The sequence below is a fragment of the Lactuca sativa genome, chromosome 1 (assembly GCF_002870075.4).
Source record: "Lactuca sativa cultivar Salinas chromosome 1, Lsat_Salinas_v11, whole genome shotgun sequence".
Taxonomy (NCBI): Eukaryota; Viridiplantae; Streptophyta; class Magnoliopsida; order Asterales; family Asteraceae; genus Lactuca; species Lactuca sativa.
The window spans coordinates 191,190,873-191,262,961 of NC_056623.2; positions in this window are offsets into that span (position 1 = coordinate 191,190,873).

Sequence of the window (72,089 nt, forward strand, 5' to 3'; positions counted from 1 at the left end):
TCTGATGTTCCGGTGGTATGTGATTTTCCTGATGTTTTTCCCGAGGAGTTACCAAGTGTGCCTCCTGAGAGGCGGGTGGAGTTAAGGATCGATCTGATTTTGGGTGTAGCATTAATCGCCAAGGAACCGTATCATCTTACACCTCATGAGATGCAGGAATTATCCTCTAATTTGCAAGAGCTGTTGGGGAAAGGGTTCATTAGACCGAGAAGTTCTTCGTGGAGAGGATATTCAAAATACGGCCTTTCGAACTCGTTATGGGCATTATGAGTTTGTGGTTATGCCTTTTAGACACACCAACACACCGACAGTGTTCATGGACCTCATGAACCGAGTGTATAGGCACATGTTGGATCGATTTGTGATGTTTTTATCAATGACATTCTGGTATATTCGAAGACTAGGGAGCAACATGAAGAGCATCTGTGTGAGATTTTTGGGGTATTGAGGATGGAGAGGCTTTATGCCAAATTCTCCTAATGTGTTTTCTAGTTGATAGTGGTTCAGTTTTTAGGATACCTTGTCAATCAAAACGGTATTTAGGTCGACCCAACCAAAATTGAGGCGGTGACGCAGTGGGAGGTGTCGAGATCTCCATCTGAGATTTGGAGATTCCCTGGTTTGGTAAATTATTATCGGAGGTTCATCAGAGATACGATTGTTTTTCCTCTCACAATGTTGACCAGGGAACACGTTGCCTTTAGTTGGGGGCCTGAGCAGCAGACATCATTTGAGACTCTACTTCAGAGGTTGTACGAGGCCCCAATGCCTGCCCTCCTTGAGGGAGTTAAGGATTTCGTAGTTTATTGTGATGCATCCATTATGGGATTGGGTGTTGTATTGATGCGGGGAGGACATGTGATAGCATACCTTTCGAGGTAGCTGAAGCCACATGAGCTGAGGTACCCCACTCATGATTTGGATTTAAGGGCGGTGGTTTTCGCCCTCAAGATTTGACGCCACTATCTCTATGGTTTTCGGTGTACCATCTACACGGACCATAAAATCTTGAGATACCTTATGGATCAACCTAACCTCAATATGAGGAAGAGGAGGTGGTTAGATGTCACACCCCCAAACCAAGGATGGCGGAAACGTCCGGGGGTGGAGGATTTCATGCAAAGTATCACAACAACGAGTATAATAGTGCTCAAAGTAAATACAACCATCATGAATATAATTGAAAAAGTTACACCAAAGTATATGTTTACATGATTCAAATCAATTACATTATGATACAAAATGAACTGTTTGACGATTTATCGTCCCATCCTCAAAATGTGGTTGATTTCCTGTTTCACCGAATTCCTGAGAATACAAGTAGTTTTGAAAAAGTGTCAACACAAAGGTAGGTGAGTTCATAAGCTTTTGACAGTAGGAGTTTGAAAATCGATCTTTGTAAGAAGATGTATGTCACCAAGAAAAATCCAATATTTTCCTTATAAAAGTCATGTAGTCCTAAATACCAGGACCGAAATGAACAAGTATTTTGTCATACTTAAAGCTATAATTGTGATTTTAAATTGGCGTAAAACCCCTTTCTGATTTGAGAAAATACCGAAATGAATGATGTGTGGTCTTAAATACCAAGACGGAAAATATACCATAATATCTGTAATTATTGATATAAAAAGTGATTTTAAATTGACATAAAACCCCTTTTGATTTATGCGAAACCTTGTAAACTTATGTTGTTAGATCCCTATGTGAGTCGCTATAATCATACTAATGACTGAATACACCAGCCACGACGTTTCTCAAGCGTCGCGAAACTAAAATGACACTTGTCACCCGCAGACCTGCAGGTCCGGCTGTAGCTAGCAACAAGGTGTGGGGTGTCAAACCCAATATAGATCTATACACAACTATCACGTTCTCCCTCCAAGAGACTCTGATTATAACTAGCAGGAATTAGATTCCGCACTCGGACGTACGGAAGAGAATGTCTCACAATTTAGGTTAACAAGTTTACATGTGGTGTGCATAATTGTAAAACCTTTTCCTGTGGGAATAAAACCTCCCGAAATGTGTTTGTTGTGTTAATGGAAACATAAACCATACCTATTATAGTTTATCCCAAAAGGTTTGTAATGTATAAAAACTCTTTTATGAAAACGCTTTTGTAATGAATTTACACTTAGCGTAATGAAAGTTCCCTTTTGTATAAATGTACCCTTCTGAAAATGTATTTGTATTTTGTAAAGTATCATAAACTATACCTATTATAATTTATCAAAACAAGGGTAGAAATAGTAAAGTACATAAACTATACTTAACATAGTTTAATAATACATTTGTATGTAATGGGTGTACTTTAATTATAACACTGGGTTATTTCTATGTATTATCTAGTAAAAATTCATTTGTTAACTAGTGTATATCTAGATATGAATGCAAAAATGTCACGTACTACAATAACACATAATCACATAATGATATATACCTTGCTCAACATGTTACAAGGTGAAATGAAATTTATAGTGTTTTTCTATTTATAACATTTTATGTAGCTGTTATTGGAAAATTTGTAGAAAACTCATAAAATGTCCAAATCAAGTTCTGTAACTTCTGAGAGTTTGGAAAATGAGTCTAGTTGGTTCATAAATTTTTCCATAATTTTTAGGGACCTCTAACGTGTGTGACCAAGTCCATAATCACAGACTGGTCCGGATTGGTGTTTGAGATGATAGGCAGTTTTGTAAAAATCACCATAAATTGTAGAAAAATCGTATGGAGATGTGCAAGTAGTCATCTTAAAGCTAAGAACTGGAGCTACTTACACCTAAAACAGTTTTGTAATAAAAAATGTTTAATTTGTCCAAAACAGTCCATGAATGGTGTCCAACTTTTCTGATGAAGGCTGTTAGAAAAGTTTAGTTTTGTTCTTGTTGTTTTGCTTGTATTCTCCCCCTAAAAACTTGAGAAAACATGAAAATGTAGGGGTATGAACTCACCTTGAGTGATTTCAGTAGATGAGTGTTGAAGAAGAGAAGTGTTCAACTGAAGAACACTTGATGAATCACTTGAAGATTCGAAGATCTAATAAGAAGGTGATGATGTTTGTGTAAGCAATCTATGATTTTGAGTAGGAGGATGTGTAATAATCATAAGAAAGATGATGATACTTACTAAATGAAGTAGAAAAGTCTTGGAGTATGCCTTGAAGTTCTCGAATTTGAGAGAGAAAGATGAGAGAGTTTGGAGTGTGGTTCTTGGTGGAAAAATGAGAGAATGAATGAAGTGTGAGGAGAGAGGGTGGATGTTCCATCTCTAAGAACGTGGGAATGGCTGAAAATAATGAGAAAGGACTTATGAAGTGACTAGGGATGGGCTGGTGGTGAATAGTGACATGGAGTGGGTATGAGAGTGGTTGCTTGTGTCATAGAATAAAGGAAAGTCAACACTCCACCTTTGTACTTCACCCACTCTTTTGGATAAGGTTTTATCCTTAAAAAAATGATAATTTAATAATTATGGGTCCTTATATGTTATAATAAAGTTTTGGGTGAAAATCCGGTGTTAAAACAATTAAAAACGGGCCTAAAACGCGAAATTAGTCGAAAACCGGGAGAAAAATGCCATTCCAGCGAGACCTCTCGGTCCTAGGCCGAGGTTCGGTCCCTAATGCAGCTAGGCGCGAAGCGAAGGGGGGAGAGGAAGCGAGAGGCGAAGGGTCAGTCCAAAGGCTCGGTCCGAAGGGTCAGAAGCGAGGGCTCGGTCAAGGCTCAGGATCCGAAATGGACCGAAGGTTCGGGTTCGGGTGTGTAGGCGAGGTTCGGGCCCGAGAGGACCTTTCGGGTTTGGTTCAGCAGCCTTCGGCTCAGAAGGGTTCGGTCCCTTAAGAGGACTTTCGGGTCCTAAGAGGGGTTTCGGTTCCTAAGAGGACTTTCGGGTCCTAAGAGGGGTTTCGGGTTCTTAAGTCCGTTTTTCGCGTAGACTTCCGTTTTTAGGCTGTTTTCGCCAAATTCGAGGGTCGGGATGCCCCGAGTGATTATAGAAAGTTGAGAGAGATTTCGAAAGAGATTTGGGAGAGATTTGTCATATTTGGAGAGATTTGGCATACTTAGAGAGATTTGGGAGAGATTTGACATACTTGGAGAGATTTCTCATACAAGGAGATATTTGGGAGAGATTTCACATACTTAGAGAGATTTGGGAGAGATTTGACATTCTTGGAGAGATTTCTCATATAAAGAGATATTTGGGAGAGATTTCACATACTTAGAGAGATTTGGGAGAGATTTAACATTCTTGGAGAGATTTCTCATACATAGAGATATTTGGGAGAGATTTCACATACTTAGAGAGATTTGGGAGAGATTTGACATTCTTGGAGAGATTTCTCATACGAAGAGATATTTGGGAGAGATTTCACATACTTGGAGAGATTTGGGAGAGATTCTCGATAAGAAGAGATGGAGTGAAAACGATTGAGAGCGGTTTTGTGTGTGACGAATGTGAGTGTCCGGCTTTGCAATGCAAGGTCCGTAAACCCTGTTATGCCTTGTTTAAGGATCTTGCATACTCCCGATGAGTATGCAACATTGTTTTATCGGTTTGGCTTGCCACGTACCATAGTTTTAGGTTAAAGAGATCTAGATGTACGCACTTTTCGATTTATGATCTCTCATTAGAATAACGAGTTGTTTAGAAATTACATAACGTAAACTCTAGTACCTACGGGCAAATCGAGTTGACCGGTTTGACTTGTTGACTTTAGTTGACTTTGACTTGACCGAAAATTGACGGTTGTCACATCATCCCCCCGTTAGAGGGAATTTCGTCCAGAAATTTTGAATTTAGGCAAGGAGTGGGCATGAACAATCGAGCCATGAAGTGGGGATACTTCCTAATCGACTGATTCTCGCGCTCCCAAGTGACTCCAGGTCCTTGGTTAGTATTCCAGCGAACTTCCACTAATGGGAAGTTGCGTTCGCTTAACCTCTCGGTCCATGGTCACTATGGTTCTTTCACGAAGGTGAGGCTCTTATGGAACTCCATCTCGTCGAGGGTGATTACAAGAGTCTCGTCGGATAGATACTTCTGCAAGTTCGGGATCTGTCGGGTAGAATGTACTTTACTAAGCTCGCGGGACTAGATTGAAGTTGCGATTACAGGGATGATTCTTACAAGAATCTCGAAAGGCATAATTATCTGGGGTTTTGGCTTTCCACGCTTTCCAAAGCATACTAAGCCTGCCCAAAGTGAGGTTTCCAGAGGAATTTGGTCTCTTATTCTGGAGTTCTAAAGGTTTCTTCCTTTTGCTTCTCTTCCCAGTCGAGGGTTGCTCCCTTCAGGGTCAAAGTCGTAAAAGGGTTCTGTAATTTACGAGAAGTTCCAAAGGAACTAAGACGGTAGGTCAGCGAGACCCGGAATTTTGGCGTATTCCTGCTGATGCTATTTGTGCTGACTGTTTCTCAACGGTTTTGATCACTTGAAAGAGTCCTTAAGGATTTCCACATTGATAATGATGTGTCTTAGGAATTTGAGTCCTCAATTCCAAAACTCGTATCTAGAGAACTTCGGGGTAAAGCTTCTCTGATCGTATTTCTTTCGCGGTTTGTTGCAGCTGCTCTCCTTGGTTTCCTTCTTACTACGAGGGTAGATAAGTAAGTCATTTACAATGACAATGACTAACGGATCCTAGTAAGAATGGCATATCCTATGAATACTACGAGCAGGTTGGTACTATCCGAGGGGTATCACTACGGACTTGCAGCGTCCGCATCGAATTTGGAGGATTGTCCTCGGACATCCTTCTCCAATACTCGCAACTGGTGATATTTAGATCTCAGGTCCAATTCCTGAAGGGTACTTCGTTCCTCGCGGTTGGTCAGCCTATTCGTCTATGCGAGGTAGATAGTAAAGGTTTCTATTGGAGATATTGCCAGGGCTTTGAGGTCAATGGGCCCTCGAGAAATTTTGTCTTTCAATTTTGAAGAATAAAACCAGAGTTCTCCAGGGTGAGAATCTTGATTCTTCAATTTCATTGTTGGGTAGCTCGACGGTTTTGGCCTGACAGTTTATGGCAGGACTCGTACCTAGTCCATCTATCATTCACTTGCGCATATAGGTCGTATGTCCTCAAGATTGGCAAGACAGTTGGATGGGTGACTCTGCCCCAAATCCACAACCAGACATGGAACAGGAAATAGGGCGGAAGCACACATCCAATGTCTGTAGAATCTTAATTATACATTATCCTCGCGTATACACGTAGTAGTGGTGGACTAACCGTATCCGTCCCAAGCTTCTGTGCTTGAACCTTGTCTGCTACATGCGTGTCATTCCCGAACGTCTCCTATAAATACTTGTGATAAGGTTTTGGGATGTATAACACTCCTCTGGTGCGTGTTTTGGGGTTTCACCGTGAGAGATGACCCGGAGATCCGTGCTGGACGCGTTTATGGGAGACAAAGATTCTGATATTCGGTGAGTTAGGTGAAGGGTTCTTTTGTAGCCGTTAAATCGGGAAGATGAGGGCTATATCCTTAAAATTGGATGATGACAACAATATCTTTTTAGATAACATGCATTAAGCTGTAGTCATAAGAAGACATCACTAAAGTGATAGAGTATCTCGTGTTACTTTCCTTGTTCCGTTTTGTTTGATGTTATTATTACTATAGATGATTTATACCACAGTGTCTAGCATTGGTAGTGGGTGTGTTTCGATAATCAGTAATGGTACTTGACATCGTGATCCCTAACAGGTCTCCCTATGATCGAACGGTATATGAACATCGTATGAGAGTTGATGTTGGCGAGATTGTCGAGTGGGTGGCCCCACTCAATTCTTACTACTAGAAATGAAATAGGAGTCAGGATGAAATTATTTGTTTCAAGACTTTAGTATTTTGATTATAATTAACCCCGATGTATGTACAAAGTCATCACATCTTACAGGTAATGATCCTAAGATCATATATGAATGTCTTTGATTTGATTTGAACGAGAGAGTATTTTAACTACTTTTAGAAAGACGGTGACTTTAGCAAGCATACCAAATTCATAACAAACATATGGTACTTAAACGTTTTTGTCGTTGGAAACATTACAAAAGTCCTAATATGGTTCCTTGTTACCCTTTTTGGTTCATTTGTCACACTCCTTCGGCTCCCCCATCATTCTTCTTAGTTGGGCAGTTTCTCTTGAAGTGTCCTGTTTCGCCACATCGGAAGCACCCTTGAATTACTTTTGTATTGGGGGTTGGAGCGATGCACTGCGTCGGGGCCCTACAGAAACGGATGGTATGCCCTTTCTTGTCGCAATTTTTACAATGTATCTCCCGGCAAGCCCCATTGTGATGGAAGCCACATTGGTTACACTTTGGGAGTGATCCATTATATGGTCTGGCCGGCGTTTGGGTGGCAGACCCCGTGGCTAGTGTCGAGGCATGTGTCGTGACTGCTGTTGTAATGGTAGGGGTGGCCATAGGTTGTTGTCTTTTAGTGAATGTTTGAGATTGGTGGCGCTCTTTCATGTTCCAAAACTTTCTCTTCTTGCTCGTGGGTTTGTGACCGGGGGTATTTTCGTTGGCGGACACCCGTTGGTGTTCTTGAATATTACCACAATCTGTATTGTCAGTACCGCTTCCATTTCTGCTAGCGTTGTTAACATTGAACTGTGCCATGACGGCTGCCACGGCTGCCGTGACTGCAGCCTGAAAAGTAGCAGAATCTATCTGCAGGGTTGGCGCCTTGCTAGTTGGTTGATTGCCTCTTGGTAAAGACATAGCTCTGTTCCACGATGAAAAACGACTTCGTTAGTAGGGATAATTATCTCAAGTGCACTAATACGATTTATATTCAAATATATAAATTTTTGCACATTACTGTACTATTCCTAGTGTTCCTGCTAACGTTCCCAAGATGGAGTTATGGCAGTGGGTAGGAGTAGGTTTCATACAGGCGTTAAGCTTTACTCATCTTAGAATCATGTTTGTCCAAACACGCTTGGCTGAGGAGTTTTGATGGGACCCGGTGTATTAGTGCCTGAACGATCGCACTCCGTAAGTCTATGAAGAAGGAACTTCCCAACGAAATGTTTAAAGGTGAGATGATAATGAGTTTTTAGAATGGCTATACGTCGCAAGTTTGTAACTAAGTTTTATCTTATATCGATTTGTAACGTAATTCGGTCGTTAAGGGCGTTCTGAAAACAATTCATAACGAGATTCTTTATATGGTATACTCATGTATTTCAGTAGTTTTGTATCCAAGTGAACCCTTATACTTGACCCAAGCTAGGTCCTTATTATGACCAATTGAAGTATGCTTAGTTATATAACTATGATCAAATAGACCTTCGATTCTGTTAGGTATATCCTATGCCCATCTTGTTAATTATGATTCTAGAAATTATGGTTTCAGCGAAATTTTTTGACCTAGATGTAGGTTTACCTCACATCCGTGCATGGAAAAGTTTTGATAGCAACTAGATCCCTCGTTGAGTATGACCACTTAAATCCCAGTGTCGTGCTTACGGCTAGAATAGAGTAGCACCAACGCATACTCACGAATCTAAATTACAAGGTCTTGTGAGTGGTATGAACTCTACTTACGACGATCCGTCCCTTGCGATGCCTGAGGCAAAGTCGATGCACCTTGCAGCTCTGTTAATCGATGCCTGGCTGCAATCCTCCTCTCATTGAATGCCGTGTGTCTACCCCGTTACTCTCTTGCCTCTGCCTGAGTGGCGATAAGGCCCTAAACAGAGAGTTGAATACACCTGCCACGACGTTTCTCAGGCATCGCGAAACTGAAATGACACTTGTCACCCGCAGACCTGCAGGTCCGGCTGTAGCTAGCAGCGAGGTGTGGGGTGTCAAACCCAATATAGATCTATACACAACTATCACATTCTCCCTCCAAGAGACTCTGATTATAACTAGCAGGAATTAGATTCCGCACTCGGAGGTACGGAAGAGAATGTCTCACAATTTAGGTTAACAAGTTTACGTGTGGTGTGCATAATTGTAAAACCTTTTCCTATGGGAATAAAACCTCTCGAAATGTGTTTGTTGTGTTAATGGAAACATAAACCATACCTGTTATAGTTTATCCCAAAAGGTTTGTAATGTATAAAAACTCTTTTATGAAAACGCTTTTGTAATGAATTTACACTTAGCGTAATGAAAGTTCCCTTTTGTATAAATGTACCCTTCTGAAAATGTATTTGTATTTTGTAAAGTATCATAAACTATACCTATTATAATTTATCAAAACAAGGGTAGAAATAGTAAAGTACATAAACTATACTTAACATAGTTTAATAATACATTTGTATGTAATGGGTGTACTTTAATTATAACACTGGGTTATTTCTATGTATTATCTAGTAAAAATTCATTTGTTAACTGGTGTATATCTAGATATGAATGCAAAAATGTCACGTACTACAATAACACATAATCACATAATGATATATACCTTGCTCAACATGTTACAAGGTGAAATGAAATTTATAGTGTTTTTCTATGTATAACATTTTATGTAGCTGTTATTGGAAAATTTGTAGAAAACTCATAAAATGTCCAAATCAAGTTCTGTAACTTCTGAGAGTTTGGAAAATGAGTCTAGTTGGTTCATAAATTTTTCCATAATTTTTAGGGACCTCTAACGTGTGTGACCAAGTCCATAATCACAGACTGGTCCGGATTGGTGTTTGAGATGATAGGCAGTTTTGTAAAAATAACCATAAATTGTAGAAAAATCGTATGGAGATGTGCAAGTAGTCATCTTAAAGCTAAGAACTGGAGCTACTTACACCTAAAACAGTTTTGTAATAAAAAATGTTTAATTTGTCCAAAACAGTCCGTGAATGGTGTCCAACTTTTCTGATGAAGGCTGTTAGAAAAGTTTAGTTTTGTTCTTGTTGTTTTGCTTGTATTCTCCCCCTAAAAACTTGAGAAAACATGAAAATGTAGGGGTATGAACTCACCTTGAGTGATTTCAGTAGATGAGTGTTGAAGAAGAGAAGTGTTCAACTCAAGAACACTTGATGAATCACTTGAAGATTCGAAGATCTAATAAGAAGGTGATGATGTTTGTGTAAGCAATCTATGATTTTGAGTAGGAGGATGTGTAATAATCATAAGAAAGATGATGATACTTACTAAATGAAGGAGAAAAGTCTTGGAGTATGCCTTGAAGTTCTCGAATTTGAGAGAGAAAGATGAGAGAGTTTGGAGTGTGGTTCTTGGTGGAAAAATGAGAGAATGAATGAAGTGTGAGGAGAGAGGGTGGATGTTCCATCTCTAAGAACGTGGGAATGGCTGAAAATAATGAGAAAGGACTTATGAAGTGACTAGGGATGGGCTGGTGGTGAATAGTGACATGGAGTGGGTATGAGAGTGGTTGCTTGTGTCATAGAATAAAGGAAAGTCAACACTCCACCTTTGTACTTCACCCACTCTTTTGGATAAGGTTTTATCCTTAAAAAAATGATAATTTAATAATTATGGGTCCTTATATGTTATAATAAAGTTTTGGGTGAAAATCCGGTGTTAAAACAATTAAAAACGGGCCTAAAACGCGAAATTAGTCGAAAACCAGGAGAAAAAGGCCGTTCCAGCGAGACCTCTTGGTCCTAGGCCGAGGTTCGGTCCCTAATGCAGCTAGGCGCGAAGCGATGGGGGGGCGAGGAAGCGAGAGGCGAAGGGTCAGTCCGAAGGCTCGGTCCGAAGGGTCAGAAGCGAGGGCTCGGTCAAGGCTCAGGATCCGAAATGGACCGAAGGTTCGGGTTCGGGTGTGTAGGCGAGGTTCGGGCCCGATAGGACCTTTCGGGTTCGGTTCAGCAGCCTTCGGCTCAAAAGGTTTCGGTCCCTTATGAGGACTTTCGGGTCCTAAGAGGGGTTTCGGGTCCTTAAGTCCGTTTTCGCGTAGACTTCCGCTTTTGGGCTGTTTTCGCCAAATTCTAGGGTCGGGATGCCCCGAGTGATTATAGAAAGTTAAGAGAGATTTCGAGAGAGATTTGGGAGAGATTTGTCATACTTGGAGAGATTTAGCATACATAGAGAGATTTGGGAGAGATTTGACATACTTGGAGAGATTTCTCATACAAGGAGATATTTGGGAGAGATTTCACATACTTAGAGAGATTTGGGAGAGATTTGACATTCTTGGAGAGATTTCTCTTACAAAGAGATATTTGGGAGATATTTCACATACTTAGAGAGATTTAGGAGAGATTTGACATTCTTGTAGAGATTTCTCATACAAAGAGATATTTGGGAGAGATTTCACATACTTAGAGAGATTTGGGAGAGATTTGACATTCTTGGAGAGATTTCTCATATAAAGAGATATTTGGGAGAGATTTCACATACTTGGAGAGATTTGGGAGAGATTCTCGATAAGAAGAGATGGAGTAAAAACGATTCAGAGCGGTTTTGTGTGTGACGAATGTGAGTGTCCGGCTTCGCAATGCAAGGTCCGTAAACCCCGTTAAGCCTTGTTTAAGGATCTTGCATACTCCCGATGAGTATGCAACATTGTTTTATCGGTTTGGCTCGCCACGTACCACAGTTTTAGGTTAAGGAGATCTAGATGTACACACTTTTTGATTTATGATCTCTCATTAGAACAACGAGTTGTTTAGAAATTACATAACGTAAACTCTAGTACCTACGGGCAAATCGAGTTGACCGTTTTGACTTGTTGACTTTAGTTGATTTTAACTTGACCGAAAATTGACGGTTGTCACATTAGACGTAGCAAAGGACTAAGATTTTGAGATCTTCTATCATCCGGGCAAGGCCAATGTGGTGGCCGATACCTTAAGTTGGAGGGCAGCGAGTGCCCCGATGCGAGATGTATGTATGAGGATGACAGTGATGACTCCAGTTTTAGAGATCATCAAGGAAGCACAATCGAAGGCCATAAAAGAAGAAAACTGTAAGAGTGAGTGGGTGATTGGTTAGGTTTCGAATTTTAATATGGATATTTGAGGGATTTTACTTTTCATGGGTGGGTTTGGTTACCGTGTGCGGGTGGGATAAGGCGGATTTTGATGGAGGAGGCCCATAAATAGAGATTTACTGTCCACCCGAGGGCCACAAATATGTATCTTAACCTGAAGGATAATTATTTGTGGACATGTATGAAAAGAGATGTGGCATGGTTTGTGGAGAGAAGTTTGACCTGTCGGATGGTCAAGGAAGAGCACCAGCGCCCTCATGGTAAGTTGCAACCTCTAGAGGTTCCTTTATGGAAGTAGGAATAGATCACTATGGATTTCATTACTAAGCTACCGAGGACTACGATGGGTGTTGACACTATTTGGGTGATAGTGGATCGTTTAACAAAGAGTGCTCACTTCTTGGCCATTAGTGAGAACTCTTCTACGGAGAAGTTACCCGAGATTTATGTTTGTGAGGAGGTTGCTCGGCATAGGGTGCCGACATCTATTGTGTCCGACCGGGATGTGCACTTTACTTCCAGATTATGGAAGAGATTTCATGAGGAGGTGGGTACCCGACTACATTTTAGCACCGTGTACCACCCACGGACGGACGAGAAGAGCAAGCGGATTATTCAGACGCTTGAGGATATGCTGCACACCTACATTATTCATTTCGGTGGGAGTTGGGACTCTTATCTTCCGTTAGTTGAGTTCTCTTATAATAACAACCATCATGCCAGTATCGGTATGACCCCATTCGAGCTCCTTTATGGTCAGAGATGTCGAACTCCTATTTGTTGGGGTGAAGTGGGTCAGAGAGTCATGGGGAGCATGGAAGTCATGCTCAAGACGACTGAGCTCATACAACAGGTTCGGCAGAGACTTTTGATCGCGCAAATCCGCCAGAAGAGTTATACGGATCGGAGACGCAATGAGTTAGATTTTTAGGTAAGGGACTTTGTGCTCCTTAAGGTATCACCCTGGAAGGGTGTTATCTGCTTCGGGTAGCAGGGCAAGCTGAGCAGAAGATTCATTGGTCCTTTTCGAGTGTTCTCTCGTGCGGGAAAGGTTGCTTACCGGTTGGAGCTACTAGAGGAGTTGAGTAAGATCCATGATACCTTCCATGTATCCCAGCTGAGGAAGCGTATAGCCGATGAGGCGGCTGTGGTTCCATTGGAGGACATTCAGGTCGGCAATCGCCTGAATTATGTGGAGAAGCTTCTAGCCATCTTTGATCGTAAGGTGAAAAAGTTGAGGAATAAGGTCGTGAACTTGGTAAGAGATCAGTGGCAGCACCGTAGAGGTTCGAAATGGACATGGAAACTGGAGTCTGAGATGCGTGAGTAGTATCCTGAGTTGTTTCAGGAGGATGAATTTGAGGGAGAAGTGTGATTTTAGTGCTGGAGAATTGTAACTTTCCAAAATGAGGTACTAATAGAACCCATTTTGACGAACAGTGGATGCGGAAGAATAATATCTCGAGATTTAACGGATATAAAAATGTAGAACATGAAGAACATATGATGAGAAATTCCATAGATCAGAAAAGAGAGATAAAATATAACATTACAAGAACATGGGTGGGAGAGGAGACTCTCCCTTGGTGGGAGAGATCCCACCACTTTTTCTCTCTCTCTAGAAAAGTTACATTTTTAGTGCACACATAAGAAAATGACCAACTCTCCCTTTATATAGGAGGGAGAAAATACACCTACAATACAATAAAGGGAAATAAATAACCTAACTATCACTCATTATTTGTAGAGCATTTCCATGCTCCAAAATTCTCTCCTTAAATGCTCGCAAATGATGAGGGATACAATAAGTGACACAAGGCTATAATATAGTAATCCGACTAGCGAGTGTGGTAGTAAAATTAAACATAATGAGAACCAAATGTTGAAATGTCTCTAAAAATTTGAAGTGTCTGTAATGTATGAAATTGGCAATGAATCTCTAAACAGTGAAGGTCTTCGGCTTCAAAGCACCACCAATGAAGCAGAAAAATAAATTCCACATGTTTAATATACATGATTCGTCAATCGAAGATCAAGAGAGACAAGTCATAAAAGTCCCATAAATTGAAGAATGTGAAACAACTTTGTTGATCAGTCGTCCTTGCAGTGCAAACGTCACAAAGATTAATTTAAAGTCTGACTGCAGTATGGAGTAATCTTTATGGAAAGATTCTTCCAAAATAATCGGCATGGAGTAAACCAATGTCACTATCCAAGGTTAGGTTGTGGCAAAATCTGGTGATAAAAAAATTGGTTTTAAAAAAATTGGTTTTAATAAAAAAAATTGGCTAAATAAAAAAATGGTGTTAAAAAAATATTTGGCTAAATAAAAAAATTGGTGTTTAAAAAAATAATTGGCTAAATAAAAAATTTGGTGGTAAAAAAATAAAAAAAAAATTTGGCTGAAAAAAAAATTGGTGTAAAAAAAATAAGAAGGCTTTAAAAGAAGGGGTTGATGAGAGGGAAGGAGGGAAAGAAAGAAGGAAGGAGGGGAGGAGGAGGAAGGAGGGAAAGAGGAAGGGTTGAGGATGTAAAGAAGGATGAAGAAGGAAGAGGGAGGTGGAGCTGAAGAGATTAGAGGGTTGGAGTTGAGAAGGAGGAGGATCAGAGGCAAAAAGGGAGGGTGCCGATGGAGGGTTGGTTGCGGATGAGAGGGGCGGTTGGAAGGGGTGGGTGCGGATGAGGCTTGCTTATGGATGAAGACTACAGTCGATGAAGACTGCAGTAGCAAGGGATGTGAGCTACGGATGCAAGCTGCGGTAGCGCGAAGAACAAGCAAGCGAATGCCTGCGGACCAACGCTGCGGTCTGAGGCTACTGTCTGAGCCAAAAAGAGAGGACTCGAGTAGCTGACTGCGGTCCGAATTTTTACGGTCAGCAGAGAAGGTGAGGCTGCGTTCCAAGGACTGAGAAGGGCTACGGGGAGGCTTCTTAGGAGGCTCCGGTAGGCAGTTTTTGGTTGTGGTTCGGGAGCCGAGATGGGTTGGACAGATGACGAAAAATGCTATTTTTCATGAAAAAATGATGCCAAAAAGTCCATTTATTCATATTTTAATGAGGGGAATCTTTTTTAAAGCATTTTAGGTCAAAAAGAGGTCTTGGGAAGGCAAAAAGAGGAGTATGCAAGTGGTGTTAAGGGGACAAAAGTATATGGGATTAGTCAAGTCACATGGTTTTATCTTGGGACGGTAAATAAAAGTTGAATACTCTTTACCAAAAGGAGTAACAAGGACATGTGGCTTTATGCAAACCAAAGACTCACGTCCATACATTCTTCATAAAGATCTATAGCAACAATTTGTTTATGAACAAGAAAAGTTCATACATTTTGGATGAACAAAAGTTACTGGGAAAAGTCTTCAAGAAAAATGCTCCAACTTCATCAATAAATGCCCAAAATTTGTGTCTCATTTCCAAGAATAAACACCTCCTGGAACAAGTTCTTCAACATTTTTAGAGACCATTAAAATTTTGTTTTCTTCTCTCATTTTCCTTCATTTCTTCAATCAGCAAAATAAGAACATTAAGAACACGATTTTCATCAGAAAATTTGAACAAACATCAGCAACAAATTTATTCTTCTAAGCACAAAACAACACCAGAAAATAGAAAACTCATCATAAAATTTCCGGTTTGGACCCAAAAATTCTTGCAAAAATCCGAAAAATCTTCAAGATAATCACCGAACGGGAGTCGTTCCCTTGAACTAGTCGCTTGAACCCTCAAGATACGACTCTAACCCCAATTGATAGAACCCATTTTAACGAACGGTGGATGCAGAAGAATAATATCTCGAGATTTAACGGATATAAAAATGTAGAACATAAAGAACATATAATGAGAAATTCCATAGATTAGAAAAGAGAGATAAAATATAACATTACAAGAACATGGGTGGGAGAGAAGACTCTCCCTTGGTCGGAGACATCCCACCACTTTTTCTCTCTCTCTAGAGAATTTACATTTTTAGTGCACACATAAGAAAATGACCAACTCTCCCTTTATATAGGAGGGAGAAAATACACCTACAATGCATTAAAGGGAAATAAATAACCTACGTATCAATCATTATTTGTATAGCATGTCCATGCTCCAACAGGTACAATTAACATTCTTGAATCTTTCCTTATTATGTCAAAATTAGTCCCTAAATGTGAAAGGTTGGCAATTCAGTACGCGAGGCGTACGCATGAGTACACGCAACGTACTCATACACAATGCAGAATCGTGGACGTCACTTAGTACGATGGGCATACTAGGCTCAGATGCAAACCCTAATATTCATTTGTCCCCATTAAATATAACATGATGGTCTCATTTCTGTACACACTTATCAGCCTCCAGCCCTCTTTAAAACCCTAATCTTGTGTGTGTGGCTTGTGAGTGTGATTTTGCAAGTTTTGAGAGATTCTTGTCTCTTGTAGTTGAAGAAGAAGGTTAGAAAAGAAGAAGAAGGTGCCATCAAGCTTAGAGATCCAGAAACCTCCAACCTTTGTGCATCATTTTCAGGTATAAAGTTTATAACTTGGCTAGTGTTCTTCAAGATCTCTTTAGTGTAAGATTTATGAGGTTAAGTCCCCAAAATTTGGAGCTTTTTAAGTTTGAGACTCTCCAGGGAGTTTAAGTTGTCCATTCATGCATCTTTAGGCTTCTAGGTTGATAAAAATGTTTGCTTGATCTTACCTTTGGCCCCATGCATAAGTAATGTACCTTGGAATACATGAAATGATGTTTTAGCCTCTCCTAGCCATTCAAATTCTTAAAGCCCACAACTTTATATATTAAGAGGTCTTAAATTAGTCAGATCTATGGATGGAGTGGTTGTCTTAACAGATTAAAACAAAAAAAAAATAAGGAAATAGAAGTGCATGGAGTACACTGTAGCTACTCCCAATTACACGCAATGTAAACGGAGATGCTCTGTCACATGCTTAGCCAGGTTGTACACCCAACGTTAGGGGTAGTACGGCCAGCGTACTCGCTGGGTATTGACTTTTGTTGATTTTGACTTTTGGTTAAAATTTAGGGTTTTGGACCTAGGAAGGGGAAGAATGGTATTTTTCCCTTATTAGGTTTAAACGTGGACCTTGAACTCGTGAGTGGTTTGGACCATAACTTCAATAAAGGTTAATTTCTTTGTTAATTTGGCGAAGTCTAGATTCGAAAGCTCGGGTGCTAGGTTTTCATGTCATCAGTATCAGGTGAGTCTCCTCACTTACTCTTTATAGTAGGCTAGCTATAATATCATGACCAACTAGGTCTAGTTATTATGTTATGTTATATGTTGATATGATATTTGTTTGTGACTAGGGATGTTGATAGCCAACCGAGGGTTACGGATAACCTTACAAGCGTGTTGTTAGCTCACTAGGATTGCTGATAGTCCCAGGGTTGCAGATAGCCCACAATTATTTACTTATGTTATTTTATATGTGGTATCTTGGGGAGCTCACTAAACTTTATGATTACAGTTGTTGATTTGTATGTGGCAGGTACTTCGTAGAACCACAGGAAGGCGAAGCTCTGATTTTACACATGCACTGGGAATTTACTATCGGTACAAGATCTTTTATGTACTTTGATAACTATGATATTTATGGTTTTGAGATGACTTGTAATTGATCTGCTTGTGAAACTATGTTTTTAGAAGTTTTAAAAATGAAAAATTTGGTTTGAAATTTGAGGTGTTACATATACCATATTATCACAATAAAGTATACGACTATTCTTTCATCCGAATTAACTAGATCTAAATATTATTTATATGTCTTAGTTTAGAACATAGACGAGACTCCAAAACTTGTAATCAACATTTAATATTAACTTTTGTTTAAAAGAAACTTATTGTAAGTTATTATATATTCTTAACATTGAGTATTTTTTTAACATGTAGTAATCTTTTAAGTAACAGTACTTATTTTTAAGACTATCTAGTAATAATAACATATAAAATTTTAACAAATAGTTAATCATAACCGTATCACACAATGCATGTTATTAAATACACATTTAATAAATATTCCTAATAAAAAACATTTCATTCATATATAAAACATCTACAAATATTTAATACTTTTAATAAATACTTGAATTAAAATAATATTCATAAAAGTAATTATGTCCTCACTTGATATAGGTGGAAGACTCATGGGAAATACAGATCTTTGACTAACACTTCAGATTCACTTGTAAAACGACCTTAACATGAATATTACCAAGCCTTAATATCCGTTCGTATTTATAATTTTAATTGTTATAAAGTTTTTTATTAGATTTATGAATAATACCAAAAGAACACTAATATATAGTTGATAAGAAACAACCAAGTAAGATTTATCGGAGGTAGGATCCATTTAGTATATAAAGATATATTGTTTGGAAGATCGACTTTAAACAATCCACGAATCTAGCCTTGTTATAAGTCTCATAAGTAAATCAGTTAGTATAACGACAGGTATTACAGATAGATCTTATTTATAAGTTCATAATAATGATTATAAATATAGATATAAGTTATACTTAAAGCACAGTAAGCACAACTCAACTTATAGGTTATTTAATGTAAAACTAGACAATACGTTGGAAGAACTTCGAAAATGAAATCTCTATTTCTTGAGGCCCTCTAACGCTCGATAGCTTCACTATTAACACCTAAGAAGTACTAGAACGGGGCCTCAGGGTCTCGTGACAGTTTAAGAGAAGAGGAAGAGAAGTGAGCAACATTTAAGCGTAAATTCGACCATATATATATATATATATATATATATATATATATATATATATATATATATATATATAGCAATCACAAAAGGTTGTGTCGTGCCTAGGTTCACCACACCTATGTCATGTGTCACGATTCTATCAGTTGTTGTAGGGAGTAAGGGTTGAGTGTGATGGAAACATGTGTCACCCTCTTGTGGGGCCACGTGTCAACTTTGGTTGACTTGTAGATACAAGCCCAGGATGCCAATACGAAATCAGGTCTCAATCACGTATCAAACAACCTAATGATTGCTTGCGAAGGGAAGACTCCTTCTAACCCAAGAGACTCAATTCTAGTGTTCATGAATGTGTTGGTTTCTTTCTTGATTTAATAATCCCTAAATCTCTGAAATCTTCATAGATAAAAACTTTATAGTCATTTTTCAATGCAAGGATGGTTTTTTCCATGAATTTAGAAGAAACAGAAGGAATACATAAGCTTACTTAAGGAATGAACTTGATGCATGAAAGATGAAAGAATATAATAGAAAATTTATAGATAAACTAATTGATTTGAATTTAAATTTGTTGGGAAATTGAACAGATGTCCCGAATTTCCAGCAGATAATAGCTAACTCACTAAAATTAACGATTCTAGAAATCTCCAATCACTCATGACCCTGGATTGAAGATTTATGGGGGTAAGTATTGTGGGTAGAATTTTCAGCTTACTAATCTTACATCTTAAACTGGAACTAACATCCTACAAAGCTCAATATTTTAGATTTACTTAGTGTCTTGGATTGTCATCGTTTATCTTGTGAAATCTTATGTAGGGGTTGAAGACCCTTGAGAATTCGGGTCAAATGAAGAACAAGGAGAATCCCAATATTCTTATAACTTTAGTTATTATCGTTATGTATAATGACTAGTTGATTGCAAGCACATAAGTACACATACACACACACACACTTCTCACCACTCTCTGATTAAATCAACACTTGCGCATAAACTCTTTCTCTTTAAGATCAGCTTGCACTTGTACCTATTTGTATTGATATACTATAAGTTCTGAGGCTGGTGAGTTTATCACCTTTCGACGTTTTATGCTAGTGATCATGAAGGATTAAGGGCTTTCCTCGTATATTATAACGTTCGTATCTTGAGTTTACTTGTTAATGACTTTTTAACAAATCACAACACTTTTTGCACACTTATTTCTATGTTATTCAATTTACACATTAAAATATCATGATATCCCATGGCATCTTGATATCTTTTTGAGTACCTATTACCTTTTTTTATGTATAACTCACTTGACATTTATCTTTTCACTATTGTTTCCGAATTACTTGAAATACGCTTGTTCACCTTCCAAAATGAAACAATTCTTTTCGACATTTTTCTAAATATCATTATCTTTTTCCAGGATCTTGGGCACTAACAAGATCTTTGGTGTATTTTAAGATCATTAACACTTTGATTCTCAATATCATAAAATTAACATCACACCAAATTGCTAATTTGCTTACGAAATTAGGTTGTTAATTTTTGATCAAAACATGATATATATTATAATACATCGTATAGTAAGATAACTCACTTGAATAGTATCGAAACAGTGAAGTATGTAATTTTGCAAGCTATTTGACCAACACGTATCAACCAATAATATACTTTAGATGTTATTAACTATTTGACTATAGTAACTAATATTTAGATTCTTCATTAATCCTAAAGAATACTTTAAGTTATATATGATAAGGTACAAGTCAACAATGCTAGCGTCTTAAGTTCTACGGCGTCAACTTATAATATAGTTACCCGATTGTAATATTTTGTATAATAGGCAGTTATTATAGATAAATATAGAACATATATCACATATGTAATCTTTGTTATATGGATCTGATCATTAGTACATATTAGAGGCAATCCCTTCAATCAAGTGATATACATGTATAGATTAGTATATATACAACATTGGGGAAACCCTAATGTCGTGGGTTAGTGATCGTGGCTTTGTGTCAATCGTCTTTGTGACAAACCCATCTTCTTGGTGCAGACAAAACCTCTTTTCTAGGTAAAAGGATCAATTTGGAGAACTTTCATGTTATTTACTTTCTGTTGATTATTTTGCTTATATTATTTTTACGTTTCTTATTCATACATGAAATATCTCCAATCAAATACAATCCTTTAATTGGTATCAGAACAGGTTTTTGATCAACTCATGTTATTATGTCGATTTCAAGCAATTTAAAATCCTTTGGTTTCAACAAAATTCCTACATTCGATGAACACAACTTTGTTGTGGGGAAAACGAAGGCCATGGTGGTTCTTGAAACCATTAACTATGAGATCAAAAATATTTTTGAAAAAGGTCCCCATGTCCCTATGTACCAACCCATGGCAAACAATGCTCCAGGTTGCCCCTGAAGCAAAAGCCAACAACAAGTTATGATGGCGATGACAAAAGTTTGCTCAGTCTTAATGTGAAAGCCAGGGAAACTATTGGAAAATATCTTCCATACCATGTGTATCATCTCATATAGAATTGTGAATCGGCACAAGAGATGATGGACACACTGACTGTAGCTTATGGAGGCACTGTGGAAGTCCAGGCTACGACTATCAACAATCATAATCGAAGATACGATCATTTATTTACTCAACAAGGTGAGTCTCATGCCCAAACCTCCAATAAGTTTAAATGTTTGGTCAATGATATGCACAACATGGGAATCGTTAAGCACTCATCACAGTTGGTTCTGAAGTTTCTCGATTCTCTTAGGAAAAGTTAGGAACATCACGCTGATGTTCTTAACAACTATGAGAAGATGGATTCTGTGGATCTAAATTCATTTTTTTTGGTAATCTTCAAAATTATGAAAAGAACAAAGCTCTTCATAAGGAAATCATAAAGGAATCCAGAAAGGAAAAATATGTTTCCATAATGTCTCGAAAGGAAATAAGGAAGACCGTCATCGACTCAAAAAATCCAGACCGTGGTAAGCAAATTAATGAAGTTTTCACCGATGAGCTTCTCGTCAGCGATGCACTTATCGTCAAGAGTTATTACGAAAGCAAAGAAGACAGGGTTATAAGAGCTTAATTCAAGGGAAAAGCTCAGCAAAAATATCCACTTCAGAGAAGAAAAGCTCAGGTAATTGCTTCAATTGTGGCAACCTTAACCATTTTTTCAGGGATAGCAAGGAGAAGAAAGAAGCCTAGAGTCCTGCGAGCTATGAAGTTTTGTACAAGAAACTGGTGGCTCATATGAAGAAGAAAAACATCTCTCTTCCAAAAGCTTTCATTGCAAAACAAGAGGACCATAAAGAATGGGTGGATAAAGAGGAGACATATGAAGATGAGGCACTGAATGTTAGCGGTGTCATGGCTCTTTTAAATGATTCCCCTAATGGCATTTGTGACGTTGATGGTTCGCATACTGATGAAGGATAAAGTCTAAATCTAGCTCAAACTGGTACCTAGAGAATGGAAGCTCTAGACACTTAACCGGTTACAAGTCCCTCTTAAAACATTTTACAAAGAAGGATGGACCAATGGTAACCTTTGGTGACAATAGTGGAAGCTCTATTTCTGGTTTTGGAATGTTTGAATGTAGAATGATTAAGCTGGAGGACATGTTTTATGTATAAGGTCTTAAAATCAACTTCATCTCCATCAATCGACATTGTGATGTTGGTTAGAATCTTCTTTTTAACTTTCATGAGGGAAAAGTGTTTGATTCTGAAAACAATATCATCCTTTCTTCTCTCAGAGAGAACGATATTTATATGGTTTGATTTGTTGATTTTGACGCTGATACTTCATTTTGGTTTTATACTTTGCTACTTTTAAAATTTTGAACATAAGCTACTACACATTTATTTTTTTTGGCATGTTTGCATTAAAAATTTCTCTTAATGTTTACCAAAGAAGTATACATTGTGAATACACTTTCTTTTTCTTCTAACATTTCCTACATGATCTTCTCCACAATAGTGACCTTATCTGAATGATCTACTTTAAAGAGATCAGCATACCATTCCTTGAATGCATCACTCTCCTTGTGAATCCATTTGATGCTGACTCTGCATCTTTTCTTTAGCACCAATTGCCCTCTCACTAACATTGATGCACATGTTGATTAACATGTTGCTTCATGTTGATCAGAACAGATGGGGAATAACTGTGCCAAAGGATGTTCTTCTGGGCACATATGTCCTCTATCTTGAATAGCATATTTCTGTTTCACTAGGATAAGATGAATTTAGGTGATCTGGCATGACTAATTTCCATAGATTTTCTCACTTCAACTTCATCACCTCAAAGATCCAAAGACGTCTTCAAGAAGACAGTGATCCCACCTTCTCCTCCTTTACAGATCTCAATGTATGGAACCTTCGATATTTGTCTTCGTGACTCTCATAACTCTAACGTGACAAAGATTGGATCCGTCTAAGTCATTGGTCATAAAGACTGGTTCATGTTCTTCTTTTGTTCTTGGTGAACCTGAAGCTTGGAATCAATCTGTAGAATCTCAACGATTAAAGGCATTCTTTCTCTCTTTATTTACTATGATTTGTGTTATTGTATGATATGGATGATCTTTCTTGTTCTCTTTTATAGCTAAAATTTCAAGTGGTAGATATATCTGAAAATGGAAATGTAATAATGACCATTCAATTCCAAAAATTTGATGGAACGTGCCTTTATCACCTTTCTGAAAAAGTTGCACATATTTCTCTATTTAAACTATTTCCTTGTTTGAATAATTCTTTTTTTTTGTATTCTAATATTGTTTATTCTTTTACACCATTTTTTAAAGGAATCTGATGGTGGCAATCCTAAGCCTAGTATGCAACTTTTGACACTTCATTGTCCCTAGAAGCATGTTGTTGTATGTGACTAATCTTTCTATGTTTCTCATTAGCGAGACCATCTGTTGAGAACATTGAGTCACCCTCTCATATTGATTGTTTAATACTTTCTAAACCCTCAAATCAAGATATCTTGGTCCAAATAAAAAATATTGATAAAATGGATAAGGTGTTTGTTTTTTTTCAAGTTAATCATCTTTACCTGACCCTGTCCCTGGAAGCATGCTTTCCGTATGCATCAAGTCTCAAGTTCTGCTGAAACATTGAGCATAACCCAATGCCTTACCCTGATTGCATAATCATCAACGTAAGAGATACTTGTCATGTCCTTAAATGACAATTAGTTATTCATGTCCCTGACCTCCTAGTTTGAGATAGAGATGGTACCATTATGAATTAACGGTGAATCCTTGATTCTAGATTGCAACTTACTATATGATACAAGAGTTTAAACCACTTCTTGTTGACGAATTAAATTGTTAATTGTAACACCCTGTTTATTTAATAAATAAATAAATAAACAAATTAATGAATGAATAGTAGCCCAAAAACTAATAATTATATCGCAAGGTGCTGGTCTCGAGGAGTTAACTGTCATAATTTTAGAAAGCGGGGATTAAAGTACAAATCCGAACTTAATTTGTAAGTATTATTGAAGGCATGGACTAAATGGTAACTTCTGGGACTTCATTTGAAGAGAGTTTGGAGGCTAAGGGGCTGTTTGGTAATTTATGGATCAAAATTGAGAGGAATTGTGGAAGCAAGGGTGTAATTGGTAAATCTTTTACCTAAATTGTAATGAATTTTAAGGTTGAAGGCTGAAAGGGTAAATTATGGGTTAGTTTCGAAATAATTTCATGAGGAAGGGACCATTTATGCCATCATGGCAATCATTCCCATTGATTCGGATATATAAGCCTAACGAACCCTAACCCTAATGTTAAAATGCTCAGCCGTCACCTCCACCTTATGCCTCCTTCAACTCCGGTGTCATCACCACCCATCTGGTCTGTTCTCCGACCACCTAGCACCATCGAGCAGCCTCTAGACACCACTACTTCATCAATCGCCATCAGCAACCAACACTATCGAACCCTATTGCCGCCTCGCTACTGCCGTTGCTGTAAGTCCCTAATATGCCCATGTATCAATCAGATCCGTTTGATGGTGCAGAATCCCAATCAAACGGATGATGTCAGATCAAATAGAAGAGGAGAAGAAGAAGAAGAATATGAATCTCTATATGAATTGATTAGAATTAAAGTTCCAGATACAAAAGATTCACACACACAAAACATCACTCTGGCCGTAAACTCTCTTCTGTTCATCAATCTCTAATCCTCACCCTAACACCTATATTTATACTTGGAGAACATGGGCCGGATAAAATGGGCCGTAAATGGGTTTACGGCCGTAAACACCTTATGGCCGTAAACACCAAATTGTTTACGGTCCATGACACAAAAAATTTATTTTTCTAGAAAAGTAAAGTATAAACCATATTTTTGACCCAACAATCTCCCCCTTGGTTTATAACTTTCTTTTCTTAATTGACCCAACAAGATCCCCCTAAAAGGTAGCTGGCTTTTCTTGTAAGTCTTCATTGAGAGCTTGGCTTCAGCATTAATCTTCAAATTCTTCACGACTTCAAGATGCACTTGATGAATCTTTAATGAATGACTTCATCTTGAGCAGTTGGGTTTTTCTTCACGATGAACTTGATGAATCTTTAATGAATGACTTTGAACGCACATTGGGTGAGGAGGCTTCTTGTACTGATTCTTGAAAGATGGCGCTTTCAGCTTGAGAATCTTCAGAGAGAACATCAGAGAGAACAAATCTTCTGGATCACTTCAGCAGGTTCATAGATAGCAGCAGACTGACTGAGGAGGCTTCAATGCAATCCGTCACATAATCTTCAATTTCTGCTTCACTTTACTTCTGGGGTTGAAGGATTGAATGTCGAACAAATAATCTTCATTTCTTGCTCCTTCGAATGAGAATTCTTCGATGCTCACGGACGAAGCCTTGGCTCAGAAATCTTCAACACAAACTCCATGAGTTTCATCTTCACCTGAAATCACTTTTCAAGACAAAATAAAACTAAAAGAAAAGTTAGAACAAAAAGTAACACAGAAATAACACTATTTTTTGATTTTGAATTTTTTTATTTTTGTTTGTTTTTTTTATTTTTTTTAACTTTTTTTATTTTTAATTCTCCCCTTTTATTTAAATTAGAAGAACACTATGAACAAACTTAACAAAAATAAAAATAATAGCTAACTTTAAGAGTGATTTGGGATCAAAGTTGTTAGACATTCCATACACTAGTGACCAATTAGAAGTTGATGACTATGAAGGGTTTCTGGATCTTGGTTTCATGCAACAAGTTGTTGTTTCTACTTTTCCATTAAATGTTTTCCATCTTGCTTCTTGTTTTGAGGGGGAGGTTTCTCAAGAGGTTCCTCAAGGAACAAATAGTGACATTGATTTTGATGATGGTGTCCAACTCAGTCTTCAAAAATAGAAGGCTTCCTTCTCAGGAAAGGGCGAGGGGGGCTCTTAACACTAAAGCTGGAAGTTCCTTTGCAGCTAGTGATACCTCACCACCTCCTCAAAAGGAAAGAAATATCATTTTTTATATGAATTAGTTAGCAGACACATGGAGCATACATATCGAGAAAGTTAAACAAATCATGATGGAATACAATGTTGTTGTTCGACAAAAGAAAGAAGACAGAAAACCAGAACACTTGTCTGCCAAACTTATTCAAGAACTTTTTTTCGCTGATAAGATTGTTGATGTTTAAAGCACTAATAATCAGGTCAAGAAGATATTTAATAACAATGTGGAAAACTAACACATTGTTTCAAACCTAAATGATCATAGAAAGAAGTTTGGAGATGTTCTTACTCGAAGAACAAAGTTTGATACCATCATAAAAGTAAGATGCATGAAGTCAAAGAACGAGTCAATAAATCTTTACATGGTTAGAAAGAAGGAGAAATTTGAATACACTACGGTTGTATTTGCTCGTGAGCTAGTCAAATTTGGCTACAACGAGTGGATGTAGATTCTAGAAATCATCGACAAACATTAAAGGGTTCACGCCCAAGAAGTGAAATTAGCAATCCAACATCTTCTCCACAAGGTAAAGAAACTTAACCTGATGCCATCTGCTGGTCAATAAACGAGTTCATCTAAATCAACCTCATTAGGAAGAGTAGGCGCTCCAAGATAGTCCAATGATGAAGAGAATTGTCAACGAGATTATGAAAGCAATTATGATTGATTGATTGAAAAGTAAGAACACAACGAGTAAATATTAATCAGATCTTATATTGATGAAGACTGATTACAATGCTTTAAGCAGAAAGAATACTCAAGTTCAAAAATATATCTTTTCTACTTCTATCCTCATCCCCTATTTATAGGAAAACTGAGTGTACAAAAAATATACTAAGTCTATTACAATACACTTCGTATAAAGCAGTGACTTAGTAAAATAACTAATATGCGAAACTAAAAGAAACAACCACTTCGACTTTTTACAATACATAGACACTACAATCTCCCCCTTTGTAAACAGTCGAAGCTATTCAGTCCATAAGCCTCTGAACAGCTGAGTGAATTGTCTTTCGCACTTCACCATACCAAGTAATCACCTTCTTAAGCTCCCTCTTGTCTCCTTCGTTATTCTTCTTGCAGTTATTCATATGAACAATAAAATTCGTATATTGCGAAGAAGTATATCTTTTATTTTCCGAGACCTTGAACAAAATTTTCTTGGACTTCCCCTTTGTATCTCTTCCTGAAAATACCATGCCAAAAGGTTTCAAGCATATTTCACCAACAGCATACTTAGATAATGCTGACTGGGTCAAGGTATCTTCCCAGGGGACATTCACTTCCCTTCCCAAGGTCGTTCCGAGTTCTTCATCGGTTAATGCCAAACAGTCAAAGTAGTTATCAATAAAAGTCTTGACATGTGCGAAGCCGATTCTAAACACTTCAGTTTCAGATCCTTTGAGCTTGGGATCTTGCATGTGTTTCAAAATAAGAGCTACTTGGATAAGATCATTGCAGTTCATCAGAGGGAAGCCAGCTATCGTAAAGTCATATTGTTTGTTATCAGCTCGAATGACAAAATATAGAATGTTCTGAAGCATGTCTTCAAACATCGAATCCTTCTTAATTGTCAACACCTTTTTAATCTTCATCAAGGACCATACTTCATCTGGATTCTTTCCCAATACAGCATGAAATCTGATTTTCATGTGTATGTAGTCATCAGCATTATCAAACTTCTCACTTATCTTGTACTGAGCTATTATGAGTAGCATTTCATTAATCGGAAAATCCAACTGGCATTTGTCCAAATTCGCAATACATCTCTCTCCCCACCACTTTCGACTCTATAGTTTCATAAGAATAAAGCTTCACAGGATCTCCTTTATTCATTGTGGGAGGATCACTTGCCCTTTGCCTCATTATGCTCTGAACTTGCCTCAACCTTTCTATTTCATCCTCTGCTTCAGCTTTCTTCTCCTTCTTCGACTTTTCATACACAATCCCTTTTCCTTTTCCCACATCATCAGTTGGAGGTTTCGCACTAGAACTTCCTTCTTTTGACCCAATAGATATTCCTTTGGATATTGGTCTTGTGGTCATTATTGTTGAGGAAATTGGCATTGTGAATATTGGAAGAGTAGTTTTGAGCTGAGTGGATATCACTTTCCCCACAGTCTTCGCATCATCCTCTTTACTTGTATTCTTCTCTCCCCCTTGCACCCCTTTGAAAGCAGGTGGGGCATTCTTCGGTAGTAAAGAGGTAAAGTTCGCAATAGGAGCAAGTGCCTTCTGAATTGCTTGTTCCAAAGTATTGACTTTGAGAGACAAGAATTCAGGAGTGAGAATGGTCTGAGATGTAGGTTGTGAAATCAAAGTTTTCAACTCAGTCATCAACTGAATCAACTGATCGAATTTCTCCTTGTTTTCTTTCTGATTGGCTTCAAGAATCGGAGTAGGAGATTGAAAATCATTGATAACTTTGTTCAGGGCTGTTGCAATCACATCAACCCTCTTCTGTACTTCCAAATTTTGAGAAGTAATATCTTGAAGCTCCTTCGCAAGTTCTTTCTTTAATTCCTCAACTTTAAAGTTGACATCCTCCTTAACCTTCTTTACATCCTGCACAAAAAGAACGTGATGTTCTTTTGCAACAGTTTTCAATTCCTTAACAGCACCATTAAATGAACTCACTTGAGCTTAAATGCGAAGCTCATTATTCTTATCTGACTGATCAGCTTTATCAAGTATTGTCTTTTCAGCAGCATTGATCATAGCTTCAACCTCCAATCCTGATAGAGATGACGTTGTACCAGAATCAGCTTGTGACTGAATAATGGCATTCAACTTTTGATTTAGGATTTTGAATTGCTTTCCTGTCATAAGCATATGATCAGGTATCTCCTCCTCCTCTGAATCAAAATGTAAATCCTAAAATATTCCTCCAAAACCTCTTCCTTCGGTTTCATCATCGGACATGGGTTGCGAAGGTTAAGCAGTTTCGTGTGATTGTGATGGAAATAAGGTTGTGAATGGATGTTGTAGAGGATGATAAAAAATGGATGAGGTAGAAAGTGTAGGAGTTGGAAGTGAAAACGGTGGTAATGAAGTAGATACCTTCGCAAATGAAAAAGGTATTGAAACAGATAGGCTAACGGGAAGAGTGGTTTCAACACTTGTGTTAGGTGCCCCCGTATCAGATACGTTTACAACCGTATCAGAAATAGGTACCTTGTGACAACTGTCAATTGAGGTCATTTTCGGACTCATGCATCTTTATAAAAACCATTCATGCACAACATGCCATGACCTAGTAGTATAAATTAGGTCAAAAATCTTGCATAAACTAGGATCCAACTAAGGTCTAGGACTAATATACTTGATACTTATAATTCTAGTAAGTTGCTTAGCTACAATAGGAAATGCCAATACTATAATTAGAATAAAGCTTCAAGCTTTGTTATAATTGAAACATGGTATAAAACCCTAAAAAAAAATAATAAAAAATAAATTAAAACATTCTAATTATACTTCAACATGTTGTTGAATATCAAACAATATTCCAAAAACCCTAAAGAGCCAAAAATCCAAAGTTATAAATTATAAAGCTTAAAAACCTTATAAAATTTGGCTATAAACTTCCTAATATCAAATTGTTATTAATCAAATTATGAATTATAGTCAATGAAATAGAAATTAAATTACCAAGTATTAATCATAATTTATTTGTTGAAAACAAGATTTTAAATAAATCCAAATTTGCTTAATAAGCACTTTTATAAAAATCAATGTCTTTATATAAATAATGGAGTTAAATTTTACAAAATTTGAATTAGGAGAGAGGAGGCCTAACCCACTCAAGAGCCGGCCATCCCCTCTCCCCATTCACTCTCTCTTCCCCAAAACTCAATGATTAAATTTATTCCCTCACTCCACCTCTTCTTTCTCCACTCTCTTACACTCCACTCTTCACACACTTCACTCTCTTCTTCCCTCTCTCTAAACCCACGAAAATCCTCTCATTCCTCTGCAAAATTTCGAGATTGTGAAGCCCTTGAAGTGTTCTTACTTCCCTCAAGATCATAACAAAGGTAAACAACATCATCTTCTTCCATAGTTACATGATTTTACTTCTTTTCTTTCTTAGTTTTCTCTTCTTTTCGGATTCTATGCCATTCCATGGATAGAAATCTGTATATTTTACCTTTTGGTTTGTAGATTCTCACCATAACACAATGCATGTGTTAGAGATGGTGAAAATCCGGGATCAAACCCATGCAAGGAGTGAAAAAGATGCACATATGATCATGTGACATCAAAACCTAATATTTCATGTTCTTCTCCATTTCTTTTGTGTTCATGCATGAACAAAAGCATTTAAACCATTTCTAGTACATCTTGGATGCTCATTCATTTCATGCATGTGTTAGAAATCGGGCCTTACCAAAGACATGCATGATGTTCTTGTTGAAATACCCTAATAATGCACACAAGCAAACATGCAATCTGCCAGATTACTTTGTTCGACTTTGAACGGCCATAACTCAGTCATTTCTTAACCAAATCATGATATGCTTTTTGTATTGGTTAGTTCCACGAGTTAACTTTCAAAACCAACTGGTCTTACTGTAAAATATTAAATATCCGATTTTTAGCAATTTTTACAAAATGGTTGCACATACAGCTCTTTTTCTGTGATCACTATTTTTGTCTTGCATAATAAATGGCCTTAAACCCAACCATAAATCTGAGGAAAAATACCTTAGAAACTTAACATACCTAGTGAATGATGGTTGAAATTTCGTGGCTTAAAACCTCACTGAATGGGCTACACAAATTCATGAACTTCAGCCACATCTACACTTCATGCATTATTGCATGCAACTTTTCTTAAATTGTTTGGAATCATTACCCTCATTTATCTTCTGAATAAATTTTTTTACATTTTTCCTTTTGAAAGCCCTTGCATGCATGAGATAATCTGGAAAATTTCAAGAGCTTTTGTTATTTCTTTGATTTATTAGAGTTATTGCTAAAACCAAGGGCATAAATCATATAAAATACTTACAGAGGTCAATAAATCCTAAATAAATTCATGGACGATCCTTATGGGGAATAATGACCCCTCAACAAACTTAAGCAATTTTTGTTACTGTTTAATACGACTTATAATTTTCTTTTGTTTAGGACATGATAAATTACAAAACCACTTTAGAGGATATGAAAATTGTATCTAAGAATTTTCGCATACCTTACCTGTGATGGGTGACGCCAGAAAATAATTTCAAGATTTTTCATCATGTCTTACTATTTTTCCCAAGTTTTGGTAATTATAATGGTCTAAAAATGGGAAAAATAGTTCTGATTATCCAAAATTCATGAAAATTTACTAGGATATCATATTATACAGTAGGAGGTTACATAAATATTTTGACGATTTTTCTCTACTGTAAACTATTTTTCTCTTATTTTCTAAAGTTAATTGCATTAAAATGCACTTAAATATGCATAAATACCCAAAACCAGTTTATACATTATGAAAACCCTTTTGATATTTTTCCTAGGATATTTATACTGTAAATGATGTTACAAAAATTTATGGTGATTTATTTTCACTGTTTAATATTATTTCTTCAATTAATGACTGTTTAAAGGAATAAAACAAGGAAAAATAGAAATACCCACTGAAAAATATCTTTTATATTTTTCCCAGCCTATTTATGTACAATAACAGTTAATTAAAAAGTTTGGTTAATTTTGGAAACTGTTTTCTATTTATTTCAATTTTTATTGAAATAAATGCTCAAAAATCATAAAATATAATTAAACAGCTTGAAAATCCATTTTTATAATTTTCCCAGCTTATTAATGTGTAATAACAGTTAAATAAAAAGTTTGAGAATTTTTATCCTTTGAATGCTATTTTCATGAATTTATGTTGTAATAAGGACTTAAAAAAAAATTTGGAAAATTTATATGCCAATGTTGTAATTAATCACCCGATATGTAGAATTTCATTACTTCAGAAAAAGTGTAACTAACTGATATAAAATCCAATACTAAAACATAAATTGGCATTTCCCTATATGTAGAGTTTAGTATATTAGCATTAGATATCGACATGGAAACTTACTAGTGCGTGTGTTTGATGTCGTAGGATCCCGGTAGTAAGACGTTGGTGCATCCCGAAGTACCGCTTGTGCCTACACAAAACATCGTGAGTATTCACCACTCCCCTTTTTCGGTTTTTATGTTTTGGGGTGGAAAAACATGTCCTAAACTACTTATGTTCGTTGTATTTATTTGACTCGTATAAATTTGGTTACTATATTTTGCATATTGTGAGTATTCACGCACTCCCCTATTTTCAGTTTTTATGTTTTGGGGTGGAAAAGCATGTCCAGAAAAACTATAATTTGCATGTTGTATTTAAATTGATTTGTATCAAACATGATTGCTATTGTATTGCTATGTTTCTTTATGTATGTCTATGCAACACGGAACATGAGAACTTATCGTACTAAGGCCCTTCCCTTATCTCTAACCATTAACTCTTTGAGCCAATGGTCATTATGGATAGCACTATTAGGAATTGACAACTCCTCACTCGCCCGAATCGCTGGAGTGCATGATACCATATTCATCTATGGAACGATAAGCATAGATCTCGATAGGGCTTCAGTCATAGGTTTGGTTGAGACTCATTGTTTGCTCATACACATACAAACTCGTTTCTCGTTATAGCAATAGACTTGTATTCATTAATAGCAATCAACTTTGTTTATCATTAAAGCAATCTACTTGTATTTACGAAAAGCCTTATTTCAAGCTCGATTTTATAAACTTGTGAACTCACCAACTATTTTCATAGTTGACGCTCGTTTTACATGCTTTTTCAGGAAATAATTAGTAAGTGGATGTAAAGATTCATCATCATAGAGCATGTTGCATCGTGTTGAAGCTATTATGAAGTTATATTTTGAACAATGTTATTTTGAAAAACTTGTATTTTGTTTCTTTTGAAGCTATGGGTTGTAAACTTTTAACTACTGCTATGGTGATGTATCTTTATCTTTTGCAATGAAACCGTTATCGCTGTCATACCTTGCGTTTCCGCTTTAGCGGGGTGTGACATACCTCCTCAAAAACTGATTTGGTAGTGACTATTTCAAGTGGAATGGATAGTGGGGTTGTGGTAGAAATTTGCGAAGTAGGTGTTATTGAAACGAGTGTGTGACAACCCAAGTTCTCCCGTTACATTTCCCCGTTACCGTTAACGGAATATTCCACTGTATAAAAGTTCCGTTAATTTGAGGGCGTCAGTTTAATAAACACTTCCATTTGATTACCTTTAACATGCCGTTAAGTCGTGATAAAAGGGAATAAAAACACAGGACACACATTTTCATTCATTTGGAAAATGTTAAGTTTTATTATTACGACCACTAAATCGGGTGCGACCAAAAGCCCCGTTTGACGGTAGTATCCGGTAAAATTCCACTGAGCCCCGACCCGGAAACCTATATAAGGGTGAGTGGAGTCCATTGGAGACTTTTTACACTCTCTCTCTATACTCTCTCTCTAGACCCGTTTTCGCCCCGAATCCGCAACCAAACGCTTCCATATTGTAAGTCCGCTTACCCTAGCCTATTCTAAACATATTGATTCATGTTTATGGACCAAAATACGGACTTAGAAGCAATGGAAAAGGAGTTTGCGGCCTAAGCTTTTTCTTAGGCCGTAAACACCTAAAACAAGGCCAAAACCACCCAAACTTGTCCCCATTGGCTAGGAAATAAATTGAGGAAATAGCCTAGGAGTGTTTTAACATAAAAACTCACGGAATTAGGGGGTAAAGGAGAGTTTATGGCCCAAGCACAAGCTTAGGCCGTAAACTCCTCAAAATAATGTCAAAAGTGCCCCAAAACACTCCCAAACTCATCCTAGGGCTTGTTACATAATTTAGGGACTTATCCTCTTGAGTTTAGACCCTTGAAACACTCCAAAATGAATTAAAGAAAGGAGTTTACGGCCCAGACTTGGTCAACGCCGTAAACACCCTAATTCATGCCCAAAAGTGTAGTTTTTGCCCCCCAAATGACCATAGGCCATTTCTATAAAATGCTAGAAAGGAATTAAAGGCTTAAACACAAGGAAAATGAAGGATTTCTTGGAGTTTACGGCCCAAGCATTATCTAGGCCGTAAACTCCCCAAAACCCCCTCAAATGTTGGTTTTAATCACCCAAAATGGCATCAAACTTCATAAGGAAATTCTAGGAAGGCAATAGGGACTTAAAACTTCACTAAACTCAAAGATTGAGAGTTTACGGCCGTAAACTCCCTTGGGAGAGTTCTTAGGCCGTAAACTCCTATAACATACCCTTAGAGGCCTCAAACCCACTCATGCCTTTGAGGAAAAGTGCTTGGAATAATTCTATGAACAAGCTAGAAGCATCAAACACCCAAGAATATGACCTTGGGAGTTTACGGCCGTAAACTCCCTTAGGTTGGGCCGTAAACTCCTTGTTTGGTCCATATTGATGCTTTAAACCCCTTTACACACTTGATATGTGAGTATAGCAAAGTCCCACAGCTGATAGGAGACCCTTAGCACCCTTAAACGCTACCCGGGACCCCAAACGCTCAACCAAAAGTGTTTTCCACTCCTTTGAGTGTGTATAATTGTTTAATTAGTATATTATATGCTAATTGTATGTGAACATATGTTATCATATGTTAAAATAGGTCCTTGTGTGTGTTCAAGTCCTTGCGTGACCCCGAACGCCTAAACGGCACTACCGTCAGACCTACTTACACCAGGTGAGTTCATACCCCTGAATGAACCTTTTAAATGCTTTTAAATGTTTTATAGGGGGTATTACAAGTTAAACATGCCAGTTATCATATCAATCACATGTGATTGATAACCCGCATGCACAAGATTTTACCATTGTACACTGTTTTACCGAGTAGGACACTGTAAATGGCTTTCAAAAAGGGTTTTTAAATTGTTCAAGTTCTTACTTATATTGCTATCTAAGATTCATTTTCAAAATGATTTATAATAGATTCCCAAAGATTTCTAAAGGTTTTCACACTTATTTTATCAAAGAATACAAATGCGATTTTCCTGAGTGATAAGGTTTTCAAAGATTTTCATGAATACTTTTAATTGTTAATCACTGCTGCTTCGCTTATACTTATTTTATACTCCTACTCTGTAATGCTTTCACTTATACCTGAAGTCACTTATACCTGATGACGCTTATACTTATTCACCCTCTTACTTGGCGATACGAGCCTACTTCGCTTATACTTGAGATCGACTTTACTTCACTTATACTTGATACGCTCTTACTTCACCTGTTGTCATCTCCACTTCGCGATGCGCTTATACTTATTCGACATTTATACTTCACTTGCGACCGCTCTTACTTCACTTATTAGACACTCCTACTTCACGAGAATCACTATCACTTGATACCCACTCATGCGTAGTTAGATGTATGTCTGTGCTTGTGTAGACACATATAAATAATGGTTGAAGGACTTAGGAAGGTTTGTCCACCCTATTTCCTTTTCTTCGTTAAGATGTGGTCTGGTGGGATCGGATATCCATCCGAAGGTCGTTAGATTCATTAGTTATATACTATGTTCACGAGCTTAGACATACGGGTTATTCCAGTCAATTCAGTTAAGAGTCTCAACCCCTATTTTATACTTTCGTTAGAAACCCACTATTGGGAAGTCTCTACCTCTAGTCCAGCACTTTCATTAGAAACCCACTATTTGGGATGCATCTTCGGGACGCGGCCTTCTCCGTCGTCTAGTTGGTAACCAGAGTCTCCTGTAGGGAGAGCGGACATTATGTGTATAGGCCTATACGGGATTGACAACCCCGCACCCTGACTGCTAGCTACAGTCCACGGCCCACCAAGCCAAGGGGTGACAAATGTCACATTATATAGATGCCTGTAGGGCGTCTGGAACTCTAGTCAGTATGGTTACGAGTATCCTGGGTTGCCTTATAATTCATGGCTTTAAGGTAACGGTATTTCATCAGCAATTTACACTGTATGCTGATGTCACTTTTCAGAGTCTCCGTTTCGACCTTGCTAGTTGTATCATTCATTTGATACTGTTTGGGGTCTATAGTCTCTGTTTCGACCTTGCTAGATGTATCTTTCATTTGATACTGTCTGGGGCCTATAGTCTCTGTTTCGACCTTGCTAGCTGTATCTTTCATTTGATACTGTCTGGGGTCTACAGTCTCTGTTTTGACCTTGCTAGCTGTATCTTTCAATTGATACTGTCTGGGGTCTGTAGTCCTTGTTTTGAACTTGCGAGATGTACTTTTCTTTTGGTATCGTCTGCGGTCTATATTCACTGTCTTAGACCTTACTAGCTGTACCTTTCACCTAGTACCTTCTGGGGTCTGTGTCTCCCTTTGTTAGACTGAACCAGGCGTGTCGTTAGTTCGATACCCTCCTGGAGTCTATGATTCTTTGCCTTAGCCAGTAGTCCTCACTGCTGAGGCATATGTTATTCCCTGATGTCTCTTGCTTTCTTTAATAATCAAATTTAGTATTTTGATAATAATAGCAATTAAGGGAGAATACCTCTTACCACAATACACTGAACAGTCTTGGTAGAAGGCTGCTTTATTTACAGAAAATATAGGATTTTGTAGAAAGAACACTGATGCTCAGAAAACACTTAAACCACTACATATCAAAGTTATTTGACTAAATGACATTAAATACTTATGAACTCACCAGCATTTGTAAAAATGCTGATACTCGCTTTTCAAATAACTTATAATCTCAGGTCAGCAATTAGACAGGTACATCCCCGGAGCTGCTGATGAAGATGGCTTAAGTACCTTGCTACACTTTATATATTTTGCTTGTATTACTTTGATACTATGTAATGTAACCATGTAAAATTATTACTATTAATGCAATGTTTTGTTGTACTTTGATTACTATATGCATGTGTTGCGATACTTGACATGACGTCATCCACCCCAGAACGTTTCCGCCGTTCCGGTTTTGGGGTGTGACAGAGTGGAAGAGAAACAGTTACCGGTGTAGAAACAGGTGGAGTCTCTGGTACAATCTCTTTATCAGAAGACTCGTTGCGAATGATCAACTTTCGGTTCTTCAGAATTGTTTGTTGCATCTATTTCGCATCATCCTGAACTCTTTTTCTTTTTGACCCTGGAAAAACATGAGCTGGAACACTTCTAAACGTTACCCCTTTACTGTTGACTTCTGTCTTGCGAATAGGAGAGGATTTGCGAATCTTCTTCAGTACCCCAGATTTTGAGGGTACAGTTTCCTTCTTTGATTTTGAAGACGTCTCCTCTATCTGAACCTCTTCTTCTTGAGTTTGTTTTGAAGATTGAACTTTTTCATCCTTCTTAGTGGTCTTCTTCTTCTTTGAGGTTGCGGCAGTGACTTCCAATAGGATCCCAGTCTGCGCAGCTGGATCCATTGTCTTCATGTATCTTACCAACACTTTGTGAGTGGATGATACCTTACGAAGCATCGCAACCAGAATGCGAGCAATGTGTGTAAAGATATTTTCATCGTCTTCCACCACCTTCGGAAATTGATACAACAAGAATTCTGCAACCTCAGCACCCTCTAGGACTTGAATTCCTTCTTTTTCATATGCCTTTTCAAGAATAAGGCTCCAATACCTTGCACACGAGATTCCTTTTTCAGAATTCGTATTTTCAAGACTCTTTATGAACTCCTTCCACAACTGAGTTCCGTAATCCACACTGATATCATAGTATAAGCCCATCACCATCGCATAAACTTCCATACGCCCCCTGTCAAGACCTACTGTTCTTCCTGTCAAACATCTGAGAAAAATGCCAAATAGAAAATTCCACATACAGGGTAATCCAGATTTTCGGAAATCACTGATCTTCTTAAGTGCTGGCTGATGACCCATCTCATTGAACATAAAGATGATTTGAGAATTGATGGGTTTGAAAAATGGAGGGTTGTTGGGAATGTTCAAGAACTCAATGAACATTTTCTTCGTAAGTCGAACCCTTTTGTTGTTCATCAGTTTGAATGTAATCACGTCAGTGGCATAGTTGTAGGAAGCCGATGATGCTGCCAATGACAACCATGTCATCGGAACTAAGAAAGGACTGAACATGGCGGTGGACAGTGGAGATCTTTTCAGTGCAACTATTAACATCTTCAGTCCTTCTAGGTAAGAAGATACATTTAGATCGACTTGATAATTGGTGCTTTGAATTTTCATGAGTGATTGTGAGAGAACCTCGTCTGTGTTGGATTGAGTGCCAACCATTTTTAGGGTTTGAACAAGATGAATATGAAGAAGATGAAGAAATTTAGGAGTGAGTATGTTTGTTCGCGTAACCGTATACAATGATCTTGAACCCCCTTTTATAGGTAACCTGAATCGATTTGAAATTAAAGCGGGATGCATTTAATGTTATCCGATGTGGCACCTTGATAATCGGACCATGACAGCAAAAAGGTAGCCATGCTGCAAAAAGTAGTTGTCACATCACCTAGAAACCCGGACAAAATACCAACCATCTCGTGTACTCAGCCTGTCAATTTTCCCGTTATAGAATTGGAACCGTTAGAACCCTTCGCATGGAGGCAAGGCTCTTTCACTTTTGGGATATAAAGTGAAGTCGTATGCCAGATTTGCAAAATCATCAGCCTAAGTTGGTATTACTTAGAACCTCAAGGAATTCGTGAGTGCATGTGAGTCAGAGAAATAAGATGAGAAGCAAGTTAAAATTTTTTTTGGAATTTTGTGATGTCAAAAATACAATTTGACACAAAGATAGGTAAACCCCAGGCAAAGGTTGCTTCATTAATCATCAAGAGAGATGATCAATAGCTTGTGTATGTTCCCGTGAATTACAATCGAATACTTTTTGATAAGTATCAAAGGGCTTCTTTTGAAAGATATTTTTGGGTTGGTTTCAAATTTCATTACATATCAACCTTAACATAAGGTGAGAAATTGTAACTAAAATTACTTGTATGACCAGTGTAGTCAGTGACAAGTTGGCTTTTGTAAATATTTATCATGACTAGGATTTGCGAATGAAACTCACACAGAAATCATATTCATAAAAATTGTTGGACTGGATCTTCTTGGGTAACTAACATCGTGGGTTGCGAATGTTTGATCAAGACCACGCATGCGAATTGAATATGATTTGGAGTTTCAAAATTTTGGTACTGAAACAAAAGTTTCGTTAATACCTGGAAAAATTTTCCCCATCAATTCCTCAAACTTTAGGATTTTTGGGTTTCACTTTCATCACGGACTCATGATGTCAGATCATAAACACAGAATTTTTGTATATCTAAGTCTCGATGGGTTTGATTAGAGACCTCTCGGACATACGTCTTTGTGTGTGATTTGTGTGAAGAATTTTGTGATGAAAAAGATTGGTTATCAGATCTAATGTACCTCTGTTATTTGTGGACCAAACAGAAAACTCTTAACTCATATGAGAAGAGTAAGGTAGCTCTTTTGACAAATGTGAATACAAGCCTTATTGGGAAGAAATTTTCATGTGATAATTTCATTAAGGCTTTCTTTTCTTACACATAGAGTCATATGAGGCTTGAGTCAACATGCTGCAGCATGCTTCTAGGGACATCCTAATTAGTACAAATTTGAAAGAATTGACACCTTCCCATAGAAACATATAAGCATGACCTCTTCGCATTAAGCCCTGGACTAAACTCAAAACACACTTAGTTATCATGTGTGCGAATGCGAAGAAATATGGATGCGAAGCCATGTGAAGCCTCTGAATGAACAGTAACTTCTGAATGATTCTGACTCATAACTGTTGAATGGACCTTTCATTCTTGATATTTTAAAACTGAATTCGAATCAATCATCCCCAAACCTACTAAAATTCTTACAAATGATTTTTCATCAAGAGGTTTAGTAAAAATATCAGCAAGTTGTTCAGTGGTTTTAACAAAATGAATTTCAATATTCTCATCTTCAACATGATCTTTGATAAAATGATATCGAAGAGAAATGTGTTTTGTCTTTGAATGTTGTACTGGATTATGACAAATGCGAATTCCACTTTTTGAATCACAATACAAGGGAATCATTTTCATGTTTATCGCATAGTCACGAAGTTGACTCTAAATCCAAATAATTCCAAATAATTTGCAAAGTGCAAGCAACAGCTGAAATATATTCAGCCTCAGCAGTTGATATAGCAACACAAGTTTGCTTCTTTGATTGCCAACTCACCAACTTTCCATCCAATAGTTGACATCCACCACTTGTACTTTTCCAATCCAAAGTACATCCTCCTAGATCAGAGTCTGAAAAAGCTTGAATGAAGAATCCCGATTTCGAAGGATACCAAAGTCCTAACGAAACTGTCCCCTTAATATAGCGAAAAATATTTTTCACTGCAGTCAAATGCGGTTCTCTGGGATTAGCTTGATATCTAGCACAATTACATACCGAAAACATGATATCAGGTCTGCTTGCAGTTAAGTACAATAAGGACGCTATCATGCTTCGATAAAGAGTTAAATCAACAGCAGGAGTATCTAATAAAGGAGTTAGTCTTGTTCCCACTGCAATAGGTACTCTTAGCTTCGTGTTGTTGGTCATTCCAAACTTTTCAAACAAGTTCTTTGTGTATTTTTCTTGATTGATTAAAATTCCATCCCTGTTCCGTCTTATATTCAAACCAAGAAAATTATTGATTTTTCCCATCATAATCATTTCAAATTAACTTTTCATTAGATTTTCAAATTCAATTGACAATGCTGGGTCAGTTGAGCCAAAAATAATATCATCAGCATAAATTTGAACAATCATAAGATGATCCCCAACTTTCTTGCGAATCAAAGTGGGGTCAACTGATCCTTGTTTAAATTTAGATTGCTTAAAGAAATTTGTAAGTGTTGCGTACCAGGCTCTTGGTGCTTGTTTTAACCCATACACTGCTTTGTCTAGAATGTAGACATGATCAGGATGTTCACCATTTATAAATCCTGGTGTTTGTTCAACATAGACTGTTTCTTCAAGTTCTCCATTTAAGAATGCACACTTAACATCCATTTGAAAAACATTAAAGTCTTTGTGAGATGCAAGCTAAAAATATGTGAACTGCTTCGAGTCTTGCAACAGGAGCAAATGTTTCTTCATAGTCTATTTCTTCTTGTTGCGAATAACCTTTAACAACTAGTCTAGCTTTATTGCGAATAATATTGCCATCTTTGTTGGTTTTATTTTTAAAAATCCATTTTAATCCGACAATTGAAACATCAGAAGGTTTAGGAATTAATCTCCAAACCTTGTTTTGTTCAAATTCAGCCAGTTCAGATTGCATGACAACAACCCAATCTGAGTGTTCCATAGCATCCTTTACTGTATTTGGCTCTATTTTTGAAATAAAGACATTAAACATACACAGTTCTTGATTCGCATTCAGTACCTCATTTTTCGCATGAATTTGAGCTCTTGTCAACACACCATCTTGTGGATTCCCGATTAACTGTTCTTTGGGATGATTCTTTGTTTATTTCTCAAGTGGTGGAAAATCAGGATTAAATTCCAATGGTGCATCTTCGTACACATCTTCATTCTCAGATCCTGCAACAGAAAAATTATCATTTAATTTATGAAATTCATCATTCTCATCAAGATTAATTGTCTCTATTGTATCATGCTGCTCCTCAACATAATGTTCATCTTGATGCTCCTCCTGAAAATGATGATTTTGTTGAGATTGCAAATGCTCCCCCTCAACTTGATGATTCATATTTTCATTCTCCCCCTCAAAATTTTGCTGTCTGTGTTCATTGTTAATTGTATGCTCCCCCTCCATATGAACTTCAGGCACACTTTCAAAATATTGAACTTGTAGTGATTGTTGAACCATCAGTATGTTTTGAGGATTCTGATGTTTGATTATCATGAGCATTAGTTTTCAAATCAATTGCCCTGTCAGGAGTTCTAAAAATTAAGTCATAATCAAAATCATTTATTTTTGAATTATCAATCTTAGTATCTGAATTAACAAGAATTGAGTTATGTTCAAATTTACTATCCATTTGTTTAAGATAGTAATCATCAAAAGTTAAGTTGAAAGTTTCTTCAACTTTTCTTGTTCGCTTGTTTAACACCCTGTATGCAACTGAATTTTGCAAATATCCTAAAAATATGCATTCATCAGCTTTAGCTTGGAACTTGGTCAAATTCTCTTTTAGATTCATTATAAAACACCTGCAACCAAAAACATGGAAAAATTTGACATTGGGTTTTCAATTTTTGAGTATTTCATATGGAGTGACATTGAATCTGCGATGAATGAATGACCGATTCTGAGTAAAACAAGCAGTTGATACTGCTTCAGCCCAAAGATATTGAGGTAAGTTCGCATATGTCAACATGGTTCTGGCTACTTCGCATAAAGATCGATTTCTTCTTTCAATAACACCATTTTGTTATGGAGTATATGGTGAAGAGAAATTATGCGAAATGCCTTTGTGTATGAGAAAAGAGTCTAGTATTTGATTTTTAAACTCAGAACCATTATCACTTTTAACTCTGCGAACACTCTTTTTAAGGCTAATCTCAATCTTTTTGATAAAATCAATCATCGTCTGAGCAACTTCAGATTTTAACCTGAGAAAAAGTACCCATGTGAATCGAGAATGTACCGCTTTTTATTGATTGTAGCAACAGTCGACGGTCCACATAAGTCAATGTGAAGAAGTTCCAATGGTTCTACGATTTTTGAATCTATCACAATCGGATGACCTTTTCTATGTTGTTTTCCTTGTTCGCAAGCTGCACACAGAGAATCATTGTCAAATTTTAGTATAGGTAAACATTGAACTAAATCTTCAGTGACAAGTTTGTTAATATTGCGAAAATTCAAATGTGACAATCTTCTATGCCAAAGCCAGCTAACATCATTAGATGCCTTTGATAGTAAACACACAGCAGGTTTGCCCACGATTAGTTTGATGTCCAGTGTAAACATATCACCATATCTTTTGGATTTGAGAAGTACTTCATTTGTCTTCGCATTTGAAATGATACTTTCTTCTTCATTAAACACAGCCTGGTTTCCAGTACCCACAACAAGTTGTGAAACACTAATCAAGTTATGTTGAAGACCTTCAACATAAGCAACCCTGTTAACTGTGAATTGTCCATTTGTGACTTTTCCATATCCTTTCACTTGACATTTGTGATTATTTCCAAATTTGACTACTCCAGCATTCTCCAAGCTTCTATAATCTCGCAAGTTTTCCTTTCTTCCAGTCATATGACGAGAGCAACCACTATTAATATACCATTTCGTATCATATTGTTCGTCACACATCACCTGCATTTAATGGAAAAATTTAGGAACCCAAGACTTATTGGGTCCATCATTAGTATTTTTGAACAAATTCTTTGAATTTAAAAACCATGTTTTCACTTTGTGTGTGACACTATCAATTATATCAACATCATCAGATCGAGATATTGAAATATAGTCTTTCAAAAATTTTGGATTTTCATTGAGTTTCATCTCATCTTTCACAACATTCGCAACTTTGATAACTGGTACCAATTGAAGAGATTTTTTAACTAGTTTCCATTTTTGTATCGGAACTTGCAAATTATAAGATGATGAACTACCAGTGGAAGAGTTATTTGCGAACTTGTCAAATGCATTTTTTATTTGTTGCTCTGAAAACTTTCCATTTTGATATTGTCTTCCTTTTCCTTCAAGCCAACGATTGATCATACATACATCAGATTTTCCTTTTGTATACGAAACTTTGGTCGGTTTTGAGACTGAAGGATTTGGAAAATTTGGTTGTTTAGGTGAAAAGGTCATTTTTTTTTGAGTTGTGACATTCAAAGATGACGAATTATTCGTGAATTTGCCAACATTATGAAACTTTTGATTTTTCACAAATTTTTGCGAAGTCTCAAATTTTCGATTGTTGTCATATTTGCGAACAAGTTTATCATTATTTTTCATTGGAATTTTGTCAACAGGATTTATTGGTTTATGAAAACTTGTATCCTTTTGTTTATTTATGCTTTGAAATTTTGATGATTTTAACTTTGCAATTTGTTCTTTTTCAACTTTTGATTTATCATTGGACACAACTTGCCAAAAGATTGCTTTTCTTGCTTTTCTTTTTGAAACATTATTTTCTGTTGAATAAATTTCCAACCATCAATTTGAATTCATGAGAATTTAATTTCACTTCAACCTTTGGTTTTTCAACTTTTTCAAAAACTTTGTTTGCTTTTTCACCTTTAACCACCCATTTTTGTGATGATTTTTGTCGTTGAAAAACATAAGATTTTTGAGTTAAATTGTTTTCTACTGTGTTTTGATTTGCGAACAAACCTTCAGTAGTTGACCTTTGATTATCATTTTCAACCATTTTATTGAATTCAGGTTTAATTTTCTCAGCATTCCCAGTAGTGACAAAAACATGATTTGGAAAAATTGTGTTATCAGTGCATATAAAATTTGGATAAACCACAGTGTTAGTTTCCAAATAATGTGCACCTTTGTCACTTAAAATTTTGTCAGATTCTTTTGTATCTCCAAACACTTGATCAACCACAACTCGTGGAGGTATTTCATGTGAATCCTTCACATCTTCTTTGTTTTCATCAGTGTCATCAGACTTCCAGCTTTCAACTTCCACATTATCAAAATTACAATGTTGCGAAGTAGAGGGTTTTTCAATTTCATCTTTGACTATCGAATCAACTATAATTTCTTTACCTTTGATCTTAGATGTGATATTAATGATTGACAATTGACAACAATCAACCTCTTCTTCCTCTTCAATCTCACTGGTTTTACTCACATTATCTGAATTATTATCGACATCAGCATAATTGAGTTGAGAATCAAGAGTTGAGGTTTTGGTTTTCTTTAAGATTTTCACTTGTTCATTCTTTGTCAAACTTTCATTGACAATACTAACCAACTCATCAACATTCAAAAATTCATCAATTTTGACAATACCATATGCGAATCTATCATCAAGTATTTTGTCAAATTGAGCAATTGTGTTTTCGCAATCATAAGACACAACATCAACTTTTTCACGATCATATTCAAGAAAAGGTAAAAGTTTCCTATGTTGTTCTTTGCTAATGTCAGATGAATGATGTAAAACAGTTAATTTTGCATACAAACGCTTAACAGAGTTACAGTATATATTTCTTTGTGCTAGCAACAACCTAACTTAATTTCCAAGATTGTCCCTATCACAATTTACATTTTTGATTTGTAGTTCAAGTTTGTCTACTCTGCTTCGTTTTATTTCTAACTCTCTTCGTGTTTCAACTAGTTGCATATTTAAATTTTGAGCTTCAGTACTAGCAGACACAATAACAGAATCAAAATAAGCAACAATATCATCAAAAGAAGTAATTTCAGCATCATAAGCAAATAAAGGAATATTAAAAGATTCAAGAATAGCACGTACCTTGGTGGTAATTGGTGATTTGTCTGTTGATTTGGATACGAAGCACCGACCTGAAATATCTTATTTGCAATTTTCTTCAAAGCTTGCGAACATAGCTCCATGAGTTAGATGCCTCATTTCTTCGTCATCAGATCCTGAAGACCAGATCTGATATGTTCCACTCTCTTCCTCATCAGACTTACCCTTCGCAACTAGTGACATTCCTTTTGTCTTTGCATGCAACTCTTCAATCTTTTCCGAATAGTAAGCTTCATCTTTCACTTTGTTCTTTTTCTCCTCTTTCTTTCACAACATGCAATCAGCTGCGAAGTGATTCGCACCATTACAGTAGTGACAATAGATTCCAGAATCACCTTTCAGTTTCTTCACATCTTTAGCATCTTTTTGCTTTTCATCAACTTTTTCCATTTTCTTCTTCTCCTCTCCTCCAGCTTTTGCGGCTCAACTCTTCGCATCATTTACCTTTCCTTTTGGATTAAAAGGTTTTTTGAAAAATTTCTTAACTCTGTTGTTTGAGTAGAATGCCACAGCTTCGTCATCAGAGTTCATTAAGAAGCATTTATTGTCTGAACCATCTGTTTCATTAATTTCGACTTCTGATACCTTTGAAACAAGAGCCAAAGGTCCTCCTATACTTTGTTTTGATTCTTCATACATTTATGAGAACTTCACTTTCATGTGTTTTCAGCTGATTGTAGAGATCATTCAAGCTGGTTGTATCAAAACTCTGTTGATTCTTAATCATCATACTCACACTTCGCCATTCCTTGAGAAGGCCCATGATGAATGTTAAATTGAACTCCATGAGAGACCTAGTGATTCCATACCTATTGCAGCGATACACAAGCTCATTCGTACGATCATAGTAACTTACAAGAGTTTAGCATCCTTTTGTCTGAATTCCTTCAGTTCAACAAGACATTGCTTCACAGAGTTGATCTTCGTCTTTTCACTACCTTGATACTTCTCTTTCAGAGTGATCCAGATCTCCTTGGTTGTTTTACAACTACGGATGTAATTGTAAACCACGGGAGGTAGAGCACCTCTTAGTTCCCTCATGCATCTCTTTTCATTCCTCTTCAGACGGTTTTGTTGTTCAGCAACTTCAGCAGAAGTAGTAGACGATCCAATTGATTGAACATTAGCAGGAACTTGAACTGTTCCATTGATACCATTCCAAAGTTCTTCATCTATTCCATTTAAGTCATCCTCCATTCTATCGGCCCATTGATCATAGTATTCAGGGATTAACATCAGAATTTTGGTTGAAGAACCAAGCAAATGAGAGAAAGAAGTCATTGTATTCATGTTGAAGTTCGCCATTGATGAACACGAAAATTTCAGAAAGCTTGAAAAACTTGATGAATTTGAGAATTGATCAACTGAAATGATCACAAATTGCTAATCGATCACTCGACTAAACAATTCAAAGGCAGAATCGATTCAAATCTGAAGATCAAATGTGATTTTCAAAACCAAAATGCGCGGAAAATTTTGAGTAAAGTTACTACTCAAAAAGCAAATGATTCTAACACGAAAATCAGATCGATGCAGTTTGAATCCTGCTCTGATACCAATTGAAGAGAATTGTTAACGAGATTATGAAAGCAATTATGATTGATTGATTGAAAAGTAAGAACACAATGAGTAAATATTAATCAGATCTTATATTAATGAAGACTGATTACAATGCTTTAAGCAGAAAAAATACTCAAGTTCAAAAATATATCTTTTCTACTTCTATCCTCAGCCCCTATTTATAGGAAAACTGAGTGTACAAAAAATATACTAAGTCTATTACAATACACTTCGCATAAAACTGTGACTTAGTAAAATAACTAATATGCGAAACTAAAAGAAACAACCACTTCGACTTTTTACAATACATAGACTCTACAAGTAATACCAAGTTTCTTCTTCCTTATGGCACCAGATACATCAATAATGAATTACCAGCTGGTGTTGAACCTGTTTAGTAAATGTTTATTACAGAGCCAGAGCAATGGATCTTTTATCTCGACAGTCAAAATCAGATGTGCTTTCAACGCACTGATGACCTTCCTTCCCCTCCTACTGAACAATTGTTTCATCTATGTTTGGAAGGACTAGGTCACTATGAACTGGAAAGAGGATATCAAATATTGTAATCACTTGACTTGAATAGAAGACTGGATGAACTCAAGCTTGATCAGTGTAGATGGTTCAAGCCTGAAGTCTTGAAATAACCTGAAAAGTTTTACAATGGCTCTTCAGATGACTTAAAAGATGACTTTTAGTTTAACATCATCAGATATGGGGAGATTTTAAGGTCACACCCTTATGATCTGATGATTCAATGATATGACACGCTAATTTATTAGCGTCAACTTATACAATTCAACAGTGCCATCCTAGCAAGTTCAACAATGTCAGCTTATAGTATAGTTATCCGATTGTAATCTGTTGTATATTAGGCAGTTATTATAGATAAATATAAAATAGATATCATATTTTTAATCTTCTTGATAAGGATCAGATCATTAGTATATATTAGACACAATCCATTCAATCAAGTGATATATATGTATAGGTTAGTATATATACAACATTGGGACAAACCCTAATGTTATGGGTTAGTGATCGTAGCTTTTTGTGAATCGTCTTTATGACAAACCTATCTTCTTGGTGAAGACAAAACCTCTTTTCTTGGTGAAAGGAACAATTTGGAGAGATTCTATGGTATTTACTTTCTGTTTATTATTTTGCGTAGATTATTTTTACATTTCTTATTTATACTTGAAGTGTATTTGATCAAATACAAACGTTCATAAGGAATGACCAGGTAAGATCATATTAGATGTAGAATCCGTTTGGTATATAGAGTATACTATTTAGAAAACGAAATTTAAACACCTCACTATTTCTAGCCTTGACATCATTCTCGGAAGTATATTAATCAATATGATAACTCGAATTACGGATAAATTGTATATATAAGTTCATAATAAAGACTATGAACATAAATATAAATTACACTTAAAGCATAGAAAGTATAACTTAACTTTCAGGTTTTCTAGCAAAAATCAAATAGTTATGAGTAGAACTTTGACGTTAAATACTTCTTTTCCTCGGACTTTCTAATCATGAAAAGCTTCGATAAGACGCTCGAGAATATGAGAGGCGGAAACCGAAGATTCGGGAGAGATTTTAGAGAGAGAGAGAGTGTGTGTGTGTGTGTGTGCTTGAAAATTTTCTAACATATTTTAAGAATTTACCTAGCAAATTCCTAATTATAATTGAATGAAGAGTCTATGGACGTGTTTGGAACGGAGCTTTTGGAAGCGTTTGGGAGCTTCTAGCTTGTAGCTTTTGACAAAACGTTCTAGTTTAAACAAAAAACTTCGTTTGGTAGTACGAGCGTTTAGCTTTTAGTTTAAACAAAAAGCTTCAAATCTAAAAGCTACTTCATGTAGCGTTTAACAAAACGCTACTGAGCTTTTGAAATCAATATCCATAATTACCTTAAAAAATATATTTATATATTTATTTATTTTTAATCAATTGCTTTTTATGTAATTTTATTGTTGGGACTTATCGTGTTGCGTCTTAAGGCTTTTTGTATATATCCGGATTGGGCCTATCCATCCGTGATTCTCTCTTAGGGTTAGACTATATATATGCATGCATGTATGCATTATGTTGGTCACGTCTTATTAATTACGCTTGAGTTTTGTAACCCTAAACACCTCTACAGTCGAAGTTTTTAATCGAGTTCTTCTGAGGTGTTGAAGCATTAATCATACAACATATTCAAACCATATTCTTATTCACTTTACGTTCTTTCTTGTTTGCGTACTTAGAATTAATCGATCCTGATAGAACTTTGTTCTAACAATTGGTATCAGAGCAGGAGTTTGTGTGATCAATACACATTCCTTCTGTATTCAGAATTCCTTAGGGTTTCCGCTTTTATCGTATAAATAACAAGTCGTCTTCTTCGTTTCGAAGGCAACATTGTTTTAGATAAAACCCTAATCTCGAGTTTAAAAGTCTGATTCTAAAAACTCAACATGTCTCACGATGATTCACAAACAAATCCCATTAACATCTCAAACAGCATTGGATCTATAACTAGGATACCCATACTCTATACTCAAGACTATGAAGTATGGGCACTTCAGTTTTGTGACATCCCCATTTTCATGGCCAGAAAAGACCGATTTTGTTTATGCTTTATAAAAATCAGAGTACTTCTTTTAATAAAAATGTTGCGGAATTTGTTCCCAGAAAAACATGATAAATACGTTATTAAAACATTTTCGACGCAACGTATTTTATTCATTTTAAAACATTTGGGATGTCATCGTTAATACAAAAACATAAGCATAAACAGAATTTACATTTATTTACACTAGTGATCTATATCTCTTTAAATCTCTCAGTGTAATGTGACTTCATAACAACACCTATGACATAAATAAACTGAGTGGGTCAGGTTGGGAAACCTGGTGAGTACATAGGGTTTTCAACCCACAATAATATAATTATTATGTTTAAACAATCAAACAATCAACCTAATTACCCATCCCCATTATCTTCTTTAGTCTTAAGGATCTACCCTAAGAATCAGCTATTCCTCGCTTATTTATTCCTAAGGATCATCCTAAGGAATCAGCATGAAGTCCATCGTTTACCAAGGCCTATAGATTATAACTGGTTAACACGTAGTCCAAAGCATCTGGTAAACACTGAGTTCAAAAGTAACTAGTAAACACACTTAGTTCAAAATAATTAGTGAACACACTCAGTTCAAAAATACCTAGTGAACACACTCAGTTCAAAATACCTAGTGATCACACTTAGTTCAAAAATACCTAATGAGCACCTAGTTCAAAAACACCTACAAGTTACGAGTCGCTAGCGTTCCACTGGACTGTCTAGTATCGTCCATGGTCGTCATCTACACTCCACTAGATGACTGGATCACTATCAACATTGAGGTCTTTCATCATGTTGTCACACAACAACTATTTCATCTACCCATATTTTACCTAACACATTTTGTAGATATAAAATACATATACAGTTTAAATCATTTAAAACATGTATAAAAATCTTCCATCTAGCATAGACTGCGAGTATTCAGACAATATGCACACATAGCACGTAATTTATATTAAAATACTTCATATCTATGTGTAAGATGAAAGGGACTATGCACTCACTTGAAAGGTGGTGACTCAGTACTCGGACAACACTTTGATACTCTCAAAACAATTTTCCTTCGATAAAACAGCGGATTCTAAAGAAATTCGGGCTTTGCTCGGAGCCGCGTTTCGAAACCGAAAGACCCTTTTTATTGGGACTCCGGTAGCCTCGGGGCTTCCCTCGGGAGCTAAGGGATTTTTCCTAGGGTTTAGGGGGTTAAAATAGGCTAGAGAGAGAATTGGTGTGAGAATTCGGAAGAGTTCGGACCCCTTTTATAGGCTCCAGCAGCCTCGGTTACGCTGGGCGTACCGAGGTTACGCTGGGCGTACTCCTTGGATAAGGTTGCTAGCCGAAGCCAACTGTCTCGCACCATTGGATGGATCAGATCGGAGCTACGTGGGGCGTAACTTCTTCGGATGCGGGGCGTACTGCGAGGGCGATGTGTCACGATCCGAAGCGAGGCGTCATTAGCAAGCGACGTCCAGATGCCGCCACGTCATCAACTTCACACCAGATTCGTGATTTTCTACTCCGACTTCTAAAAATCATAACTCTTGCATATGAGCTCCGTTTTTGACGTTCTTTATATGTACGGAAACCTTGTGACATATACTACAATTTGGTTCAAATTATTTATTCTAAATAATCTTTTTTCGAAAAGTCGTTTTCGACACTTATTGCCTCTAACTTGACTAGCCCGGATCTGCGGGCGTTACAACTTTGAAGACTACGTCATAGGTTCTGAAGATCGAGGCTATCTCATCTGGGAAGCCATCACTCTTGAACTGTTTGTTCATTCGGGAACGAACACTACTGTCAAGACTCAGCAGGAGTATAACACGCTGGTGGCAGATGAACAGAAGATGCCACAGGATGAGAAAGACAAATTGCTATGTAATGTGAAAGCCATGCGAATGATAACATTCGCCTTGCAATTCGATACCTTTCGGTTAGTTGGTTCATTCACGACTGCTAAACAAATCTGGGACAGACTGAAAGAACTCTATTCAACTGATGAAGATCTGGAACACTCAACTCAAACCTTGTTGCTATCAGAATTTGGAGCTTTCAAACAGAAACCAGAGGAGAAACTCATACAGACGTTCGATCGTTTCAATCATCTTCTCAGCAGAATGGTCAAGCATGGAATAGAAGTAAAGTTAATTGAGCAAAAGGTGACTTTCATGAACGGACTAAGAACCGAATGGATGGCTGTGGTCTCTACTGTAAAAGCGCATGAGCAGTTCAAATCTTACTCGCTTGCTCTTATATCAAAAAGAAAAGGTGTTGCAGAAGAAGAAGAAGAGTCGTATATATCTGAATATGACCTTACAAGCGAAGAGTATGCTATGATGGTCACCAATCCAAAGAAGTTTGCTAGAAGAAAATTTCATGTCAACAAGAACCGAAACTGGAAAGGAAGTTATAGTTCCGAGAAAGCGAAGGATGAAGCAATGATCACCTCTCAAAAGACTGAAGACAAGAATGAGAGCAAACTTGCAGGAGACTCTGGATACGACTACAACTACTGCCATGGCAAGAACCACTTTGTAAAGGATTGTATGTTAAGGAAATTCGCTGAGAAGAGAGACGGGGAAGATGATGAGGCATACTACATGCGAAAGATGGAAGAGATCAAGAACAAGAAGACAACTAACGGCGCAAAAGGAACGACGAATGCTTTAATTGTGCAGGAAAAGGCTAATGAAGATGAGTTCGATGGCGTAGAAGTTGATGGGTTTTGAGCATTCTAACACTTCCTAAGTGTGCATGCAACCCTAATAAACCTTGGATCTATGTTTGTCTAAGATACATGCAAATAATTATTTTTCCAAGGTTTATATCCTAACTAGCATGGCATGGGGAACATGATTCAAATAAAGCTAGTAGAAATACTTACCTTGTAGTTGTAGTTGATTCCTTGGAGTTTTAGAGCCTAGCACCAATAGTGTGGATGCCTCAAATGGAAATCACAAATCACCACAAACTTGGAACTTTGAGAGAATAGTCACTACTATCTTGAAATCGTCCCTCTTGCTTTACTCACCTCAACTAGTGTGATTTCAAGAACCAAAGCCTCCTTTATATAGTGTGGTGGATTAAGGTTACATCCATGTAAACCCTAATACCTATGTCTCTTCATTTCCATGAGATCCATGGGTTAAAGCTCCATGGAGTATCCATGGACTTTCCATGCAAGCCTAGCCCATTCCAAATAAGCATTAGCCCGCACTATATAAATATAGAAGCCCATATTTAATTAGTAATATCTCTAATCTCTAAATTAATCCTAGATTAATTATAGATCAATACTAATTAAATAATATGATCTTATATTAATATATTAGAACTTATAATATATTAATATGTCATAACTTGTACTATTCTCAAAAAATTATCCATAAATTGTTCGGGTGAGGTGCAACCCAAATGGACCATGTCGGGTCGGGTCAAGTACATACCAAATATAGTTATGGACTTAGACACTATATCCAACAGTCTCCCACTTGGATAAGTCTAATAACTATAGTTGCAAGTATGACTTCAGGAACCGATCAACAATCATAGCTCTTTAAACTCTGTTGAACTAGAATGCACCATTTTAGATAAGTGATCATATAATCCTCTGTTCTAGATATCAGTCGGACAAATACATGGAACAATTAGCATCCCTATCTACTGTAATCATCAGTAAAAGTCAAATAATAACGATTAGCATCCCTTGTGGCATGTTTGAATGGTCTACACACATCCATGTGTACAAGGTCCAACAAACCTTCACCCCTCTCACAAGAGCCTGTGAAGGGTGACTTTTTCATTTTTCCAAGTAAGCATGATTCGCAACTATCATCTGACTTTAGATCAAATGACTCCAAGACTCCATCCTTTTGGAGTTGGCCTATGCGTTTCTTGCTTATATGTCCAAGACGACAATGCCATAATGATGCTTTATCCAAGTTATTATTATTTATAGAATCAATACACATCACATTATTTCCTAAGTTGTCTACAACAGACACAGCTTCATACACACCATCATAAGGTAATGCTTTAAAATAAAGAACATTATTAAAGAAAGCATCAATAGAACCAACTTCATTATTAAATGAAAAGGTAAACCCTTGTTTATACAATGCATGAAAGGAAATAATATTTCTTGCCATTTCTGGCGAGTAACAACATTTATTCAAATCTAAATTAAACCCACTACTTAGCGATAAAGTATAAACTCCAATCTTGGTGACAGGTGTAACTTTCATATTCCCCATGATTAAGTTTATCCTTCCTTGCTCCACATTCTCACTTCTTCTTAGTCCCTGCAAGTCACAACAAATATGAATACCACAACCGGTATCAAGGACCCAAGAGTTAGAATTGGGTGAGTTATTAGAAATGATAGTGTAAATACCTGCATGGTTGGGTTTAACTTTCCTATCCTTCACATCTTGCTGGTACTTTCGGCAGTTCTACTTCCAATGTGCCTTTTCATGACAATAGAAGCATTCAGCCTCTTTAGGGTCAGATGAAGGAGTGATGAAACCTTTCTTGGTTCCACTTGAAGAAGAGCCATCAAGGGTCCTAACCGTGGTACCCTTTGAAGAACACTTTCTCTTCTTCCCTCGTCCTTTCCCGATTGCCAAGACAGGGACGGAGTTGGTAAGAATAGGAGTAGTAACAACCGCCTTACCCTTAAGACCACTTTCCGTGTTCTTTAAGAGTCCTTGAAGTTTGCTGAGTATGACCTCTTCCTTGTTCATGTGGTATGTCATGCGGAATTGATCATAACATGAAGGTAAGGAGTGCAAAATTATATCTATTGCAAGCTCCTCGGGGAAGTTCACATTAAGCTTAAACAAACAGTCCACAAATCTTTGCATTTTCTGCATGTGGCCCATGATGGGTTCACCATCCTTCATGCGAGTTGTTATCATAGAGGAGATGATTTCATACCTCTCTTGACAAGCACTTTGATGGTATCTTTCCATCAAGTCTTGGTGCATCTCATAGGGGTAGAAATCTTCATAGGATTTTTGGAGATCAGCGGTCATAGTGGCCATCATGATGCATGCCACTTTGGTGGCATCCCTTTCATGTGCCCTAAACTCAGCGATCTCTTGAGGAGTAGCAACTGTCTCATCAATCTCCTTAAGCTCCTTATAGAGGACATATTCCTTGTCCTCATATCGAGTAACCATTATGATGTTTCTGATCCATTCATTAAAGTTGGATCCATCAAAAGTGAGTTTCCCACACAAGTTCATAAGAGAAAAGGAGCCACTAGGATTAGAGCCAGAAGCAGCGTTGTTTGCAGACATCTGATAAGAGAAGAAAGAAAGGATTAGTTTAGATATAGAGATAGTCCTTAATAAAAAACCCAAATGTAGTATTAAGGCTAGGACCCAATCACATTATATTATACTTAGAAGAGGTATGCCGTAATCTAAGTAATAACATATTTGAAAGGTAGGTGAATGACGATTCACCAATTTCCACCAAAGACGAAATATTAAAAATATTTAATTTGGCTTTTTAGAAACTCCTATATTCTTTTATGATTCAATGAACTTTTCAAAGGCATGTTTCAATCTCGAGTGTGCCCTCCAAGTTTTGTGACTGGGATGCCGAGGATCACAAAACGAGGTGTGAAGTAACCATGCAAATTACTTGGTACCCTTAATGTATTACCCCTCAATCGATGTGCCGGTTAACCACACACGCTCCATCGATGCTATGATAAATATTAAGTCACCCTTTACCTACCTTGTTAAGTCCAAGTTAGTGTGCCGGTTAACCACACATGCTCCACTAACGACTTAGACAAAGTGTAAAGTGTAATTTCAAGGATTAGCACCTTATTCACATTTTTCATAAAGTAACTAAGATTGGGAATTTAATAAAACATTTAGTTACTTTATAACATTCATCATACTTTTAATGAGAATTTATAAGTCCTTGTCCTACCCATTCGGCTAACGACCCTCCACCAGTCAAGCAAGCGGTGGGTGAGAGTGGACACCCATTAAGTTGCCATTTTATAGGCAACAACCTTATACCCACCTTATAGACTAGCTTCGTGAATGAGGCGTACTAGTGGTAAGACGACTTTGATCTTATACATTTATATATATATATATATATATATATATATATATATATATATATATATATATATATATATATATTATTAACTTATAGTATTATAAGTATAAGGGTTGAATTTTAACTTTTAAAATTCTAAGGGTTGGAACTAAAGTTTTTAATATGACTTTACTTGTTCCAAAACTTGAGGGCAAGTTTTGTAAACTTTCAAAACTTTTCATTTCTTGTAACTTATGAGTTAAATAGAGTAATAAAATGAAGACTCATCATTTTTCTAACTCTTGTGTTCTTTTAATTGTTTTAATTCAAGTGTGACTCTTGGTTTTCCATTAATTGAGGACAAGTTATGGACTCCATTAAAACACATTATGATCAAGAATTAAACTACCAAGTAGGTTACAAGTAATTCCTATGATCATCTAAATTCATAACTTCAAGAACATGAATATCCATATCAAAGTTTCAAGATCATATGAACACATATAACCATGAAAATTTGATATTAGCTATTGTAAATGGATTAGAACAAACATTACACCATCTAAAACAAGTTTTATAACACCAAAACAGTTTAGGGTAATGTTTCTAGTCCATTTCCAGCAGCAAAAGTCGAAAATCTACATTCTGTGGCTCCTACTCGTCGAGTGCACGAACCTACTCGCCGAGTAGGATGAAGATACACATGAACTCGGCGAGTCCCGCCATGAACTCGGCGAGTTCATCAGGCAGACAACAAGTTTTTTGACTTTATCCAATATTTTGCACCAAGTATCAAACAAACAAATCTGGCTCTGATACCACTGATGGGTTTTGAGCATTCTAACACTTCCTAAGTGTACATGCAACCCTAATAAACCTTGGATCTATGTTTGTCTAAGATACATGCAAATAATTATTTTTCCAAGGTTCATATCCTAACTAGCATGGCATGGGGAACATGATTAAAATAAAGCTAGTAGAAATACTTACCCTGTAGTTGTAGTTGATTCCTTGGAGTTTTAGAGCCTAGCACCAATAGTGTGGATGCCTCAAATGGAAATCACAAATCACCACAAACTTGGAACTTTGAGAGAATAGTCACTACTATCTTGAAATCGTCCCTCTTGCTTTACTCACCTCAACTAGTGTGATTTCAAGAACCAAAGCCTCCTTTATATAGTGTGGTGGATTAAGGTTACATCCATGTAAACCCTAATACCTATGTCTCTTCATTTCCATGAGATCCATGGGTTAAAGCTCCATGGAGTATCCATGGACTTTCCATGCAAGCCTAGCCCATTCCAAATAAGCATTAGCCCGCACTATATAAATATAGAAGCCCATATTTAATTAGTAATATCTCTAATCTCTAAATTAATCCTAGATTAATTATAGATCAATACTAATTAAATAATATGATCTTATATTAATATATTAGAACTTATAATATATTAATATGTCATAACTTGTACTATTCTCAAAAAATTATCCATAAATTGTTCGGGTGAGGTGCAACCCAAATGGACCATGTCGGGTCGGGTCAAGTACATACCAAATATAGTTATGGACTTAGACACTATATCCAACAGTCTCCCACTTGGATAAGTCTAATAACTATAGTTGCAAGTATGACTTCAGGAACCGATCAACAATCATAGCTCTTTAAACTCTGTTGAACTAGAATGCACCATTTTAGATAAGTGATCATATAATCCTCTGTTCTAGATATCAGTCGGACAAATACATGGAACAATTAGCATCCCTATCTACTGTAATCATCAGTAAAAGTCAAATAATAACGATTAGCATCCCTTGTGGCATGTTTGAATGGTCTACACACATCCATGTGTACAAGGTCCAACAAACCTTCACCCCTCTCACAAGAGCCTGTGAAGGGTGACTTTTTCATTTTTCCAAGTAAGCATGATTCGCAACTATCATCTGACTTTAGATCAAATGACTCCAAGACTCCATCCTTTTGGAGTTGGCCTATGCGTTTCTTGCTTATATGTCCAAGACGACAATGCCATAATGATGCTTTATCCAAGTTATTATTATTTATAGAATCAATACACATCACATTATTTCCTAAGTTGTCTACAACAGACACAGCTTCATACACACCATCATAAGGTAATGCTTTAAAATAAAGAACATTATTAAAGAAAGCATCAATAGAACCAACTTCATTATTAAATGAAAAGGTAAACCCTTGTTTATACAATGCATGAAAGGAAATAATATTTCTTGCCATTTCTGGCGAGTAACAACATTTATTCAAATCTAAATTAAACCCACTACTTAGCGATAAAGTATAAACTCCAATCTTGGTGACAGGTGTAACTTTCATATTCCCCATGATTAAGTTTATCCTTCCTTGCTCCACATTCTCACTTCTTCTTAGTCCCTGCAAGTCACAACAAATATGAATACCACAACCGGTATCAAGGACCCAAGAGTTAGAATTGGGTGAGTTATTAGAAATGATAGTGTAAATACCTGCATGGTTGGGTTTAACTTTCCTATCCTTCACATCTTGCTGGTACTTTCGGCAGTTCTACTTCCAATGTGCCTTTTCATGACAATAGAAGCATTCAGCCTCTTTAGGGTCAGATGAAGGAGTGATGAAACCTTTCTTGGTTCCACTTGAAGAAGAGCCATCAAGGGTCCTAACCGTGGTACCCTTTGAAGAACACTTTCTCTTCTTCCCTCGTCCTTTCCCGATTGCCAAGACAGGGACGGAGTTGGTAAGAATAGGAGTAGTAACAACCGCCTTACCCTTAAGACCACTTTCCGTGTTCTTTAAGAGTCCTTGAAGTTTGCTGAGTATGACCTCTTCCTTGTTCATGTGGTATGTCATGCGGAATTGATCATAACATGAAGGTAAGGAGTGCAAAATTATATCTATTGCAAGCTCCTCGGGGAAGTTCACATTAAGCTTAAACAAACAGTCCACAAATCTTTGCATTTTCTGCATGTGGCCCATGATGGGTTCACCATCCTTCATGCGAGTTGTTATCATAGAGGAGATGATTTCATACCTCTCTTGACAAGCACTTTGATGGTATCTTTCCATCAAGTCTTGGTGCATCTCATAGGGGTAGAAATCTTCATAGGATTTTTGGAGATCAGCGGTCATAGTGGCCATCATGATGCATGCCACTTTGGTGGCATCCCTTTCATGTGCCCTAAACTCAGCGATCTCTTGAGGAGTAGCAACTGTCTCATCAATCTCCTTAAGCTCCTTATAGAGGACATATTCCTTGTCCTCATATCGAGTAACCATTATGATGTTTCTGATCCATTCATTAAAGTTGGATCCATCAAAAGTGAGTTTCCCACACAAGTTCATAAGAGAAAAGGAGCCACTAGGATTAGAGCCAGAAGCAGCGTTGTTTGCAGACATCTGATAAGAGAAGAAAGAAAGGATTAGTTTAGATATAGAGATAGTCCTTAATAAAAAACCCAAATGTAGTATTAAGGCTAGGACCCAATCACATTATATTATACTTAGAAGAGGTATGCCGTAATCTAAGTAATAACATATTTGAAAGGTAGGTGAATGACGATTCACCAATTTCCACCAAAGACGAAATATTAAAAATATTTAATTTGGCTTTTTAGAAACTCCTATATTCTTTTATGATTCAATGAACTTTTCAAAGGCATGTTTCAATCTCGAGTGTGCCCTCCAAGTTTTGTGACTGGGATGCCGAGGATCACAAAACGAGGTGTGAAGTAACCATGCAAATTACTTGGTACCCTTAATGTATTACCCCTCAATCGATGTGCCGGTTAACCACACACGCTCCATCGATGCTATGATAAATATTAAGTCACCCTTTACCTACCTTGTTAAGTCCAAGTTAGTGTGCCGGTTAACCACACATGCTCCACTAACGACTTAGACAAAGTGTAAAGTGTAATTTCAAGGATTAGCACCTTATTCACATTTTTCATAAAGTAACTAAGATTGGGAATTTAATAAAACATTTAGTTACTTTATAACATTCATCATACTTTTAATGAGAATTTATAAGTCCTTGTCCTACCCATTCGGCTAACGACCCTCCACCAGTCAAGCAAGCGGTGGGTGAGAGTGGACACCCATTAAGTTGCCATTTTATAGGCAACAACCTTATACCCACCTTATAGACTAGCTTCGTGAATGAGGCGTACTAGTGGTAAGACGACTTTGATCTTATACATTTATATATATATATATATATATATATATATATATATATATATATATATATATATATTATTAACTTATAGTATTATAAGTATAAGGGTTGAATTTTAACTTTTAAAATTCTAAGGGTTGGAACTAAAGTTTTTAATATGACTTTACTTGTTCCAAAACTTGAGGGCAAGTTTTGTAAACTTTCAAAACTTTTCATTTCTTGTAACTTATGAGTTAAATAGAGTAATAAAATGAAGACTCATCATTTTTCTAACTCTTGTGTTCTTTTAATTGTTTTAATTCAAGTGTGACTCTTGGTTTTCCATTAATTGAGGACAAGTTATGGACTCCATTAAAACACATTATGATCAAGAATTAAACTACCAAGTAGGTTACAAGTAATTCCTATGATCATCTAAATTCATAACTTCAAGAACATGAATATCCATATCAAAGTTTCAAGATCATATGAACACATATAACCATGAAAATTTGATATTAGCTATTGTAAATGGATTAGAACAAACATTACACCATCTAAAACAAGTTTTATAACACCAAAACAGTTTAGGGTAATGTTTCTAGTCCATTTCCAGCAGCAAAAGTCGAAAATCTACATTCTGTGGCTCCTACTCGTCGAGTGCACGAACCTACTCGCCGAGTAGGATGAAGATACACATGAACTCGGCGAGTCCCGCCATGAACTCGGCGAGTTCATCAGGCAGACAACAAGTTTTTTGACTTTATCCAATATTTTGCACCAAGTATCAAACAAACAAATCTGGCTCTGATACCACTGATGGGTTTTGAGCATTCTAACACTTCCTAAGTGTACATGCAACCCTAATAAACCTTGGATCTATGTTTGTCTAAGATACATGCAAATAATTATTTTTCCAAGGTTCATATCCTAACTAGCATGGCATGGGGAACATGATTAAAATAAAGCTAGTAGAAATACTTACCCTGTAGTTGTAGTTGATTCCTTGGAGTTTTAGAGCCTAGCACCAATAGTGTGGATGCCTCAAATGGAAATCACAAATCACCACAAACTTGGAACTTTGAGAGAATAGTCACTACTATCTTGAAATCGTCCCTCTTGCTTTACTCACCTCAACTAGTGTGATTTCAAGAACCAAAGCCTCCTTTATATAGTGTGGTGGATTAAGGTTACATCCATGTAAACCCTAATACCTATGTCTCTTCATTTCCATGAGATCCATGGGTTAAAGCTCCATGGAGTATCCATGGACTTTCCATGCAAGCCTAGCCCATTCCAAATAAGCATTAGCCCGCACTATATAAATATAGAAGCCCATATTTAATTAGTAATATCTCTAATCTCTAAATTAATCCTAGATTAATTATAGATCAATACTAATTAAATAATATGATCTTATATTAATATATTAGAACTTATAATATATTAATATGTCATAACTTGTACTATTCTCAAAAAATTATCCATAAATTGTTCGGGTGAGGTGCAACCCAAATGGACCATGTCGGGTCGGGTCAAGTACATACCAAATATAGTTATGGACTTAGACACTATATCCAACAGTCTCCCACTTGGATAAGTCTAATAACTATAGTTGCAAGTATGACTTCAGGAACCGATCAACAATCATAGCTCTTTAAACTCTGTTGAACTAGAATGCACCATTTTAGATAAGTGATCATATAATCCTCTGTTCTAGATATCAGTCGGACAAATACATGGAACAATTAGCATCCCTATCTACTGTAATCATCAGTAAAAGTCAAATAATAACGATTAGCATCCCTTGTGGCATGTTTGAATGGTCTACACACATCCATGTGTACAAGGTCCAACAAACCTTCACCCCTCTCACAAGAGCCTGTGAAGGGTGACTTTTTCATTTTTCCAAGTAAGCATGATTCGCAACTATCATCTGACTTTAGATCAAATGACTCCAAGACTCCATCCTTTTGGAGTTGGCCTATGCGTTTCTTGCTTATATGTCCAAGACGACAATGCCATAATGATGCTTTATCCAAGTTATTATTATTTATAGAATCAATACACATCACATTATTTCCTAAGTTGTCTACAACAGACACAGCTTCATACACACCATCATAAGGTAATGCTTTAAAATAAAGAACATTATTAAAGAAAGCATCAATAGAACCAACTTCATTATTAAATGAAAAGGTAAACCCTTGTTTATACAATGCATGAAAGGAAATAATATTTCTTGCCATTTCTGGCGAGTAACAACATTTATTCAAATCTAAATTAAACCCACTACTTAGCGATAAAGTATAAACTCCAATCTTGGTGACAGGTGTAACTTTCATATTCCCCATGATTAAGTTTATCCTTCCTTGCTCCACATTCTCACTTCTTCTTAGTCCCTGCAAGTCACAACAAATATGAATACCACAACCGGTATCAAGGACCCAAGAGTTAGAATTGGGTGAGTTATTAGAAATGATAGTGTAAATACCTGCATGGTTGGGTTTAACTTTCCTATCCTTCACATCTTGCTGGTACTTTCGGCAGTTCTACTTCCAATGTGCCTTTTCATGACAATAGAAGCATTCAGCCTCTTTAGGGTCAGATGAAGGAGTGATGAAACCTTTCTTGGTTCCACTTGAAGAAGAGCCATCAAGGGTCCTAACCGTGGTACCCTTTGAAGAACACTTTCTCTTCTTCCCTCGTCCTTTCCCGATTGCCAAGACAGGGACGGAGTTGGTAAGAATAGGAGTAGTAACAACCGCCTTACCCTTAAGACCACTTTCCGTGTTCTTTAAGAGTCCTTGAAGTTTGCTGAGTATGACCTCTTCCTTGTTCATGTGGTATGTCATGCGGAATTGATCATAACATGAAGGTAAGGAGTGCAAAATTATATCTATTGCAAGCTCCTCGGGGAAGTTCACATTAAGCTTAAACAAACAGTCCACAAATCTTTGCATTTTCTGCATGTGGCCCATGATGGGTTCACCATCCTTCATGCGAGTTGTTATCATAGAGGAGATGATTTCATACCTCTCTTGACAAGCACTTTGATGGTATCTTTCCATCAAGTCTTGGTGCATCTCATAGGGGTAGAAATCTTCATAGGATTTTTGGAGATCAGCGGTCATAGTGGCCATCATGATGCATGCCACTTTGGTGGCATCCCTTTCATGTGCCCTAAACTCAGCGATCTCTTGAGGAGTAGCAACTGTCTCATCAATCTCCTTAAGCTCCTTATAGAGGACATATTCCTTGTCCTCATATCGAGTAACCATTATGATGTTTCTGATCCATTCATTAAAGTTGGATCCATCAAAAGTGAGTTTCCCACACAAGTTCATAAGAGAAAAGGAGCCACTAGGATTAGAGCCAGAAGCAGCGTTGTTTGCAGACATCTGATAAGAGAAGAAAGAAAGGATTAGTTTAGATATAGAGATAGTCCTTAATAAAAAACCCAAATGTAGTATTAAGGCTAGGACCCAATCACATTATATTATACTTAGAAGAGGTATGCCGTAATCTAAGTAATAACATATTTGAAAGGTAGGTGAATGACGATTCACCAATTTCCACCAAAGACGAAATATTAAAAATATTTAATTTGGCTTTTTAGAAACTCCTATATTCTTTTATGATTCAATGAACTTTTCAAAGGCATGTTTCAATCTCGAGTGTGCCCTCCAAGTTTTGTGACTGGGATGCCGAGGATCACAAAACGAGGTGTGAAGTAACCATGCAAATTACTTGGTACCCTTAATGTATTACCCCTCAATCGATGTGCCGGTTAACCACACACGCTCCATCGATGCTATGATAAATATTAAGTCACCCTTTACCTACCTTGTTAAGTCCAAGTTAGTGTGCCGGTTAACCACACATGCTCCACTAACGACTTAGACAAAGTGTAAAGTGTAATTTCAAGGATTAGCACCTTATTCACATTTTTCATAAAGTAACTAAGATTGGGAATTTAATAAAACATTTAGTTACTTTATAACATTCATCATACTTTTAATGAGAATTTATAAGTCCTTGTCCTACCCATTCGGCTAACGAACCTCCACCAGTCAAATGAGTAGTATCATCAGAAGAGACGTCCATGTCATACAAAATTGGTATGGACAAAATAGAAACCTTCATAGACTCAAAAGAACACAAATGCATGTTAAAAGACATTTTAGATGAAAATGAGAAATTAAAAATTAAATCGGACACTATTCACTCATTTGATCAATGCAATGCCAAACTAACCTCTAAAAGAAAAATAGACTTAGACAATGCATCTGAATTTAATGAGATGAGTGAAATATCTGTAGAAGATGTAGTTGATTGCTCTAAGTTTACGAAGAGAGAAACTGAGAATGATAAACTATTAATCTCAGAAGATTCAGCTGAATTTGCTCGTCTAGCAAAGGATAAGGAAAAGAAGCTTAAAGAAAAAGTTGCGGTTTATCAAAAGGTTCAAACCGTGCCAAATCAAGTATATGCAACTGAAGGAGTTAATCATAGACAAATAGAAGAACTAAGTGTCTTGGTAGAAAAAGATAATGCAGAAGGATGCGAAGAGTTCTTCTGGTTGGCTCCCATAGATAATGTAGACGAAACTATAGGCTTATCTGAGCAGACTTCCTGGAAAGTTAAAGGAAGATACGTTGCTGAACCCGTAAATAAACCCTCAAGTTCTGACAAACTAAGCACAAGTGGAACCAAGGACATTCCTATAGAATAGAGAGAAGAACCGAAAGCTCAAGTCAAAACAACCAAAACCCAAAGAAAGAAGCAAAAGGCAAGCTTCAATATGCACAAATCGCAGAAGGAACTAGCTGAGCAAAAACGCTTAAGAAATCAAAGATATGCTAAGAAGTTGAATGAACGAAAGAGTTACTGGAATTCACAAAATCCCAACCATGTTCCTCCAAAGAAGATTTCAGAGGACAAAGGAAAAGAAAAAGTAATAGACAAATTCAGCCCAAGTTCTTACTATTCCAAGTGTGAGAGCCAAAAATCCACTTTCAGGCCTCAATCCAGTTTCAGTCCTAAGTTGAGTTTTGGTCCTCCTAACAGATGCAAACCGAGTTTCGGTCCTCCTAACAGATGCAAACCTAGTTTCGGTCCAAAATCTAGTTTCGGCTACAACAAACCTCAAAGCAAAGCAACCTTCAAAGGAAAAGAAAATCTAACCGTTGCTACTAGGAGCAACAATAAGCAATCATCAACTAATCCTAGGAGTCAAAAATCATCAAACAAACTAACCAATGAATTCAAATTTAAACAAGATAAAACAAAAATTAAGGTATATACAATTAAAAGAAAAGATCAAACCACATTAGTAAAAAGAACATACTTGGTTGATATTTCTACTGCAATTCCTTTTTCTGTGAAAAACTCACAAGGACCCAAGAAACTTTGGGTTCCTAAATCTGCTTAAATTTGCAGGTAATGAGTAACGAGCAGTTTGACGAAGAATGGTACATAGACAGTGGCTGCTCACGTCACATGACAGGAAGGAAGGAAGAACTTAGAGAATTCCGTTCACTGAAAAATGGTGGCTTCACAATTCGAAAAGTGGCTTAAGTAGAAGGTTTGCAGCACAGCCTCATTAGTGTGTCACAATTAGTTGTGGGCACAAATTTGAAAGTTTCATTCGATGATGAGGGGTCAGAGATAATCGAAAAACAAACCAATAAGGTTCTATTGAAATCCGAACGGAAAGGAGAGATGTATCCATTAAATCTCAATCCCATACGAGGAAAACCAGCAATATGATTGCTAACAAAGGCAAATACTGATGATGGTTGGTTGTGGCACAGACGACTATCGAACCTGAACTTTAAAGACATTAATAAGTTGGTGCTTGGTGATCACGTTTGTGGACTTCTGTCACACCCCGAAAACCGAAGGCGGAAACATTTTTGGGATTGAATCCACGTTAAGTATCAAATCCAATGTACATAGTAAGTAAAGTAGATCAACCATTACATTACATATATGAAAGTTTTACATTTGTTTCAAAAGCTAAAGTTATACATGTGATACATAGTATATATAAACAACACGAAGCGAGTCTTCTGAGAACTCCGTCTTCGCACAAAAGTGTCTTCGGGTACCTGTCAATCACGGACCTGAGAATACAAGCGGTTTGAAAATCAGCATAAAGCTGGTGAGTTCATAAGTGGTTAGTTTTTCTGAAAATGTACGAGTTCCTTTGTTTTCCTGTAAAAGTGGTTATCCAAGAAAATCCCATATTTTCTTATGTAAAATTTATTTCCAAATCCGAAAGTAAAGTAAACGATATACAATGAAAACATGATTGTTCTTATGAATTGTAGTTCAGTTGTTTAACTTGCTACACTTTTCTAGTTACATACTACTGATACTCAGGAAGAACCCCATGTTCACCTGACTGTGTGTGCATGAGTTGTTACCAGTTCTGATTATGTTCGGTGTCCTTCCCAGGAAAACCCCATGTTTCCCTGACTGTGTGTGTGTGAGTTGTTACCAGTTCTGATTATGTTCGGTGTCCTTCCCAGGAAAACCCCATGTTTCCCTGACTGTGTGTGTGAGTTGTTACAGTTCTGATTATGTTCGGTGTCCTTCCCAGGAAAACCCCATGTTTCCCTGACTGTGTGTGTGTGAATTGTTACAGTTCTGATTATGTTCGGTGTCCTTCCCAGGAAAACCCCATGTTTCCCTGATTGTGTGTCTACTTGAAATACCAAAATATACATTAGCTTTACTACGAATATAAAGCTAGTAAACGAGTCTAAAGTGTTAATAATCGAGATTGCGAGTCCTTAACCATACTCAGACTAGATATGACTCGTATCAGGGTCAATATCCTTTTTATGACTTTCGTCACCCTTGAACCTTTCGGTTCGGCTGTAGCTAGCAGCCAGGTGTGGGATTGTCAGTCCCGTATAGATCTATACACTCAAGCCACGCTCTCCTACGAACGGAGATTCTGGTTACAGGGTTAGTCGTCCACTATCTCGTGCCGAGGAACGTGTTACCAAGGACGTGTCTCCAATCTTTGAGATTACTCATCACATCTCGCCTAGGGAAGTGGTATCTACAACTAACTAGAATATAACGTATCTGTCCTTTACACTCGATCCTAGGTGTATTATTAAGGACATTACATTCGAGCCTAGGTGTTATTTAATGATGACTGTCCTTTACACTCGATCCTAGGTGTATTATTAAGGACATTATAATTGATTTGTGCGCTGTGATGGTATTTATCTTTCACACTCGAACCTAGGTGTATTGTTAAGGATATATAGATGTTTTATGCTTTCTAATGGTGTCTGACTTTTACACTCGAACCTTAGTGTTTTATTACAGACATTACGATCGTTTATGTGCTTTATCAATTTAAACGAGAACAATCAATCTAAAGAATACAACATATCAATATATATTAAGAATTGAAAATCGGATTAAAACAACAACCCTGCAAGTTAAAACAGTTTGTTAAAAGGTTTTCAATTCATAAAAATGTATAATTACGAAACCATTTGATTGAAAACATAAGTTTAAGTACAAACTATTCTTTTACTTTTGCTTGTATTCCCCCCCTGAAAACATTGAAAAATCATTGAAAAAGAGTAGGGGTATGAACTCACCGGACGTGGATATGTGTCGATTTTCGGATGCTAAACGTCGAATCAAGGCCTGATAACACGCGAGATTCCTATGTAAAGTGAAATGGAATACAAATATATCTAATTAGATTTACAAAATCTAATTAGATATGAAGTTACACGCCAACGAACGAAAACACCTCAAAACGGGTGTTTGGAGTGACCCGGGTGACATCTACGGACGGGAATTGAAGCGAGGGACTTGGGATTTGAGTTTACTCCCCAAAAGTAAAGTTCCTAAATGAGTTTATGGTCTAAACACCCATTCCCCATGAGTTTACGGCTGTAAACTCATGGTGGGTGTGGTTTATGGTGTTTAATGGGTCTAAATGGGTCAATAACACTTGGAAATGCTTGGATTAATTTTACCTAAGGCTTGGGATGGATTAAATTCACCAATTGCAACACATAAATGAGTTTACGGCCTAGGCATGGGATCTATGGCCGTAAACTCTCAAATCTCTTAGAATAGGTGTTTTTGAAGTCCCAAAATTAATCACATGTGATTCTAAAAATTCCTACAAACCTAGAAATGAGTTTTGGGCACCATATGACCTCCTTTTAGGAGTTTACGGCCATGGGGCATGTTCTATGGCCGTAAACTCTCAAATGTGGGGTTTTGATGTGTTTAAAGTCCTTAAACTATTTTTGGTAGACCCTATGATTTATTCCAAGACTTTTGGTGGTGTTGGTTTCCATTCTAACACCTTAGAAGTGAGTTTATACCCTTGATTAAGGAGTTTACGGCCCAAGCACAAGCCTTGGCCGTAAACTCACACAAACTCATCAAAAATGTATTTTTAAGGTGTTCTAGGATTTACTACAAAGCTATAGGTTAAATTTCAAGGCATTTTGACATGGTTTAAGGTGTTAAATCCCCATTTTGAGGAGTTTACGGCCCAAGAGGGAGCCTTGGCCGTAAACTCTCTTTTATCCCATAAAAATTCATGTTAAATGTTTTCTAAGTCCATTGTCCAAATTCTAAAAATCATATTTAAGGCTTGGTTGAGTCATGGAAGGGTTAAATGGCTTAAAATCTCTTTAAATGTGAGTTTACGGCCTAGGCACCTTCTAAGGCCGTAAACTCATATACAAGTCATTAAATTATGGTCCAAGGCACTCTAAGCTCATTCCATAAAGTCATCTAACATTATCCAAGGTCTAAATGAGGTTTGGAAGGGTTTAGTTGCTCCAAAAACCCTCTTTATATGAGTTTACGGCCTAGGATAGTTCTAGGGCCGTAAACTCATGGTAATGGACTTAATCCATAGTTTGAACTCTAAATTGAAGGCTAAAGAGGTTGCATAACTAATTAGGGAAGGTACCTTGGTGATTTGAAGCCTTAAACTTGAGATTTTGACCCTTAAATCTAGTTTGAGGAGAGAGGTTGGAGTGAAAGTTGTAGAATGGAGCAAAAGCTTCAAAATGGAGACTTGGACCACTTTAAATAGTGTCTAAGTTCGGGACACGTTAAAATTCTACCCGATACCGGCGTTAGACGAGGCTTTTGGTCGCACCCGACCAATTTGCCGTAATCCGATATGACTGATTCTAGAAATGTTCCGATCATTAATGCGAGATGTTAGAATGAGTTCTAAGTGTATTAGGACACTAATTAAGTCATAAAATAAAACTCTCAATAACGACTTAATAAAACGTCGGAAATGGAAACGAAATCAGAAACCGCGATTGGATGATCGGAACGAGTCGCGAGAAAGGGTTTCAATTAGGGATATGAATTCCGGGTTGTTACATTATCCCCCCGTTAGAGGGAATTTCGTCCCGAAATTCAAAGATTCAAACAAGGATCACGAAGTGTTTAGGGTTCCACAAGTTAAGATTTCCGCACTTTCCAAGGCATACTATGTCTTTCTAGGATAAAACTTCCAACAAGTGGGTACATTTTCACACGACAGAGTAACTAAGGGTTCGATGGTTCTAAGGGAAACTTCTACATGAGTCTATGATTATAATCGACGGAACCTAAGAATCGACAGGTTTCCATGGGTTTTCCCGGTGTTGACTAATTCCTTATTGTCTTAGATTTTGGAAGGATCCACGAGTATGGCTGCTTTGCTTCTTTACATGATCAAGATGTTGGTTCGACCGAAGAGCGCCTCTACTACCTCGTAATGATTGCATCATGCCCTGATTGATGACTTGCACACATCGTGCTCACCGAAGTTTGGCGAAGAAGAACTTCTCTGGATTAAGTCGATGTAAGACTGAGTTATACGTTCGGAAAGAATTTTCAAGAATTCTTTGGAAATAGTATCGGGGAAAGAATTGTAGACTACTCGTTTCTCGATGATTTCTCGGATGAGAGATATATTGGAAAACTTTTTAAGCTTTGATGTACGAGGATCATGACGAGTCGGAGAAAAGGTTAGAACGAATAGCTTTCTTGAAACTAGGAAAGACAGCATAAATGAGGCTCGGTCATTACATGCTAAAGATGACATCAAGGCATTTCATAGAAAGTTTGCCATTAGATTGGATAGAAAAGAATAATCGCTCGGATTGAGAATACAATCTATGGACACGACACAAGCGTTCTCATTCTCACGTGATAACCATCTCGAAGTTACACATTTTTAGTTACTCGTAAACGACGGGGTTAGAAAATGTTCAAATGGGTGATTAACGAATTTCTTTCGGTGCTAGAATCGAAAAGAATCACAGGCATATAAATTTAACGAAGGGAAATATACCTGTGGCAACAGCGGGATCGGTGACCGTCTCCTCTCGGCCTATTGCTAGAACTCTTCCGGTGTTCCCAGGCGTTGTAGCCTTGGGGCAGTTTCGCTTGAGATGCCCTACTTCTGCACAACCATAGCAGGCTCGACCAATGCCCGCTCCGGGAGTTTGACTCGTTGATTGAGTTGGTGTCTTACAGTTTTTCGCCATATGACCCTTTATGCCACATTTGTTGCAAATTACTTCTATACATGGACTGGACGGAAGATGATGATAGTTGCACTTGCCACAACTAGGAAGGGTTCCAGCATATCTATTAGCAGATTTTCGGTTTGAGGATCCATCAACAGAAACAGTTGCAGTGGAAGTGACAGCGTGAACTGCCACTGTTTGCTGTCTCTTTGAAGATTCGTGCGATGTCTGGCTTTTCTCTTTCTTCCCAAGTTTTCTTTTCTTACCACTCCTCACTGTCAGCTCGGGAGTGATTGCTGCCTCTTCAAGATCATCACTATGATCGATTAGGATTTGTACTAAGCACTTGGCGCTGTCGTACGTATCCGGCCTCGCAGCTATGAAGTTTCCTTTCGTTGGCTGAGTCAGTCCCCAGATAAATCTTTCTATCTTCTTACTCTCCGGGGTCACCATTCCCGGGTAAAGTAGTGACAAGTCATCGAACCTGGAAGTATAGGCAGCGATGTCGGAACCTTTCATCTTTAGGTTCCACAGTTCATGTTCTAACTTCTGCATTTCACCCCGATGGCAGTACTCAGCCAGCAGAAGTTCCTTCATGGCTTCCCAACCCATGGCGTTGGCTACAGGTAAGGTTAGGGATTTGACTCGGCCGTTCAACCAAGTCAGAGCTTTGTCGAGAAGGGTACAAGCGGCAAACTTCACCTTGTCTGAATCTAAACAGGCGCAAATTTCAAAGATAGATTCGATCTTCTCGAACCATCGGGTAAGGGAAATGACACCTCCAGTGCCATCAAAGGACGTGGGTTTGGCGTTCATGAAATCCTTATAGGAACCCTCTTTCCGGCGTCCCTGGTTGCTATCTTGGTTTTGGGTTTGGGTACCACCTCCCGAACCACCGGAACCGCCAGAGTTCCGTTGAGACATGGCAGCTGTCACCGCAGCTGTAACAGCTGCCTGGAATACTACAGGGTCGATTTGAGGAGGAGGTGGTGGCGGAGGGTTGTTGGTCTTGGAGCTGGGCCTCTTTCTTGGAGGCATCTTGATCTAATAAGATCAAGAAAGAGAGGATGATAAGTCCTCTGAATTGAATCAAGAAATATGACAAATATAGATTGAGTAAGCGATAAAGCATGAAAGAGTTATCAAGAGGAAAAATTATCGTTAAGAGAATGATCAAGGAACAATGCGTATACGAGAATTTCTACAAAGGATTGGCTCGAGAAATACTCCCATAGTATTTCATGATTTGCTACGACACTAGCTCGATGTTTGTGGTATTAGGGTAAGTTTTAGGTATGCCGCTTACCACAGTCACTCCCAAGCACATGTTGGCCGTGTCTCGAATGAATATAGTTGGCCAGGCTATATTGATCCTAGACACGACTACATAACTGCTCAGGTTTAACCGCAACGTACAACACCCATTTACTTATGTTCTGTTCTACTTGTAGTTACGGATCTCGACGAGTCGGTATACTTATATACTTTCGAAAATACTTATACTTTGAAGGATACTTTTAG